General features: G+C 38.0%; 6 protein-coding genes and 1 pseudogene across 6 annotated transcripts; 5 read left to right on the top strand and 2 right to left on the bottom strand.

Annotated features, from left to right (window-relative positions):
* The first annotated feature begins 20,861 nt into the window (after positions 1 to 20,861).
* Positions 20,862 to 56,148, top strand: LOC137997709 (nose resistant to fluoxetine protein 6-like). The gene is made up of 11 exons (XM_068843918.1): positions 20,862 to 20,991; positions 27,140 to 27,313; positions 35,590 to 35,683; positions 44,903 to 44,995; positions 48,156 to 48,324; positions 49,233 to 49,312; positions 50,008 to 50,124; positions 50,958 to 51,111; positions 53,432 to 53,642; positions 53,876 to 54,018; positions 55,762 to 56,148. Exons 2-11 carry the CDS (start codon positions 27,196 to 27,198, stop codon positions 55,879 to 55,881), a joined length of 1,299 nt encoding a protein of 432 aa, XP_068700019.1. The 5' UTR covers positions 20,862 to 20,991; positions 27,140 to 27,195; the 3' UTR covers positions 55,882 to 56,148.
* On the top strand, positions 36,279 to 38,766 carry LOC137996094 (uncharacterized). Its single transcript, XM_068841545.1, has 7 exons — positions 36,279 to 36,730; positions 36,815 to 36,918; positions 37,079 to 37,178; positions 37,734 to 37,901; positions 38,134 to 38,223; positions 38,454 to 38,537; positions 38,742 to 38,766. The coding sequence occupies exons 1-7, from the start codon at positions 36,519 to 36,521 to the stop codon at positions 38,764 to 38,766; spliced, it is 783 nt and encodes a 260-aa protein (XP_068697646.1). The 5' UTR covers positions 36,279 to 36,518.
* LOC137997694 (uncharacterized) lies at positions 38,933 to 41,780 on the top strand. The gene is made up of 6 exons (XM_068843930.1): positions 38,933 to 39,912; positions 40,068 to 40,144; positions 40,495 to 40,620; positions 40,722 to 40,918; positions 41,246 to 41,314; positions 41,432 to 41,780. Exons 1-6 carry the CDS (start codon positions 39,141 to 39,143, stop codon positions 41,778 to 41,780), a joined length of 1,590 nt encoding a protein of 529 aa, XP_068700031.1. The 5' UTR covers positions 38,933 to 39,140.
* Positions 41,796 to 44,043, bottom strand: LOC138001094 (P2X purinoceptor 7-like). The gene is made up of 3 exons (XM_068847786.1): positions 44,008 to 44,043; positions 43,534 to 43,623; positions 41,796 to 43,179 (listed from the first exon to the last, which is right to left on the bottom strand). Exons 1-3 carry the CDS (start codon positions 44,041 to 44,043, stop codon positions 42,643 to 42,645), a joined length of 663 nt encoding a protein of 220 aa, XP_068703887.1. The 3' UTR covers positions 41,796 to 42,642.
* Positions 56,149 to 57,434: 1,286 nt separating the features above from the next.
* Positions 57,435 to 57,962, bottom strand: LOC137967795 (uncharacterized). Its single transcript, XM_068814371.1, has one exon. The coding sequence runs from the start codon at positions 57,960 to 57,962 to the stop codon at positions 57,435 to 57,437; it is 528 nt and encodes a 175-aa protein (XP_068670472.1).
* Positions 57,963 to 61,229: 3,267 nt separating this feature from the next.
* Positions 61,230 to 62,051, top strand: LOC137967800 (uncharacterized; annotated as a pseudogene).
* A 487-nt stretch (positions 62,052 to 62,538) lies between these two features.
* On the top strand, positions 62,539 to 63,591 carry LOC137967809 (uncharacterized). Its single transcript, XM_068814393.1, has one exon. It carries the CDS (start codon positions 62,539 to 62,541, stop codon positions 63,589 to 63,591), a length of 1,053 nt encoding a protein of 350 aa, XP_068670494.1.
* Positions 63,592 to 65,000: the final 1,409 nt, after the last annotated feature.

Here is a 65,000-nt window from a genome sequence, read left to right on the forward strand (position 1 = left end):
TCATACCACGCCCATGGTCACGTGACCAATAAAAGAAAACTCTAAATTTGTTTCCGTGCTACAAAATTTGGGTATTTAGTCGATGGTTTGATAATTTGTATTCGTTTTTGCATCCAGCCAAGCATGGTTTTCTTTTTATTTTGAAAAATGTTCTTTTTAAAGACATAAACTATACTGAAATCCCCATAACTTTTTCAAAAAAGATGATTTCAAAAAAATCAATGCTTAGCTATATTCTGTATTTGGGGGTGAAACGAGCCATGTAAAAAAGAAATTAATTCAATTTAAAACCGCCGGAAATTTAGCTTTTTTCTCAAACCGGAAGTGAGTTCGTTTACGCATGCGCAGTTGATCTGAGAACAAGCGCGAGGAAAGGCGAGGAAAAACCTTCAATGGAAACAACAGTTTGTGCGGTGATTTTTGCTTGTGAGTGGGTTTTCTTGTCAGCTCATGATATGATGACGTCAGTTACCGGAAGTAACATTTCACTCCCTTAAGAACGCGAGAAAAATCCGTCTGTGGGCCCTTAACCTTTGACTGGCAAAAGTTTGAGCTTTAATTATTTTCATTCAAACGTTGTTTACTTTGAGCGTAAGTTGTGGACCTCATGGTCCGCCATTCCTCACATTCCAAACTGATCGATTGGACATCAGAGGGTTGGATCTAGGGAAATGTGACGTCATTATCACACTGGCTTTTCAACATTGGCCAACAATGTTGGATGATGTTGGATCCGTTTGGCCAGTCCTTTTGTCGGTATAACATTCATTACCCGTAAGCAAATGTCCTCTCAGGGGACTTTTCTTTTCCGCTGAGGAATGAATTCAGTTCGTGACCTCTTTTAGCGTCAAATCATTCTGTTGACTTTTCTTCTCGGTGTTTTCGTTTTCTCGTCCTTTGATAAATTCTCTACAGACGCTATATCTGCCAACTTTGAATTGCGCGAGGAAGAAACCAAGATTCGCCTTTTGCTTAGTGAAGCCGTCGGTGAAAAGAGAGAAAACCGATATCATTTTTGTCAGTATGACAACTCCGGCTAGTGTGCGGCTTGTGATTGGTCATATGGTATTTTTCAGTCATTAGTAAGAAAAATCGCATCACCAATCAGAAGCCTGTACTCTGCAATAGATCATTTTGAAGTAAATCTCAGTAGAAATAAAATAGCCACCTTTTCTAGCCTGCCCAAGTATCAGAGAAGTTGAAAAAGTTCCCCCCCCCCCCCCCCAAAAAAAAAAACAACACTAGTTGAGAAAAAAATTAACTTTATTTGTTTTCTTTTTAACTGTTTTGCGAACATTCTTTTTTAAACTTATTTTCCAAATAGCTTCTCAGTAATAACGAACTTTATTTAAGTGACCAGTCTTTTAGTGCGGGGGGCACTTATTGGAAACACTTGACAATGAAATCAAGTCAGTCCCTTCATATGTAAAAAAGGGCAAAAATACTTTGAACGTCGGTTGTCAGGGCTTAACCTCCGTTCAAGGTATTTGCCCCTTAAAATACCAGCCGGAAAGAGCACAATCAAAAAAGAAAGCGACAAAAGACTGTGGATTATTTTGGCTTGCCACGAAGTCGACTTTATCCTCCGTCAAACAGTTAAGCGCACCGAGTCGCGTAACATATTTCAAATGGAAAAAAATATAAATAAAATAACTTCACAAGATTCATGACGTCTTCCCCCACGGCTCTTCCCGCCAATCAGCTGGGATTTTCCATTAGTGTCACGTGGTTGTGTCATGGTCTTGTAATTCATGTATGCCTAATGCACGTAAACAGACCAAAGCTGCTGCTTGATGAGCGAATTATTTGCTGCAAACCCTGAAACGATAAAGGACGATGGATGAAGGATGCCCGGGTTTGATGAAACCCTCAACTTAGAGGGCCAATTAAGGTCAACGTCAAGACTATAACAAACTGGATAGCGATTAGGTATCATAAAGACAACCCCGGAGACAACCACCAATGTCTGGGGCGGTGTTGACTTCCAACGATAAAGACTACCAAATCTTAGTCTTAACAATTCTAGATATCATGATTATGTTAAAACCTAGACCCGTCCCCTGCATAAACCCTGCATAGAGTTATTGTAGAAAAGCAATATCATCAGTGACCTATCGAAGACACAAAACACCCAAAGACCTTTGGAACTACAAAACTGAAAGGAGGTAATTGCGACTAAAATATCAAGCATAAGGAATACGTTGCCTCGTGCTTTAAACACCGTGACGATAAAACAATGCTGCTCGTTTTTAAACGTTGCATCACGTCTGGTTGGGAAAGGACGACTCACAACTCATTTACAGGTAGGATAAAAATAGCGACTACACGAAATTTGACTCACCATTCAGTCGACGAATACTTCTTATCACCCACAAGAACAATACTTTTATACGATCTGTCTTCTTTCCTTTCAATCTACAGAAAGCAAAAGTGAAAGCTGAGGGTTTTGTTTGGCGTTTGGCCATGACGATTCAATTTCCAGTTGACTTCGATATTGATATTCCACGGATTGGCTGCAGTTTACAACAAGTTGAGAAACAGCGATTTCCTTAAGTTGAGTTTTTCTTCAATGCAATTTTTAACCTGATGACTCCCAACTACATTGTCGCCATGATTATTTTACTACACATCGTCATGTACCTTTTTAAGCATCCCTGAACAGAGTCAGCGGACAATTTCTAACAAGCTTACCAGTGTCATCAAAACAAACCGCGTTAGCTCAAGTTCGCCATTGCAGATCACGTGATAGCTCCAGGTATAACTTAATTCAAAGGTTACCCTCTGCTTGCTGGCGGGCAGAAGGATAGCAAATTAAAGAAATACTTCATTCGAGCATTTCTTACCTCAACGCACTTTTCTTTTTCTATTAAAATTATGAAGAGAGTAATATAGGAGTTGGGGGTACGAGCACATTTTTGCAAAAATGTTCTCGTACCAACCCAACTCCATACTACTTTCCATTTAATGGCTTCCAATTATTTTTTCATATTTTGGGTAATCTATATGTTTTTCCATATAATGGTTTCCAATTATTGATCTCGTATTTTTGTGTTTTCCATTTTGCGGTTTTATACCATGGAAAAGCAAAATCAATGATTATTTTAAAAATGCTTAACATAATAGTATAATGGGTTGTGAAGAATTACATGAGGAATTGACACATATGGAGGAAATAGTTTGCCCATTTTGCGACAAAAAAATTGGTAAACGTACGAATAAAACAGAGCAATGTTGTGATAAACCAGAAATGGTAAGTGATGGCATTGTAGTTTGTAAAAATTGCGGAACAGTTCAAGGTTATACAACTTTAATAGAATATGTTGATTTTTATCAGAATAAACACAGATTTTATCGTAAGAGTATTTACCAACGGAAATATCATATAGAAAATATAATAAACAACATAGCTCTTAAAAACAATTTTCAGATCACATTCGAAAACAAAGACAAAATAATGAGGATTTTTGTTGAAATTGGAAAGGTTGTTAAATATGTCAATGTAGACAGAAAGCGTATGATAAACCTAAATTACATTATGAAACAAATATTCAGTATGCTTGGACTTCCTTTTGAAAAAGTCAAAACATCTAAATCCAAAAAAACTATTGAAAGTTACAACAGATATTGGAAAGAAATTTTGTCATTGAAATCTGATGAAATCAATAAAATAGTCAAGGAATGAATTTGTCATTGTATTTTGCCAGATATTTGTCAACACTGGGACATAGATCGGTCACAAAGTCATCGATGTTTTTTAATTCTGTGTGAAATGATGGATTAAATTCACCACTTCTCAATGAGTCTTTTAATTCAATCAAAAGATGTTGATAACTTTGGTATGCATGTGTGCAATTTTGTATCTTTAGATCCAATGATTGATAGCCCATGTAACTTTTGATCAATAAAGCAGCTGTTGAAATACCAACTAATGCTATTCCGTGTGTTACAATGGCTGCAATAATGCCTCCGGTACCGGTTAAGATAGAAATACTATTTCCTATTAGTTTGAATTTTTTTGTATCTCTTGACAGCCTGCTTAAAAGCCCAGCATTTTCTGTGGTATGTTTTGTAATAGCTTTTAAGTTCATCAACCTGTTCTTCAGAAAGTTTATCTGAAATATGATTCCAGTCAAATATATTTTTTCGTTTGTCAGTCATAATTATAGTTTAGATTGTCAATCGTCTGCATAGACAATATAGTATACCACTGACTTGACCACAAAAAGGTGATCTTTTGATCAGTTTAGTTGTGCATTTTTCTGAAATAGCATATGTGTAACCTCTACCGAGCTTATGGTGGTCATAAAACCTCCCGGAAGCATCATGTAATACACTATGTGAATTTAATATATTAATCCAACCGAAGATCTTTTCAAGTAACCATGTTAGACAGCCACTACCTGGTCCAACAAGACCTATTTCACCATTATTGAGTTCAAGAATCTCATTCATAGATATATCTCTTTCGAGATGATAAAAATGCAGGTATCTATAAACAAGTGCTGATTTTAATATTTTATCGTCAATGTTTGGATGTCTTTCCTTTGTTTTTTCAAAATTGTAAGTCACATATTCAAGCAATAAATTGATATACATGTACATATTACGTTATATATTTTAAAATGACCACATCACAAATCAAAATGATTTTGAATGAACCTAAACATATTTTTAAACTCATTATCAGACAGAGATTTTTCCCAAACAGCAAAAGCATATAAATCCATTTTACAGAAATTTATAGCAGTGCCATCAGCATATATATGCATCATATTATTTAATTGAATGTTTTGTGTTTAATATCGAATTTGAATACTTTAACAACATTGTCTCCAAATTGTATACGTATGTTGTCTACATTTTTAAATAATCGATTGATATTTACTGTTATGGTTCTATTGGTTGAAAAATCCAGATTATAAGTGAATATTTTATCCCCCTGGATGATCAGTATATGATTGCTTGATGATGAATAATTGGATTGAGCAATAATCTTTATTGAAATGATATGTATTGAATCAAAATTTAGAATCGACAAAATTGGATTTTGAAATTCACATCTGACTGATGATGTTAATGTCCTGCCCCAGATGTATGATGGTAAAATACTATCACTTATTGATGCAGACAAACCCAAAATCTTATTACCATTCATTTCTATGGGCACATGCATTTGAAATTTTTTATTTGCAACCTCATACGCCTTTTCATAATCATAGATCGTGAAATCGAGATAGTTTTTAGCTTCACCTTAAATGCCATAAATCACAACGTATAAAGGCAATAGACTAGGGCTAAGGTTGTCATAAGTACATTGAACATTAACATACAATCTTCTTTGAATTTGTTTAGAAGTACCATCAGGACTCAAATTCAATATACTGCGAAAATATTTGTAATCGGAATTTATTCTTGTGTTGTAATTGTCGATGTTCATGTTCAGTCTTTCAAATTGTATGTTGAATCTGTTGAACTCTGTGTCATGTCTACCATCTTTTTCGAAATAGACTTCAACACACACTGTATAGTTGTCACTGAAATCATCACGTATCATCTTGAATAAATTAAAATCAAACCGTCCTTTAAACAGACTAGAACGGTCATTAGTTTTTTGAACTTTCATAGTAAATGCCTTCTTGTTCGTTTTATGAGGCGAGTCATTATAGGTGATTAAATTAACATTCTGAATACCGAAATCTTCTGTAAATTCTCCATTATCCATTGCATAGGCTAAGACGTTTTTACGGTTTTCGTGTGTGCTTATATGACTCTCCGCTATTTTTTGGTCTGTATATTTGTTATTATTGGTACTTATAGTTGAAAAAGCATCATTCACTTGCTTCAAAGTTATGGCATCTTGATTATGTGTAGCGTTTCCGAGATTTATTATTCGTTGATTGTTCATGTTTAGATTTGAAGTCATATTATTGCTTCCATCCAATTTTAAACATCTTGAGAATTGATTATCGACATAAGCTTTGTTAGTCACATCTCTAGTACCAGTTGGTTGTCCGCAATTTATTATTTTATTCAAAGACAAATTCAGATCAGCTAACATTTCTTGAGTACCATTTCGTAACACAACCTGATTGACATTTGGTTTGGCGGCTAATGCAGTATCAATGTAGCCTTTATTCACTAAATCAGTTGATTGTGTACCATTGCCAACCTTCGTAATTTTATTGTCACCAAAGTCAAAATCACCAGTCACAGAAACTGTCCCATCTCTTTTTACATAATCTCCCAATCTCAAGTTTGTGGTATGTGTTTCAAGGTATTGCTTATTCACAGCGTCGGTGTTCCCTGTTGGGTTGGCTACATTAATAACCCGTTTACTATGCATATCAATTGTGGCATTGTCTTTACGTAGATATCTTGCTTCTGTTACCAAGCCTGTGATTAGTTGATCATTGTTGGTATAACTACCTAAATTATATAGACGATTCCCTCTGCAATCGATTGCTTTGTTAGAAGCAAGATTGAAATATTCTCGATTGAAATGTTGTATATTCATGGCGTCTTTGCTGTTAATTCTTGGATCATTCATGTTTTCAACTCTAAAATTTCCCATCTGAATGTTAGCTTGCATCGGTTGTGTGCCATCTAAGAGAAGAACTTGTGTTTTATTTACTGCGTCTTTATCGTTGGTGCCATCTTTGATGCCAGTTATTTTTTGATCTTGCATATGAATTGGATTTTGTGCTTCAATATTCCCAGTGTTAGTATTCAGATCGACATAGAATGCTTCAAGTTGCAGATGTGTTAATGCATCGGTTGTATTATGTCTACCAGGTCCGACATTACGTATAGGTTCGTTTCCCATATCGAGAAGACCTGTCATTACACTGCTTCCATCCAATTTTAATGTCTTTGAAACCTCTGAATCAACATAACTCTTAGTGGTTGCATCGTCATTTGTTTCTGGTGAAGCAACATTTCTCAATTTTTTATTTTGAATGTCATAATCACCATCATCAGTAAGTTTAAAACCGACACCAGGTAATCCTTTTACTATTTCAACGATTTTGCCATGCGATATTGTTTCTTCAGGCAATTTACCATTTGAGTAACTCATATATATAATTCAATTATATTATATTTCTTCATCAAAATTCTTCTTTACTTGTTTATTTGTTTTGTCAATATGTATGAAGCTGTAAGGGTCACCAGTTGCTTTTTCGTATAATTGTTTTGATACATTATTTTCTCTGCAAATAAGCGATTTTTCGTTGTTGCTTGGAAATTCATAAATGGCAAAATGTGAGCAGTTTAATCTAATATCTTTTGGTGTATTATAGTAGCTTTGACTCAAATATATAACACAGCAGTTTTTATGTCTTCCCTGAATAAAATAGTCAACTAATGGCTTTTGGTTTCTATCACATACAAAATCGTCAAATATTACCAATTTCTGATTTTCACTACCAAGATCGTTTACACGAATGAATTTATCATTGCTTGCTTCAATAACATCATAACCAGCTTCATCACTTATTGGTTCGAACTCATCCATGAGATTCTGATACTTTGACTGATCTAAGTTTTTTGCATAAAGGTATATTTTATCAAAGTACAACAAATTGTAAATCATATGTAGGAGTGTATTTGTTTTTCCCGAACCAGAAGGTCCACAAATGAGCATGCGGAAGCATCTATCAGGCATGAAATCATATATTTGTTTGAAATTGGATGTGACTTTATCGTCTATATCATAATTCGGTATTATCATTATATCATATGGGTATATTATTTCAATAACATGGTGTATAACATGGTGTATAACATGGTGTTCAACACGGTGTTAAACGCTATTTTTTTATATATGAATTTCCATTTTATGTAACGTAATAATATAACAAAAATGAGTTTGCTTAGGTGGAAAGAACTCGCAAAGAGTAAATCTGAATTAGGGAACAAGATCAATTATGTCCATGATACAATTACAAAACATAATATTGGTCAGCAGACCAGTCAACAGGGATTTTCAAAAGTATTCAAACAAATTTCAAGTAAATTAGATGATGTTATTGATAGTAATCAGGTTTTGAGGTTGCCAAGGAAAAAACGACCACTGAAGAAAGGAGAAGTTCCTGATTACGGAATTGATATAGAGGATGAAGTTCCAGATATGAATCTTGGTGAATTATTTGAACAACCTGTTTTGCCACAGCAAGAAAAACAACTGGTGCCAAAACCGACAACATATGAAGAATCTTTACAAGATCTTCTGGAAGGAAAAAAAGAGATTTATGTTGATCCTAAGTACTTTCCTGAAGAACCAAAATTACCACCAGAATATGATGAAGACGAGGAGATAGATTATGGATTAGATGATGAAGATATGGATAATGAGATATTAGGTGATCTTGGTCTTCAAAATTATGATTCTGTTGAAAAGGTAATAAATCAACAAGAAATGACTCAACGAAAAAACAAAAAATATCTCAATAAGATTGTCAATGAAGCCAAAATAAAAAGAAATCAATTAAAAGGTTATAAGTCTTCTATAAGTAAACAATTCAACAGTGGTTTAATTTCTGAAGCTATAAAACAACAGGAATACAAAAGAATAGACAACGCAAGAGCTACTTTAAATGAATACATAAATCATTATGAAAATAAAATCGAAACAATGAAAGGTTCTGGTATGAAAAAACAAAAAGGTGGCAATGTTATATTTTTCAACAAACCGAAAGAACTCATAAAAAAATTAGATTTAATTGTTGGTGAGATATTGGCAGGTAATACTAGCATCAACATGCGAAATATGGGTGTTTCTATATTGGACACATTATTAAAAATGTCGACAATCAATAGAGCACAATATGGTAAATTATACAAACAATATTTCAAAATATAATGTAACTTTATTATATAATGCAACGTGAGATAGTATTGTCATCATATTCTGTAAAAAATCAATTCGGTAATAAACCAGAAGATTTTACAACAAATTTCACCAGACCTATAATTCTAGACAATAACAAGCAATATGTTATTGGTCTTAACAGAGTCATCAACATGTCATTCACTTGGTTCAATGTCAATGCTAGATACAAAAATCAATTGATTAAATATAGCTCAGATAACGTTCAACTTTTAAAAACATTACACTTCCAGCCGATGTATGGAATTATACAGATTTCAACACATATATTAAGAATCTGACAAAAAATGGTGATACCTATCCGATCACTCTTGAATTCGATGATACGACATTTAGGGTCATGGTTATATTAGCCAATAATTACCAACTTGATTTAAGAGCAAGTAATTTCAATGACCTAATAGGTTTTGACAAAAAGATATTAGCAAGTGGAACGCATATTGGACCAAGAGTGCCAAATCTCAGTCAAGAAACAGAGATACTCAATATTCCTTGTGATTTAATTGACAAATCGCTTGTAGACGGCAAAGAAACAGACATCATTTATTCATTCTCAACCAGTGTACTAAAACCAAGTTACTCCTTCACCCTCGAACCGCGACGAATTACATTTAATCCAATTAATTTTATTGCAATTTCATCAATCAGAATCTGGATAACCGATGGAAAAAGAAGATTACTGGATCTAAATGGAGCGGATACATCCTTTTCACTAATTTTAAAAAGCATAGAATAATATAACATAAAAGTATAAATGAAACCGTATGAATTCAAGAGGTTTTATCACCCAAAACTTGGTAGATTTGTTTTTCAACACAAAGGGTCTGGACTTATCGTTGACAATGTTTTTAAACCGTTAAAGAGTGTGGCATCATCTGTTTTCAAGAAATTTGCTAAGCCAGTAGCAAAGAAGGCATTAGAATCAGGGGTTTCCCATGCAGGTGATCGTCTGGGTAAGGCGGCGGCAGAAAAGTCAGGAGACCTGATAATGAAAAAAGGGCAAATTTGAGAAAAGGAGCTACAACACAAAGGGCAATTGTTCCATCCTCACCCATTAAACAGCAAGATGAAAGTACTGATATGATCCTCAATAGATTGATATCAGGATCAGGTACAAAAAGAAGGCGTAGAGTCTTCAGATAAATAACATGATAGCAAAATTATATAATATAATAGTATAAATGGCTTTTAGAACAAGTGAATTTTTACAAAGAAATGAGTTGGTGCGTTTTCAACTTGATGATGTAATTAGAGCCCCAGCCAATGGTCAACATCAGGAGAAAAATGGATATACATTTACAATCAATGATCGATCGAGTTTTTATGATTGGTACAATGCTTATTTCGAGGTCCAGTTCCAGGTACAAAAATTGGCTGATGGTACAGCCTATGGTGGAGATCGTATAACAGTTATTAATGGATCTCATTCATTGATTTCTCATATGATGATAAAAAGCGCTGGTAAAATTGTGTACGATACTGATAATTTACACAAGGTCGTTTTTGTGAAGAATTTACTGGAATATTCTGATGATTACTCAAGAAGTGTAGCCAAGAATAGTCTTTGGTATTTAGATACAAGTCATCTTATAGCAAATGCCAATCAAAATGCAGGATTTGAGGCCAGACGGCTTTTAACAACCGGGAATTCTGATGTCAATAGAATCATACCTCTCTATCGTTGCGGTTTTTTCGAAGTGCTAGAGGGTAAAATGCTGGTTCCAATGCAGCTTCAATTTACTTTAAGTCTACCGGATGATAGAGAACTACTTCAAAAACTTGATGCAGTTGATGATGGAAGGGTCGTCGTTAACAGATTTCTACTATGGGTTCCAAAACTGTCTCCAAAGGACAGTCTGTATGACAAGTTCGTCGGTTCTTTTTTAAAACAGGATAAATGGACGTATCTCAGAGAAATGTATTAAATGTCGAGTCCTAGGAATGGTAGTGGATTCTTCCAGATTTCTTCTAGTATTGACAATGTTAAAGCAATTTTTGTATACCTACAACGAGCTAAAACAAGGAATTCGGCGGCAAATCCATATGAATTTGATACATTTAATATAAATGCCGATCGTGGGAATGGTAGTTATTTGACATGTCGTCTAGAATATGGTAATGGTGTCTTTTATCCCGAAGCTGAATATGATTCTGAAAGTAAAGTAAGAATCTTCAACGATTTAATGTCTTATGCAATGAGGAAAAATGATTACAACACCGGAACGCAGTTGAATCTAGCTAATTATAACTCTCTCTATCCACTGATCTATTTCGATCTATCATATCAGGCAGAGAAAGTGACAAGAGATCCCAAACAGTTGATTTTTAGGTACAAACTCAATGCCAATAGTGCTGGCGACAGTGCTTTCAGCGTACATGCTATCGTTTTATATGAAGAAACAGTCGTAATTGACAAGATCGGAAATGAACTGGTTATAGTGTAAAAAAGTCGATAACACCAACTATAGGACATTTTTCATACATGTTTTGTGAACCATGAATTTATATAACATATATTATATACAGTAAATGACTGAACTTTTTGAAATCAATGTGAGACTTTCAGAAAATCAAAAAAAGAATCTGAATAATGCTTACCATAAAAGGGAAACAATTGTTCTAAGACTAACAAATGATTCTCTTAATGGAAACGACACTCTTTATGTTCCAGCAATGATAAAGAAGAGATTACAAAAAAATCGCAAATTGAACAAAGGAATGGACATCAAATTAGCCAAAACGAATATCAGGAAATAAGTCGGTGGAAGTCTTTTGAGCACTGTATTGTCTTTAGGGATGAGAGCATTACCAACAGTTGGCAAAACACTAGGCTTATCAGCTTTGTCAGGACTAGCTTCAGAAGGAGTTTCACAGGCTTTGAAAGCTATTACTGGAAAAGGTCAAAAAGGCGGTGCTATACCATTACCAATGATGACACCTTTCAATGCAATCAACAAATTGATGCCATATTTGAATATGTTTACAACCAAACAGCAACGAGACATAATGAATGCAGTTCAAACAGGTTCAGGTGTTCGTATAAAACCAACCAAAACACAATCAGGTGGATTTTTAGGCACTCTGTTAGCTAGCATCGGTATTCCACTAGCTATTGAGGCTGTAAAGAAACTAACTGGATAAGGAGCACCTAGAATTGGGTTACCACCTACTTGGTCAAAACATGGTACAGGAGCACCTAGAATTGGGTTACCCCCGTCCATTTTATAGTTATCCACCATATGTGACTGGTGATGGTAAAAAAAAAAAAAAAAAAAAAAAAACCTCGACCAAAAAAGGAAAAGGACTGCTGTTAGGGAAAAACTCGCCTTTTCGAAACATTCCAATCATAGGAGACATATTGTGAAACCAAAATTTCACAAAAACATACCTATGTCCAATCACGATCTAATAAAATGGTGCAAATATTTGAACATACCAATCAATGATGTACTGTCAAGAGATGAAAATGTCCCACATAACCATAAACAGGCGTTATTCATCTACAATCTTGAACCAGCTTATATGTCAGGATCTCACTGGGTAGCCACTTATGTAAAAGATAACGTCATCAATTATTTTGATAGTTTCGGTATGCCTCCATTCCAAGAAATTGTAAATCATACCAAAAAGAAAAAATTGACTTTGTTGCATCAAAATAATCAGATACAAAATATGTACACAACAACATGTGGGTACTTCTGTCTCTTCTTCTTGAATGAAATGAATAAGGGTAATTCGTATTATGATTTGTTACAAGTGTTCGACATAAATGATACAATGAAAAATGAGAGAATTATCGAACATTATTTTAGAAATATCTAACTTATATATATTATGAAATCGTATTGTGTTAAACAAAAGAAAGTGACTGAATGTACTGAGCCTTCAGGTTACAAAACAACTAAAAATGGCAGACTAATGTTCTTTTGCACTTGTGCTGAATGCGGCATTAAAAAGACCAAATTTGTTAAAAAACAGGGAAACTAAATAGCCCGTTTGAAGGGGCGGGCTTTCTAGGTGATATTGCTAATACAGGAACAGAATTATTTTTAACCAAAGGATTACCTTATCTTGGCAAAAAAACAGTTGAAATGGGTAGATATTATGGTTCCGAATTATTGAGAGACCTGAATTTGCAGAAAAAAGCAATCGATTAGGGTTTGAGAAAAATGAATCCTCTACTTCATAAAGTCGGATCTGAAGCCCTTGATCAATTGTCGACGAAGATAAGACCCAAGAAAAAATACACAACAAATAGAAAAGATCTAGACGGTGGTGCTCTTGATATTCACAAAGCTATTGGTAAATTACCAAAACCAAAAAGCGGATGGACACTACCCGGTCATAAATACACAGGACCTTATAATGATTTGGAAAATCAACTGAAGTATGACCCAAAGACTGGTCAAATATTAGAAATATACGATATACTGACTGGCAAAACTGATGCAATAGCAATGCAACACGATGTTGATTATTCCGTCTGCAAGGATGATAGGAAATGTAAAAATAAAGCAGATAGGAAAATGGTTCAAGCTTTAGACAACGTACCGTACAATGAAAGACAATGGGGGCATTGGTTGGCAAGAAATGTTATCAATACAAAGCAGAAACTAGGTCTTGGAGTTTCAAAAAACGGAAAAAGCCGTCGAGTGAAGAAAACTGGCAAGAAAAATTAGCAGATGAATTACATGCATCCATAAGACGCAACTTTACTCGACGGCGTGTAATCGTAAATCATATTGATGAAATATGGGCAAGTGATCTAGTTGAAATGCAACAGTTTAGGAAATGGAATAAGGGTTACCGATATCTTTTAATGGTTATTGATGTTTTCAGTAAATATGGTTGGATCGTACCATTGAAGGATAAGAAAGGTGAATCTGTCACTGAAGCATTCAAATCGATATTCAAGGAAGGTAGAAGACCGCAGTATCTATGGGTTGATAAGGGAAAGGAGTTCTATAACAAAAACTTAAAAGACTTGCTAGAGAAAAATGGGATACATATGTACTCCACTGAAAATGAGGAGAAATCCTCAGTGGTTGAAAGGTGGAATAAAACAATTAAATCCAAAATGTGGAAGCAGTTTACTGTTCAAGGTAATACACAGTATTTAGATATGTTACCAAAATTAGTGAAACAGTATAATAATACCAAACATTCAAGCATAAAGATGACACCTACAGAAGCCAGTAAAAAAAGCAATGAAGGAACTGTTTACCTTAATCTATATGGTAATATGGAGCCATTATCAGCTAAAGCAAAATTTAAGGTTGGTGACAAGGTCCGAATATCTAAGTATAAACGGAATGTGTTTGACAAGGGTTACACACCAAATTGGACTGAAGAAGTTTTTACAGTCGATAAGATACAATACACCAATCCTATAACTTACAAATTGAAAGATCTCAACGATGAAGACATACAAGGGAGTTTTTATGAACCTGAACTATTAAAAGCCAGACAGGATGTTTTTCGTATTGAAAAAGTCATTCGGAGGGACTATAAGAAGAAGCAAGCTCTGGTAAAATGGAAGGGATACAGTGATGATTTCAACAGCTGGATACCATTAAAAGATGTTAAAAATATATAAAACATTTAAACCTGAGTTATGTAACACATATAATAACAACTACGGTTCATACTGAGATTTGCTACTTTGTAGCCAAAAATATATTCTGTTTCTGGCTATATTTAAACGCACGTGTAAAATCGATTTAAAAATAAAATATATAGGTATATTATTATACCGATATAAAATGGAACTTCAAAAGACAAATTACAAAAATGACACACTAAAAGTTGAAATCAATTGTTATATCGATAAGAAAAATGAAATATGGTTTCGCGGAAAAGAAATAGCTTTGATACTGGAATACAAAAACACATGTAAAGCAATCATGGATCATGTTCATAAAGATGACAAAAATTCATGGTCTGCAAAATAAAGCGAAAAGCAAGGGGTAACAAAACGTTACCCCTTGCTGAGAGCCCTGAAACTGGGGGTAACAAAACGTTACCCCTTGCTGAGGACCTTGAAAAAGCCATTGAATGTTTATTCATAAATGAATCCGGTTTTTATTCCCTAATTCTTTCTTCCAAACAACCTAAAGCAAGAGAATTCAAACATTGGGTCACAAGTAAAGTTTTACCATCAATCAGGAAAAAAGGATATTATGACACAAAAAGCAAAAAATTATTGATTGAAAGTGAATATGACTTGCATTGCAAAGTGGTGTCATTTATAAGAGACAAATATTGCGAAGCTCTTATGATCGCTGGTCTAGGTGAAAACCAAAGGACACAAAACATGAGATTAACATCATGGAAGAAAGGATACATGCCTGGACAATGCGATCTTATGATTTTAAATCCAACAAGCAAACACAATTCTTTGTGCACTGAATTCAAAAGCCCTACAGGTTCATACAATGTGTCTGAGCAACAACTTCATATGAAAAAGATGTATGAGAAAAATAAAGGCAAATATAATAAGCAATTCTTATGATGATGTGATATTCGAAATAGTCAAACACATGGAAGAGAGCATCAAGTACATAAAACGCAGATCTGCGAACATTTAAGAAAATAATATGTAGTATAGTATTATATGGAGAAAATTCCAGATGATGACAAAATATACATGCTGATAATCGAATACATGAATGAATGCATCAGAAAACAAAAAGAAGGACGTTTTGATGTAGATCCTCCAGATGAAATAAAGCATTTGTTCAAATGATATTTAAAAATAATTTCCAGTATAGTATTATATGGACAAACATATTCAAGAGACTTTCGCTTCGCAAACACCGGAAATTGAAGAAGACAGCCAAGAAATTGATGAATCCGATTTTTCGCAGGCATCTGAAGATTCTGAAGATTAAGACCAAGAATTAGTACGTTTATTAGGCAAAAACTACAGAATAAACGCAACACATTTAAAATAATATATATAGTGAATTATATATGGAAGAAAAGAAAGTGAAAATGCAAAGAGGAAGACCTCGATACTACACCGAAAAAGAGAGGAGAAAAAACAAGACAGATTACATGCTTCACAAGCAATGGTTTTGTGAAATATGCAACAATGGAAAAAATTACACTTTAGCTGGCAAACATTGTCATCTTCACACAAAAAAACATTATCGCAATGCTTTGGCACACAATTTACAAAAAGAAACAAAATAAACCATTCACACGATCAATTTTCGATAGTTCAAATCATTCATTATCTGGATGTTTCGAATTTCTGCGCCGTTTTAAACGCACTTAATTGAAAAGTACTTAAAAGAATATCTATAGTAAGTATATATGAATAATATCTCAATGTATAATATGAATAAGAGTGATCTCAAAAAACTGAGTAAATCTGAACTGATCAAATTGCTATTGAAGCAAGATAAAAAACCAGTGCCAACACCAAGGACTTTAAAATTAAAAAGACCTGTCCCAGCACCTCGTAAGAGTGTAAAACAAATGGTTCAAGATTACGAAAACAACATAATTCTTCCACCAATAGGGTTCAGAGATGGATACAAACCAGTTCCATTACCAAGGACTGAAAAACCAGTTCCATTACCAAGGACTATAATAGAGCAAACAGACAAAGCTTTAAAAGGGTTCACAAAGTCTTATGAGATAAACATCAAAAACAAAAAAGACCCACTTGTGCAACTGCAAAACACAAGAAAGGCTGTTGCTAACCATATCGAAAACATATTAATATCAATGAAAGGACTAAAATTCGTTGAAACGCTTAAGGTAACATTTACAAAAATGTCAAATGGAGAAATAGTGTATAAGACCGCATATTTCAACAGTCCAGCTCAAACTATCATAAATAACACAGAAATAGACAAATCCCTTGAAGTATCAAAACAAGGCATACTAAATAAGATCGCAGTTTGGATTTCAGAGGGATCTGGTTGTGCTGTTGAATCAGTTGAAAACCATTATCTCAATATCGTAAAATATGAACCAATCAAAGGATCATCATACATTAAACTACCACATGAACTCAGAAACAGTTCTCAAAGTTTAATAAACATAAAAACAGTGACAATGAATGTTTTAGATGGTGCCATATTCGACATCTTAATCCTCAAGACAAAAATCCTCAAAGAATAAAAAATTCAGATAAAGCATTCATTGAAAATTTAAATTATTCAGGAATTGAATTTCCAGTGACTACCAAACAGTACAACAAAATAGAAAAACATAACGAGATCAACATCAATGTATTTGGTTATGAAGAAAAACCAAAATATCCCATTTATGTATCAAAAGAAAAGTATGAAGATTGTATGAATCTGCTTCTTATAACAGAAAATGAAAACAAGCACTATGTATTAATCAAAGATTTCAACAAGTTTATGTACAATCAAACAAAGCACAAAGAGAGGAAACATTTTTGCATGCATTGTCTTCAGTGTTTTAGTTCTGAAAGAGTATTAACTGATCATAAACAAAACTGTATCCAAGTGAATGGCACACAAGCGATTAAAATGCCAACAAAAGATGATAACATACTAAAATTCAATAATTTCCATAAACAACTACCAGTTCCGTTTGTAATATATGCAGACCTCGAAGCCATAACTGAAAAAATACATGGATGTCAACCCAATAATGACAAATCATTTACTGAAGCTTATCAGAAGCATACAGACTGTGGTTATGGATCTAAGGTTGTGTGTTGTTATGATGATAAATACACAAAACCAGTACAAATTTATAGAGGTGAAAAAGCTATTTACAAATTTATGGAAGCTATGCTGGATGAAGTCAAATATTGCAAGAAGGTTATGAAAAAATATTTCAATAAACCATTGAGAATGACTAAAGATGATGAAGAAAAATTCCAAAAAGCTGAGAAATGCCATATATGTGAGAAAGAATACAATACAACTGATGTAAGAGTAAGAGATCACTGCCATGTGACTGGTCAGTACAGAGGATCCGCACATCAAGATTGCAATCTTAACTTCAGAATAACTGAAAAAATTCCAGTAATATTTCATAATCTCCGTGGGTATGACAGCCATTTTATAATGCAAGAGGTTGGTGAAATAGTCAAAGAGCATAAATATACAAATAAGAAAGGTGAAAAGTGTCAAATGAATATCAATGCCATACCAAACAACATGGAAAAGTATATGGCTTTCATGCTTGGTAATCATCTGACCTTTATTGATAGTTTTCAATTTATGAGCTCAAGTCTTGATAAACTGGTGAGCAACCTACCAAAAGAAGCATTAATATATACTTCTCAAAAATTCAAAGGTAAAGAGCTTGATTTAATGTCTCAAAAAGGAGTATATCCATACGACTTCATGGATAGCTTTGATAAATTCAATGAAAAGCTACCACCAAAAGAAGAATTTTACAGTATATGAAATGATGAGGATATAACAGATGATCAATACAAACATGCTCAAAATGTATGGAACACTTTTAATCTGAAAAATATGGGTGAGTACCATGACTTATATCTTAAATCCGACATACTTCTGTTAGCAGATGTCTTTGAAAACTTTCGAAAGACCTGTCTGCAATACTATAAACTGGACCCATGTCATTATTTTACCAGTCCTGGGCTTTCCTGGGATGCTATGCTAAAAATGACTGATATCAAATTAGAGCTTATGAATGATATTGATATGTTTCAATTCATTGAAAAAGGCATGCGTGGAGGTATCAGTTACATAGCCAACCGATACGGAAAGTCGAATAATAAATACATGAAAACAAATGATGAAAAGGCGCCCTCAAAATATATCATGTATCTAGATGCTAACAATCTGTATGGTTGGGCAATGAGTCAATATTTACCAACTGGCGGTTTCAAATGGATGACTAAAAACCATATTGATAAGATAGACTTAGCCAAGTACACAGAAGATAGCAATAAAGGTTTAATACTAGAAGTCGACCTAGCATATCCAGAAGAACTACATGATTTGCATAATGACTACCCTCTGGGACCTGAAAAAATAAAAGTCAACAAAGATATGCTTTCTAATTATTGTCAAGAAATAGCTGATAAATTTAGTGTATCAACTGGTTTAGTTCATAAATTAATACCAACATTAAGCAATAAAGAAAAGTACGTTCTTCATTACAGAAACCTACAATTGTACACTGATCTTGGTTTGAAAATAACTAAAGTCCATCGAGTACTAGAGTTCAATCAGTCCGCATGGTTGAAGCAATATTGACTTTAATACTGAGAAAAGAACTAATGCCAAAAATGCTTTCGAGAAAGATTTCTTCAAACTAATGAACAACAGCGTCTTTGGTAAAACAATAGAAAACATTAGAAAAAGAGTAGATGTCAGATTAGTGACTGATGAAAACAAACTATTAAAAATGGCTGCTAAACCAACATATGTTAGCAGCAAGATCTTTAATGAAAATTTAGTAGCTGTTCATAAGATCAAAGAAACACTAACCTTAAACAGACTGGCATATGTGGGTATGTGTATCTTAGATCTAAGCAAGACGTTAATGTATGATTTTCATTATAATTATATCAAACAAAAATACGGTAGCAAAGCAAAATTATTATTCACAGACAGAGATAGTCTTACATATGAAATCGAAGACAAATTCGATAACAGCAACTACCCTGAAAACAGTCCATTCTATGATAACACTAATAAGAAAGTAATCGGCAAATTCAAAGATGAATGCCAAAGCATTCCAGTAGCTGAATTCATCGGATTGAGATCGAAAATGTATTCATATATCAAGGATAATAATCAAAATAATAAAACAGCAAAGGGAATCAAAAAGAATATCACTCATGAAAATTATAAAAACGTACTGTTTAATAATGAACAAATGCATCACACAATGAAAACGATCAGAAGCAACTTACATCAACTTGGAAGCTATGAGTTGAATAAAGTGTCATTATCTTGCTTCGATGACAAGCGGTACATTGACGATAATGGTGTGACAAGTTATGCATACGGTCACTATAAAATATAAAAAGTTGGCTGCTGACGTCACGGCACTGCTGTGCCGGTCTACATACAAGTACCGCAAGCACAATCTGAATGATAAGTTTACTCATAAAGTTTACTCATAAAGTTAACCAAAATGTCACGCTATTTTGATTATGCAAATATTTGAACAAACTTCATGCATCAGAAAATTTATCAGATCTGTACTTTTATCAGAAAAAATATCAGAAAATAAATTTATGGGTACGTTTTTGATTTGTTAAAATCACGGGGGAACCCCCTTTCTTCATTTCCGAGAATGTCATCCTTTGTTATTCTTTCATGTTCCATTTGATTGATTACGTGAATATTTAATCATGTAGTTTTTCACTTGGTAATATTATCTTAAAAAACATATAGATTTCCAAAATATGAGACCAAAAATAGTAGACCAAAAATACGAGATCAAAAACACGAGATCAAAAATATGAGATCAAAAATACGAGACCAAAAAATTGGAAGCCATTAAATGGAAAGTAGTATGGAGTTGGGTTGGTATGAGAACATTTTTGCAAAAAATGTGCTCGTACCCCCAACTCCTATACTACTGGCAAAAACGTTTTAGAACCATTATTAAATGCTCACATTTTGATCGAGGGAACACATCTTCATACTGGGAAATTTGTGCTACATGTAATTACTTTGTTTTTGTACCTGACATACATGTAGTCACCGAATATCAGGAGAAATAATAGAGGAGAATTTCGTCTGGTCTCAATCTCATCCTTGTTCCATAGCAAGGAAACTTCAACCAAAATTCATGTATAGTTTCCCATTTAGGGTGTAAAGCATGTGAACAGAGCTTATATTTTTCCTGGCACCATTCGTTACTAAAGATAATTGCTTTGATCTCATACAGTTATTTGTGTCTTGTTGGAACCTTGGTCGACTTGTGCCTGATCCAACAGACGTGGAAGTTTTGGTTTACACTGGGAAATGTTCGAAATGAAAGTTATCTGCCATCTAAAGCAAGACAGAGTTGGGGTGATGCAAATAATGAGTCTACTCCATTGCTTCACTCAAACGTATCTGCTTCCAAATCAGCATCGGTTTCTGGCGTTCACCTAGTACAGCCCAGTGTGCAAGAAAGAGGTACAATAACTTAGTTCTCATGACTTGTAGGGTCTATGGCAGGTGCCTCCAGCCCAACGTATTTTGTCTAGCAATACTGATAACAACATCTTGCTGTCAGAGGTACATATGGGTTATTGACCAAGCGTGAGGGCAAGATGTCTGATATTGGCCAAGTTCTTTTTTTCTTTTTTTTTTTTTAACACGCACAAAAAGAACGAGGCCAATATCCAGCCATCTTGACCGAACAAGCTTGGTCAATAAAGGATTTATTATATGGGATAAAACACCAAAAAAATGGTCTTTGATCTTGCGGGAAGAAGCGAGAAATCCCGAGCGGGCAGTATAGCTCCATCTTGCCCGCTCAGGTAGCCAATCACAGTGCGGGATTTGGTTCATCTTGCCTGCTCACGGAGCTAGTCATATAATAAAGTGTATCACAGGATCTTCTTCCAGGGTGCTCAACATCCGAGCACTGTATCTAGTCTCAAAATTCTTGCTATCTCCAATACGATGTATGCGCATACCAATCCCACTTTAATATTCGGTCATCACTCCCAACGACGCCCCTACATCTACTGGAATGGCAGTTTTAGTATTGTGCAAAAGTAATGCAAAGGAAATTCGTGTGAAGAATATAGCACTCGTTTACTGGTTAAGCTTAAGTGCTTGTTTCGGTGATCAGGCCTAAGCTCTCTTTAAAAAGTTTACTGTATAGTGTTCTTTAAAAATCCAGTTTGACCGACGAGCCACCGAACCGTTGAGCCGCTCAAAGATACGTCTTATACTGTTCCTGTAAACAACCAATTTGACTGACGAGCAACCGAGCCACTGCAGAAGTACGGCTTTAAAAATGGCCCTGTATTCTATAGTTGCTTTTACTTTCTAAAGCAGACCATGAACAGGTCAATTTTATTTCCAGAATGTGAAACCTTTACTTGGAGGTGTAAACATAGACATCTTAAAATTCCCTTGGCACATGTTATATTTGTAATGTTTACATGTCATGTTCGTGAGGTGAGGGAGATAGAACAAAACCAGATAAATCTCTCATTTACAGCAAGCAAAGAAGCACTGGATAGAAACGAAAATTCGCTCGAAATATCGCTAAGTGCCACGAGATTTCGCTGGAAGTATGGCGGAGTGCCGCGAAATTTCGCTCGAACTATCACGGATTTCCGCGGAATATCGCTATCGCTCAAACAATAGGACTCGCGAAATATCGTCGAAAATTCGCAAAATTCGTCGAATTACGTTTGCATGACTTTTGCGCAATACTGTCTATGTACCTTGTTTATCACCCACATTTTGTTTATCATTCTTTACATTTACATTGCTAGATCCTTCAATGTAATGCTGTAAGATTTTAAACCAGTATCCCTATTCCCTACCTGGCCCTCGGCACTTCCAGTTCAGGATTTGTTTTTGTTTGTTGAGTGACCAGTCGTTGTCCATACTGTATGTCGTTCTGTTTTGCTCATTCTGTTTTCCCTCAATCGCTCTACATGTTTGTTTCCATAATCCGAGATGTTACAACAAAGCCTTCTACTCTCTTCAGTATTTTGTTTCTCGTTGCTGTCCACCTCCCCATTTAACTGTTAATAATCCCACTTCTGATCCTATTGGAACAACCAATCCAGACCTAAATGCGACCTCTAGCCGCCACCGCCGCCTCTGCCTCCGCCTCTGGGACCAGGGTAACAATCGCTGTTCCATCACTTGCAAACCATGTCTTTCCTTCCAGATGTTATCTGTATATGCATTCCCTTTCTATAGCCTCTTATGGGTTTACCTTCATTGCTGACTTGCCTGTTCAGCAAATAACAGTATGTCAGTTACATTCAACTTCTTGGACCATCTAGTTCTGGCAGGAGTGGGATGACCTCTGGGCCTGCGCTGCTCTGACCCACAGGACACCTGCCATTCGACAGGCGACAGTCGATCCTCATTCACACTGTTGCAATTGATGTGATTACTCTTTTTTTTCAGTAGAGCACTTTTCAAATTACTGTCGAAAGAAATTACACCGTTGCAATTGCTACTCATAGTGATTGGTTGAAAAATTTTGTACCAGTTTATCAACCAATGAAAAGAAAAACCAAAGCCAATCGCCACTTGCACTTGCGATTTTTTCGCGCGCTTTGAGCAAGTTACATGGAATTGCTACGAATTTGGATTGAATTGGTTCTTTGCGCTGTTTGCACTTGTTGTGATTGTTCGAAGTAATTACTTTGGTATTTGTTTTACGACACTCAATTGAAAATCGCTCTACCCTCAAATTGAGGAAAGTGGTGATGTGGTGCGACAACTACCAATGTTTTTGTCGACGCACTATCTCTAGAAAGGTTGTTGTTCGAGACTGAAGAGCCACTTTTTCACACGAGGCACAGCTATTCCCCGCCGGACACCAACCCGATATTTCATGGCTGCACAGATTATCATCATCGTTATCATTGCTATTATTAATATTATTATGCGTTTTCTTATAACATCTGTTTGTTCCAGTACAAGTTAGGAACCACAGGGCGTCAATTGATTTAATCTATAAGTCAAATGCCTCAAACGGCTAAATTGTCTCATACAATCTTAATTACATAGTGGTAGTTTAAATTTCCTATTTTTATCATCAAATCCTTAAACCTTAAAGTGCCCTTGTGATAAAAAAAAAAGCCACTTCCTTTTTTCCTTCAGATTTTGAAGGTGTGTTTGCTTAACACCTGACTGGTAAAATTTTGAGCTTTGACTTTTATCCAAAGGCCGTTTACTTTGAGTGTAAGTTTTGGATTTCACGGTCTGCCGTTACTCACGTTCAAAACTGACCGATTGGACCTCAGACGGTTGGATCCAGGGAAAAGTGACGTCAGAGGCTCACTAGCTTAAAATTTCAGCCTGTGAACCCAGCTTATTATATATGCAAAGCGTGAGTTTAAAAGTCTGATAGCCCAAAACCCCCGTGCTGCATATTAATTCTGCGGCGTCCACACGTATTGCATTCTTAAACTAGTGAGCCTTTGACGTCATTTTCTCCTCGATCCAGCTCTCTCAAGAACATAATGTTAGTAATGGCGGACCATTAAATAGGAAAATTTCAGTTAAAATAACGAGGTGTCTTTTTGAAATCAAGTCCTTTGTTAACATAGTTTTGAAATCCAAAGAAAAACATGAATTGATTTTTTGGTCACAGGGGCACTTTAAGAGATTACTAAATAAGCAATTCTAGAATGTCTACTTTAGTGCATAAACCTTAATCTGAAGATATGGTTTATGAGTTTCAAACTGCTCCAATCGTCTGAAGAATTACCTAAAAACGATAAATGCCAGGATAGATAGATCTGAAATATTAAAATATATTCTATTGATGAACAGAAACTAAAAAAAACTTGAAGAAAGCTTTTATCAGGCAGTGCTACAACAAGTTGCAAAATTGTTGAGACACTTTCATTAAAAAAACACCTTTTCTAGCTTCCAATGCCCGCCGTATCTAGAACTTAAACCCTTTCCCACTTCCTCTCCCCTCTCCCCCTTTCAATGTTGACTGCTTAAGTTTCCAACATTTTTTTGTCTTGCTAGCAACACTGATAAGGGGGGGGGGGGGGAGAAGGGGGCTGCAGTTTGGGAGATAATAGGGAATTTAATAACGCCACAAGAAGGTGAAGTGTCTCCACTATTTATGCAACTTGTTGTAGCATTGATGATGGTCCAAAAGTTTATTATTGTTGTATGTTAATAGCCAAAAACGGTGAACGTACCAAGGCCATCTCACCCCGCCCACATCCGGCAAGGTGGCCGAGATCGTCATGCTCGGTTCACTGCCTTATTTCGTGCTTCACTACAGAGTCACATTATTAGATGAACGTATACTATATCCTATAATTACAGAGATCTAATATATCCTACGAATATTATATCAATACTAATTGGCTATACCAAGTTTTGATATAATGGGAATCTAACCCGAATTTCGTGGGTTCAATTCCCACCCTAGTCAGAGTTTTTCTCTGTCCTTGTGTGGGTCCATTTCCATTAGTAGGGCTAACGCATGGTTCATATGGGGTAGAAACCTAGCACTTCACATTACACTCTAATCAGTTAAGTCTGTTCAAATATAAGTGCTAGACGAGCTTACACGGCCAACGTTTGCAAAAACGTAATCCTTCCTTATACTTGTACATGTTCATTGCCGTGACTTTAACATCTTCAGTTCCCACGACCTGCGCCCGTCTGACCTTGTAGCTCAGTCGGTAGAGCAGCAGTGATCTAGCCCGAAGGTCGTGTGTTATATTACCACCGTGGTCAGAGTTTTTCTCTGTCCTTGAGTGGGCCCATTTCCATTAGTAGGGCTAACGCTCGCATGGTTCATACGGGGTAGAAACCTAGCACTTCACATTACACTCTAAGCAGTTAAGTCTATTGATATACTAGTATTGACATGTCTTGCTTGAGACACTTAAACGACTATGTAAAATTAAGTTATTTAAATAAATATAACCTAATGCCTGTTTCCTACAATTAATGTGTTTCTTGTGAGATGCTCATATGTGGACTTAAAATGTTCTAAAATTGCAATGCGTACTGTGCTTGAAATAACTACTTTCTGCATTGTCTCTCTTCCCCGTCAGTTTCTTTACTACACCCTCCATCTCTTCAGACCATCCTCCAAGGACGGCCATTTTAATGTTATATTGTTGTACCGTTTATCCATGATATTGTTGTTTAAGTTCCCATCGTAGGTAATTGTACCTGGAAGTTTTCTCCTTGTCTTTTTATCACGAACTCCAACCCAAGGGCAGCTCACCTCCAGCATAATAGCCCTTTTCTCGTAATGGTTGATTATTTGAGCATCTACAGAATTTGCTTTCAGTTCAGTCTTTTCTCCGAATACTGGAACATCCCAGAATGCTTGAACCGCATTCTTGTTCTCATATTTTGGTTGCTGCTGAACAGGAGAGCACCAAGGTGCAACTTCGTCTATTACCCCCAAATCTTTGACAATTAAAAAAAAACTGATCTTCTGGGCTGCATTACATGTATGTCCCGACAAATACTTACTCTGTGCCAGGGCCCGGCACTCATAAGGACTTGGGGGACCATTTCAGGGTTACTGTCGATAAATCTACAGGACATGTCAATTGGTGGGCTTGCTCGAGTCTTCTTCCCATGATAAACTGGCGTGAGTAGTAACTGCTCGTGCAACTCTGTCATTCTAGCTATTGTATGTAATGGCCATGACGTCCAGGGTCTAAGCCATGCAGGACAATTCTGTACTCTGATATTGTCATTGTCCCATCGCTTGAAAGTCACCACAAAAATAGCAATTCATTGGTTGATAACGTTCTTGCCACTTTGCTTCTCTAAATGCTTGCTTTAGCTGTTCAACTCTGCACTTCTTTAAGTAGTCTGCAATCTGTGCATGTTGCCCTCTTTCACCATTCTCTCTGCGAATAGAGGGTTCCTTTCCGGATACTCTAGATTAATATCCGTTTTATACTCCTCGGCAAAACGTTTTGCGTCTTTCACCATCGAGATACTCCTATTTTCATCGCCTGCTCTTCAAATCTCCTTGCTGTTTTCATCTAAGGATGATCATTTGTATTTAACAAATAAAGAACCCTTGCATGTCATCTGTTCTGTTTAAAGCACGCGGGAAGCCGATAGAATTCCAAAGAAGCGTTGGGGAAACGAGTGTTTTCCCTACTTCTTGAAAATGAATTCTTCATTATAACCTGAGTGCAACTTCTTTCATATGTATTGGAAACCTCACTTCAGACTGTATGAGAACAATAGATTACATTGTAAAAAAAGTCAGTGATGCGAAATGAGATGAACTGAAGGGGCAAAGTGCCATGCATAAATCATATTTTTTTTTACACGTGTCTGCTACGCTAGTCTATCAAAGGGTGGAAAAAATAGCAATTCATTGGTTGATAACGTTCTTCCACTGTCAAAACTGAATTTATGTTCAAAGGAGGTATTTTAGAGTTGAAAGCTCTCGTGACCAACAATTTGTTTGGCTAAAATTGGTTTATTCTGTGTCATCAAAACAAACAACATCGAGTTTCTCGGTGTTGTCTGTTTACTTGATTCTTACAATCCTCTGGCACAGTTATTTCATGTATTTGATCACTGTTTTTCTTGTGTTTGACTTCATTTTACTTTTAATTTTCTGCAGGTTTTCTTGTGAGATTTCTACTGTGCTTCTCAATAACTCGTAACACCAGTAAGATCATGGATTGCTCTGTTCCGTCCGGTGCTATCACATCTGTCAATGGAGTGCGTGTTCTCAGCTTGTGGTGGGTTATTTTGGGACATACATACGGTGCTATTGCGCAAGGCGGAATCCTGAGTAAGTTCAACGCACTGTTTGTTACTCGATTTAACAGTCACTGTTATCACTCTTTCCATTTCTTTAACTTCATGGAAACAGAAAAGTCAGTATTCACATGCACCACACCCCACTTTAAACGAGGAGGCCTGGAGCGCATAAGTTACTCTGAAAGTTATTTCAGTGGAAAACTTGAGAGAGCAATAATAATAAAAATAGGCACGCATTGAGTACTTGTGGTAGTGCAGTAACTTGACACAGCACTTTATTCCATAATAACTGTCAACGGAGCTACGTTTTGTTTTCCAGGAGATTCAAGTTGTCTTTGCATAATAAGGAGCTCTAATAGTACACAATATTGTTTTGGTACCGTATATCATTATAGTGCCATGGTTGGTAAAAGATGAAAGAAAGTAAAAGGGAATCGAGAAACATTGGCTTCGAGGCTGACATGTTGGTCATTTTCAAGTTCCAATACAACTTCTTTTTCATCGCAAGTTTAATCGTGTACTCTGACCGTGTAACATCTTTCCACGACAAAACTTCATGGCAGTTTGTCTCTGTCCTGTGGGGTTAGTATCTTAAATGGGAGACCTCAAAATATACGACTTGTCAGAAACATAGGACCGAAAATTCTAATTTACAGCTCAAAATGCGAAGTAAGCGAGGTACTATTTTGTTAGCCTGTTTATGCAAAACAAATATTGATGCAGAAGTGAATAAATATTGATACACAGTTTTTAGGAAGAGCAGAAGGAAATTTTTAGGAGGTGTCGATAGAGAATAAAAATTTGCGACATGACAATAACAAAAATTTTGTACCGCGAAAAACATTTTGGAAGATTTTTGCTACGTTCAATTTTTCTATTGTACTTTTGGCTGCACAAGTAAATCGCAAAATGGAAAGTGACATCGATTTCAGCGGCCGCTTGTGATCGATGAAGTTACCTTGCGTGTTTACAAACAACTCGCGAATCAAACGATACATCTGTGCCAAAATGATGGTAAGACACCAGGTTTTTGTTAGTTTGTTTTTTGTGTCTTTCGAGTGGTATAAAGTTTGATGAGAAATGTGTGAATTAAACACGTGTTTGCGATCTTTGTGCACGTCCAACTTTTGAGGTTCACCATTGTATTCACTCTCTTAGACGAGATTATTTATCACCAAGTAATTCCATCGATTTGGAAATAGAAGCTGCTTTATTATTCATCAGCGTCGATTTTGGAGCTCATTTGTTGAAACTCAAGCACGCTTCGAACAGACTTGTTTATTTCCGTGATTTATTGCCACCACGGACTTACACTCTTACACTCTTACAACCCGGCGACATAGTGTGGTGCACTGTACAATAATAATAATATACATGAAAAAATACTCGATTCTGATTGGCTAAGAGCAGTGCAGTTCAGGTGTAACACCAGTGCAAAAAGGGTAATGCCAGTGCAAATTCCACATTGAAATTCTGAATTATGATTGCTTAATAAACAATAGGGTTTTGGTCAAAACCAACAAATCTTTTGTTTTCAAATCAAGTGGGAGCCCTGGATGGCGCAATTGATGGCGCAATTTTTCCCAGGTTGCGTGGTACGCGTACGAATTTTTTCATGATATTCACTATAGTTAGCATTTTCCCCTGATTTGCAATTATTTGTTAAGTAAACCTACATTTTACATCAGTTGCAGTGACCAACCTGCTTCAGATGAGACATTCTATTGCTGTAATTTCGAATACTTTAAAATGTTGATCTTTTTCTTCGGAAAACTGTACTACAGTAAGCCACCTTGATATCGCAAATTTTCGCAGGTAGCGGCTTCGTGTATCACGAACATTCTTAGGCGTCTTACACCGTTGGCTGGAGGTGACTGAAGACGCCTAGCATGTTAATAATTTGTAATTTGCTGTGATTGATTTGTAATTACCGTGAGTGACCTGAATTTGTTGTGAGTGATTAGTAATTTGCTGTGAGTGATTTGAATTTGCTGTGAGCATTTCGTTTTGATGTGACAGTTGTGGGCCGCCGTAGAAATGAAACTTGCAAAGATTATTACAGTTAGGCCCGTTTTGAGGTTTGATGGACGGTTTGATGACAAATATTCCAAGACGTCGTGCACCGCTGGCTGGAGGTGACTGAAGACTCCTAGCATGTTAATAATTTGTAATTTGCCGTAAGTGATTTGTAAATGCTGTGAGTGATTTGAATTTGTTGTGAGTGATTTGTAATTTGCTGTGAGTGATTTGAATTTGCTGTGAGTTTACAATTTGCTGTGAGTGATTTGATTTTGCTGTTTTGATGTGACAGTTGTGGGCCACCGTACATTCCATTTTACTTCGCAGTTCAAATATATGGAACTTCATATCTTTTAAAAATCATTATAGGAAACTTAACACCTTTCCGTCCTGCAAGTATGATTAGGATGACTACTGATGGACATTAGGGAGCTTAAGCACGCGCGTTTTTGAGACGTTGACGGCAACCGGAAGAGAGCATTTAGCGTGCCAGGACAGTGGTGTCCCCAGATTTTTATACTAATCATCTCTAATGGGTCAAAGTTACTCAGCAATGTAAATGTGGTTTTGTCAAGACAAGTTAAAAGTGAAAACAGCTCACTTCCGGTTGCCGTTCGCGTCTCAAAAACGCGTGTGCTTAAGCTCCCTATTACTAAGGGAAGAACCGTAGCGACTGAAGCCGCTGGCCTCATATATTCAACTCGCTGTTGAACCAAATGTTGGGTTGTTGAAATTGTATAAAGTGTCAGAAGCTTGTTTAAAGCTTTTTAAATCAAATTTAGACTTTTTAAGTTTCATTGAACATCGATTCAACATTTCCTTTGTTTTCGAAAATACTGAGTAGACTTAAAGTCGTTTGGACATGCAGAACACACGCATGTTCTCGACTTCGAGAGAGTCTGGTGTCTTGTTCTTTAGACTTGTTAGCATGAAGTTAGAACCCTTTGATTTGCGCATTCAACAGAGCTTTACCTAATAATAATTTCCTCTAGCGAAAAAGGAAGGAAAAACTATGCACGAATCTCCTCGATATTCTGTCACGTATGCGCGATGTGACGTCAATGCAACATCACCTCCACCCTTCCGCCATCACGCAGGCGTGAAAATTCAAACTGGTCGCAGCGAGTTTTAAACCGGTTAGGAGTTTAAGAGCCATTTTCCCAGAAAATCGAAAATCGCAAGACACTCGTGAAAAAATCGAATGTTTTTTTCTTTTGCCAAAACATCCCTTTTAGTACCCTAATTCAAGAAAAAATAGTTTTGGGTTCAAGCGATTCATTGTACGGGAGAAATTACAAAAAGTTTGAAAAATCGATTTTTTGCTGGTTTTTCGTACTCAAAACAACGGAATCCGACCGCAACTTCGAGAAAACGTTGAACGCATAAGAAACAATCCCTAACATCAAAACCTCAGCCGAGAATTATTACATACTTACTCTTTAATTTTATGAAAGAAAATTTGAAGAAAGAAGTTTTTAACAATTACAATCGACAAGTTTAAAAAGGTCAAATTTGTATCTCTGGAAATGTTAATAAATGAAGGCGAAGTTTAACTGTTGTAAAAGCCCTCTGGTATATGCCGCTTCCTTGTAAAACCCATATAGAATAAAACCTTGGCTATTGAACTAAGTTACTGGAAAGTTTTAGCTCTGGGAATCCAATAAAGTTCTCACACTAAAGTAAGCAATTTGAGTATCTGAGGAAATAAAACGTATGCAAATTAGACGGCCCGCTGAATGAATTCATATTTTTAACGCAAAGTTTTGTTGAACGAACAACTTACCATTGCTTGTTGTGAGAGAAGTTAAATCCATCTCTCAATCTGTTTGTTTTTGACCAAAATGTGTCCAGCAACTTCAGCGCTTGAGCTATCTAAACACTTCCCACGCAGCGCTTATTACGCGTCATTAGACGCTTCTGTAATAATGAAACCCGATTATGTTTTGGTCCGAAAATAACATACAATGATGAAAATTAACCACTGCTCAAACCACACAGTTAACAAGGTGAGTATTACTCTTATTGAGCGAACAAATCAGATACTAGACGGGATAACAAGATCATATGACGCATAATTTAACAAAAGCGCAGAGATTGGTCACGCTAGCTTGTCACATACGACTGTACGTACTATACTTCGTACACATTGTAAACAGATTAAGAAACAATTACAGCTGTCCCAATGAAAAAATGTACAACCCTACGTCTGTTTATAGATCATCAGTGTAGAAATATTCGACTCTGGGAACAATATTAATATAACATTTCCAGGTCAAATGCTCCTGGAATAAAATTCATATATTGTCACGAAGTGTTTCGCAACTTACTATAGATCGTTTTCACTGTCACGCAATAAAAAAATAAATCGAAAACCATCCAGTGGAAAAAGTCAAGAATTCGTGATGTTGTAGAAGATAAATGAAGAAGATACTTCTCCAAGTTTTAGGCCCGTGCGTTTACCCAAACTTCAGATATTCGTCGAAATGTTTCGCAGAAATTTACAGAGCCCAGTATGAAAACGCCATGTTGGTGCACATCTGTGTTGCACCAATATGGCGGCCGGAAAATAGTGTCAACATCTGTTACTTACTTTGGCTATCTAGGCGAGTGATCATCTGTACTGAACAGACAGCTATTTACTTAAGCACTTTTCCTAATGCTTTAAATTCTAAAAAGGCTCAAAACCATGAAATAAATATATATTTCGCAATAAACTTGATCGTCGCCTCGAGTCACGCACCGCTATAACTCAGAAAATCAAAATGCTCTGGTATCCAAACGAAGCACGCTATTGAGCTTTAAAATTGCAAGTGGATACACATTTACCGCCTCTTATGCCTGATGAGGATAAAAACTTTCGTGGCTCTTTAGTTTTGGATTTTAGAAAATGATGACGTCACGTGAAAACGATCTATTGCACGTGCCTCTACGATTTCAGTTTAATTGAATTATTCCCGTCTAGTATTACGAAATGCTACGCTGCTACCCTGCTCACAGACGTTTTTTCTGTTTTGGGAATTTGGTGCGCGCACAAGATAAGCGATTGCCCGTGAGAGAGGGCGGAACGCGTTTTTTTTATACGTGCATCTAAAAATGAAGAGAGTCGGTGAACAGGCTGGTAAAGTACACAAAGTGCAGAGTTCTGCCTAAACGGTGTTCTCACTTCTCCTCAGAGGCTGCTTCCAGAAGTGAATCATTCACCATTTGTTCTCGCCGGAATAACTAAGTCAAGAAAAAATCTATTTTGTTCATTGTTTTGCTTTCTTTGCTTATTTTTGAAGTTTGTTTATGTTTAAAAGAGCGTTCCTTTTCGGAGAGTGAGATCATTTCTTGCTTGACAGGATGATTCCTTGTTACAAATCAGTCAGTTACCTTTCAGCTCGTGACTATTTGCACGTTATAAATGTCTCTCCCCGCTCTAACAAATCAATGACACCTTATCTTATAAATGTGAAGAGGTATTCTAGCCTGCATAACAGGTGCTTTATGAGCCAAGCGAGGCGAATGAGGCATTTGCTCAAAGCGCGAAACGAGTGCGAAGCGCGAGACGAGAGATATAGAAAGATAAAGCTTTATTTTTTCCTCCCCTCGTCGCGTTTCGCGCCTCGCGCAAAATGCCGCTTTCGCCTAGCCTACTCATAAAGCAGGGGCACCCTGTGAAATATCTGTTCGGAGAAGCAAACATTGCCTAGGATTTTCTATAGCTTGAGGAAGGCCAAAAATTTCTAGATGACCGTTCCATTCATGTACACAATTTTCGAAGCTTATGTAATAAATTCCCTCCGATTTTCTGAAGTTCATTTTTCCCATTTCACTCCCCAGGTTAGGTTGTTTTTCGTAGAGAAAGGAAGCTTAAAATTTTCGGAATCGAAAATGCAATGCAGAAAGGAACCGAAAAACTATCACTTTCGGAAAACTTTGAATTGCTGCTAAAATGTTCGGGAAAATAACGCTGAAGCCCTCGTAACTTCGAAAAGACTCAAGTTACCCTAGGATGCCCGAACAGATATAAATTTCTTAGCGCCACTTAGAAAACATTTCTAGAGATCTAAAAGTACTCTGGATATCCTAAAAAGTCTTTTCAAAGTAATTCGGGGGGAAACCGTCGTTGGGTGCCCCTGATAAAGCGCCTGTTATGCCAGGGGTTTCAATAGAAGCCGGTTACCGGCGGTATACCGCCGCCTGGTTTGCCTCACACCGCCGGCTAGTTTGCCTTGATTTTCACTAAAAATGCTATCATAAACTTGTCAAACTGCCGCCTTCAATGGGCTATCATGGACGGCTATTTTAGAAGTTATTGAAACCCCTGTATGCAGGCTGGAGGTATTTCTGCAAGTTCTCTGAGTTAACCAAAGATAACTTTGTTTTTCTTCACTAAACAACATTTCTAGAGGTCTCTAGAGAAAGCGTTACGCGCGAGAATGTGGAATTTTATAACACTCCACATCGCGTATTCAGCCCTGCGGAGTGGTTCTCTTTTTCTCGCGCTCGCGGCGTGAATTGGTCAAATTTAACTCAAAGATTATTATTAGCCTCAATAGGCTTTTCAACAATTTTGAGGAGGTCTCGAAGGTTTCAAGGATGCGATAAGCACACTCAAGTTTGAAGTTGTGTTGTGAACAAGCTCTAAATGAAACTGAGAATTTCTAGTTACCTGGCTAGGGATCCTGGTTTCGGAGGAAAAGTCATAAAAAAACAAATCCGAAACAAAACTATAGCAAGCTATAAAGTTGAATTTTATGCTTTTTTATTTTGCTGTAGGGATTGTTGCAAGGGGGTAAATTCGGGAATAACGAACTTATTAAGGAAACATTTGTTTGAAATATTTTGGGAAATATTATACCTTCACTCTGAATCAAAAACTGTGATGAATGTCTTTTACAACAAGTCAGCATATGCATGTGTCTGGACCAATACAAATATATAAATCAAATAAAGCAAGAAGGTCTGTTCTGTGAAAAGTGTATGTATTTTTTTACCAACAAAACAAAGACCGAAAACAGAAGCTATTGAGTATTTCGTGACAGTTTGCTGACGTGACCTTGGCATATGTAACCGATTCGTGCGTCAGTAGAAGTCATAAGACCTTGTGATGGCTTGAGATCTTAACTAAACAAATTCAAATCGAAGTCAACGGTTTCGAATGCATTTTAATTCTGCTTTTTTCCCCCTGAAGAAAACTATTTTACCATTGTGGTAACGGAGTTTCATCAAGCGATGACAGTTTCAGTTCGAAGTTGCGATCTCAATGATTTCGCTGTGGTGGCTGAACAAACGTTTTTCAGTCGTCATATAAAAAGTTATTTACGGCTCTCACCAACACAGCTGAAAGCTAGAAATAACATTTTCACTGTAAAAACATATTACTAGCAACAGTAAGTAGTCCTTTTGCACTAAACTTTGCGTTTCGTATGAATTCCTTCAGCGGGCCGTCTAATTTGCATACATTTTATTGAATGAAATTCTCAAATTGCTTACTCCAGTGTCAGGGCTGTATTTAATTTCCAGAGCTAAAACTTTCCCGTAATTTACTTCAATAGCCAAGGCTTTATTCTATATGGGTTTTACTAGGAAGCGGCATATACCAGAGGGCTTTTTCAACAGTTAAAGTTCGCTTTCATTTTCTAACATTTCAAGAGACACAAATATGTCCTTTTTAAACTTGTCGATTGTAAATGTAAAAAACTTATTTCTTCAAATTTTCTTTTAGGGCTTCAAAGATTAAGAACGAAATAATATTCGCCTGAAGTTTCGATGTTAGGGATTGTTTCTTATGCGTTCACCGTTTTCTCGAAGTTGAGGTCGGATTCTGTTGTTTTTAAGCGCGAAAAACCAGCAATAAATCGATTTTTCAAACTTTTTGTTATTTCTCCCGTACAATGAATCGCTTGAACCCAAAACTATTTTTTCTTGAATTAGGTCACTAAAAGGGATGTTTTGGCAAAAGAAAAAAAAATCGATTTTTTTACGAGTGTCTTGCGATTTTCGATTTTCTCGGAAAATGGCTCTTAATTAGTCGTCCAAAGTTCTGGACGTGCAGAAGTAGTTGCCGTTCCTTCTCGCGCAGTAGAGAAATCCAGGAAAGCTCTGCCCAGCTGAGTACCCATTTAAAATTTTGGGTAAATGTTTAAGCCGCTGAAATGGGCCTTCAAAGGAATTGATTGGTATTTGAAAGGACTTTATAACCTATCCAATCAATTTGTGATATTATTGTTGCATTCCTACGGCTGATTTGTGTAGAATTTATCTGTTGCCCGGATAACAATCAACCTGCTTATTTTGCTTCACATGACATTCTCCTTGGGCTGAACATTATTCACCGGTTTACGTTTGCCACTATCTCTAGTGCCTTCTTCTCTGTCGACAGTTTCTTTCTGTTAAGGTACGAGAGTCGTGTAAATGTGTTGGTCGCTTCAGTAAAAGTTTACTAGTTTGATTTTGTAGGCCAAAACCGTTCCGTCCTTTTTTAGTTTCTCTTCCGCCAAGCGCTTCTTGTGGAATGAAAAAAAAAAAAGAAGAAGTGACCTTTCCAACGTGAAGATTAGTCATTGAATGGAAGAAAATCAAGTAATGGTCCGGCTAAGAAGCAGGCAGCCCAGCGGCAAAAGTACTTAGAAGCTGCGAAATATTAATTTTTAACTTCACTCCAATCGAGGCATCTGATTGGCTAATATCGGAAAATGTCGAAAAAAGATGAGAAAAAAATGAAAAAAAAGCCTTTTTTGGATTTCTTCTTCCCCATGCCCTCGATCTCTGTCTCTCGGCCAAATTTGGGCATTTTTCTATGCGCCAATCAAATGGCGCATAGAATCTTGACGATATTTACAAACATAGTTTTTGAAGGCATAATGATTTGTTCTACGAAACAGAATCTAATTTTTTAGACGGCAAGTCGATTACATTTTTCATTGAAATTCAAGTTTCGCGCTTTTAGCTGCTTACACCAATGGGAACAGCCGAACTTAATTTGATTAAAGGGACTATGTCATCTCAGGCGCATGCGTGTGGCAATTAAAGGCGCTTTGAAAAAGTCGGGCCAACTTTTTCAAATTCCGTCGAAGACTCTGTCAGCCTGTTTCAATCACTTTCTATCACGTCCATCTCTAGCCGAGAAGCGACATTTACTTTCAAGGATCAATCTCTTGTAATTAAATAAGCTTTCTGTTTCGATATTTTTATTCGTTTTGGCTCCTGGATCACTATTTTCGTCATTTATAATGTCAAGTGCTGGCGGTCATCGGGCTGGTAGCGGACGAAAGAGGATATACGACAGCAGCGCGGCAAAAAGGAAAGTTTGGGATCGAGGACATAAAAGGATTTGGCTCGATGCTATTATTTATTCCTCCTGGGTCTCGGCGAAATTAAAATGTGGTTTCAATGCGGACTCAAAGTTTGCAAGCCATCTACTCTCTCTGGAACAAAGACGAAGGTAAGCCTGAGTTGGAATTGGTATGGTATTGTATGCAAATGTAAGTATTTTTTTAATGATTGTTTTAATATCCTTTTATTCTAGGGAAAATAATTTTAAATTCTTCGCTAAAGCGGGACCACGCACGGACATTGATGATACTCCTCTTGGAAAGCGACGAAGGGTCGACCACAAGGATGTCCTTGAAGGTGTGTTTTCTTCCTTGTGTTCGCTGAAAAATTTCTCTACATTTACTCATTAGCATATGAATAGGGTGAAAATCTTCGTGAAAAACACAATATACAAATAAGGGAACGATTAAAATTTTGCTGCTAGTTAATATTGATCACGTTTTTCATATTTTACAAGGACCCATACTGACGTCGACGCCCGCTAAAGCTGCTCTAATATCAAAGAAACCTCTGCCGGCAAATGTATCTCCGTTGCGAGTCACTGGAACACCTAATGAGTAAGTTTTGTAAAATAGTTACATACAAGTGAAAGCAAGAATTAATTCTGTTCTTTCGAAATAAAATAGAGGGAAATCAACTGCGCTTGACATGATCTAGCATTCACGCTTTTCTATCATTTCATAATCGACATTCCATTGCAGAGACACATTTCGTACTCAGAATTCATTGGGAATAGTCAAATACTTCTACTCGGTAAAATCATTATTATTTTTGGATTGACCATGTTGTTGTTGTTCTTAGATTAAATCAAATGGGTTTATTCCGCACCTAAATTCTCATATTCTGTAACTAGCCTGATTCTCAGACAGCTTAAGGGCACACTCTTTTCCCTTTCCCATGGAGAGAGAGGGAATGCAAATGAACTGTATGGTCTAGGATTCAGGTTATACAATAATAAATGTCACCACCACATTAGTCTATATATAACCTTTGCCTTATTAGTGGATTTGTACTTAGTTTCGTGGTTGACGAAGGTTGTGAATTGTTATTTTTAAGCCTCTTATGCAATGCATGTACATGCACAAACCTTTCAGTTTTTTTTTTTACTTCAGGTCAATGCAAGTTGACATTACTGGTCTAAGCGAAGCTGAGGATGTCAAGTTTATTGGAGATAGCTCATTCAAAATAATCGATGGTTCTGTGGTTGTATCAAGAAGCGACAGTATTTCAAGCTCATCAAGTGAAGAAAGTGAAGACGAGGTGGCATTTACTACCAGTGGGTGAGTAACTTCTTTTGAAGCCATTGATTTACCCCAATGTAAGCAATGTTATGGTTTTGCTGATCAAATGATTAGACAGAAAATTTAGTTGTGCACAGTGGCCATGATAAACATTAATTTTGAATGTCAGCTCCTGGAAAAAGTGAAATATAATTATTGACAGTATTTGATAGACTGAGTTCCTTTCCATTTGCTCAGGTTATTAACTTGTAAAGGTCTTCTCTTCATACAGTGAACCACTGGGTGAAGCTCTTTCTTTCCTCAGTTACAACAAGGATTTGGATGATAGTGACGTTGACAGTGAAGAGGAGCAATCTTTATGGTGGGTATAATTTTCACAGATAATTTGCCAAAGCATAAAATACCATCATGCTCTTTGTTTGTCCACCTAAAATTGAATAAGTATTGTTTTTTTTTCCATTGGGACGGGAAACAGGAAACAATGCTGATTCAAAATCTGGGTGGGCAAACAAAGAGTATTATGGTATTTTCTGCTTCAGCCAATTTCAATTCTTAATCCATGGAAAGCACTTTTTGTATACAATTTTTAAGGAATAGATTAACAGGTTGCTTCACAGGTTACTTCATTGCCAAAGTGCAGTGCAACCTTGATTCTCCAGACTCGCTGCGTTTGGGGTAAAAGTTCGCCATAATAGAGAGTTTTGACAGTCGCAAATATGAAATTTAGCAAGTTTCAAATGCTGATGAGTATGTTGTCTAAAATTTCCCTTGCCATAATAATATACGACCGTGAGTTTCTGCTTGAAATCTCCTTTCAGTAAAAATGATTCAATGCTTTGACCAAGTCTTTATCTTCAATTATCTTCAATCTCTGAACAGATTGGACCCAGACAAAAAAGAGTAGATACATTTGTAACTGAGGTTTGACGTGGTCATGAATTGAGCATTTATCTGCTTATCAAATGAGAAATTTTGCCTCTGTCCATCATTGCTCCACTGTGTACAAGGTTGTTAATATTTAAACCTTGGATAATATTTTATCACTACAGGGAAGAGAATCACGAGGAAGCATTTGAACAAGATGGGGCGTTGGATGAGCTGGATGCTAGTATTCTGCATGAATCACTGGAACAGCACCCTGAACCATCATCACCTCAACAAGAGCCTGCAACCTCATCAGCTGAACAGCAACTTAGCACGTCTCCTGAGCAAAACCCTGTGACATCAGCTGGAAAACAGCCTGCAAGAGTGCAGGCAGACAAAACCAAGAGATCTGTTATGACCCAGACAGAGGAGATTAAAAAAGCTAAACCTTCTGTTCCAAAGTATGTACCAGCACATGGGCCTCATCAAATGTTTACCAGGAGACATGAGGAAGCTCTTTACCAAGTAGAACTTGGACTCATTAAGGGGACAAAAGTTCTCTGCTCCTTAGACCTGTTAGTGCAACAGCTGGGAGGGAATTGTAGGCATACGGGATGTATTTTTGAGACTGTGGTTGACTATACCTTGTGTGGCACCAGTGCCATGATCCGCTGGAAGTGTCCTGCTGGTCATATTGGGAGGTTTTGCACATCAGGGGAGGTGAACAATGTGTTGTCAAACAACCTTCAAGCTGCTGCAGCAGTTTTGTTATCTGGCAACAACTTTGCCAAAGTAGAAAGGTTTGCCAAATTTCTAGGACTTTCATTTATTTCTTCATCAACGTTCTTTAGAGTACAAAAGTTATACTGTATTCCAGCAATTGATGAATGGTGGCAATGGATGAGAGGCGAGCTTTTGGTGGAATTTCAAAATAAAGAATTGGTTGTTAGTGGAGATGGTCAGTGTGATTCACCAGGGTTCTCAGCAAAAAATCTCTGTTACTACCTAATGGAGATTGTGACAGAATATATTCTGGAGGTGGAAGTCCTTGACAAGCGTCATGTTGGCATGAAGTCAAGCACTATGGAAACAAAAGCTTTGAAAAATGCATTGGAAAGGCTGAAAGGTGTGGCAAATGTTGTGGAAGTATGCACAGATGCCTCCTCCTCAATAAAGAAACTCTTGGGTAATGCTATCAAAAACCAAATGGGACATAAATATTGTTATTTGATTTTCTGAATTACGTTAAAATGATTAAAACAACAGTTTATTCCACACAGTCTAGTGATTGTACACATGAGTCTTGTTCTTATTGCTGTCCTTATCATTTATAACTTGCAGCTGAAAACTTTAAAGATATCTTTCACTCACTTGACATCTGGCACAAGGCAAAAAGTATCAGGAAATGCATTCAGAAGGTATTTCCTGAACTAGACAAATTTAGTAATGTTTTTTTCATCTGTCCTCTTATTGATTATACATGTGACTTATTGCATCATCACATTTTGACAATAATTTGTTCTGAATGGCTATACTATTGAATTTGTCTAAGGAACTTTGTTTGACCGTTCCTAGTAGCCAGCAAAACTTTAGGTTTCATGAGAATAACAGTATGTTTATACCACAGGGTTCATAAGCTGCCTTTGTATACAGAGGTGAACTGCCAATTATTGTTATTTGTCCTCAGAAATGGGATTTTGAGTTGTGATTGAAAAGTCACGTGGAAAAAGCAGTTGGTCACTTTTTTGTATCAATACTTGTTTACTAGGTTGCCAACAACAAGGGTAATGAGAAGATAGCCAAATGGTCAGACCATATCATCAACCACTTTTGGTACTGTTGCTCAACTGCATCAAATAGTGACAGTCTAGTGAATGCTACTTCCATTTTGAAGGTATCTTCTATTGGACAGGGAAATTACCAGCATTAGTTGCTTGTTCATTAAGATTTTTGAATGTTTGTGCTATGATTGGCAATATTTTGTTATCCCTCCAGAATAAATGGATAGGTCTTCCTCACCATGTGTGTAATGACCATGAGTGGACAGGAGGACAATGTGACCATGGAGAAATGACTGAAGATGGTGGGCACCCCCCTTGGTTTGACCGCCGTGACAAGGATTTTGTAACCCTCCAGAAAATTATCCTGGAACCTATTCTCCTTGAGAGTTTCAAGTATTATGTAAAATTCAGGTACGCAATAAAAATGCATAATTGGCAAAAATTCATTACTGTCTAATCCCTTTAGTGGGAGATAATTGCTTGGTGTTATGTGCGTGTATCACTATGAAAAAATTAATATTAAAAGCTCGCTTAGGGCTTATTCACACGATAGTAGAGTAGGAACACGTTTTAAAAAGTGCTAGTTTGCCAAGGTGTAAAAACTATTCATTTCAACATGAACACAAACATGCGTGTTGAAAATGTAATGAATTATCATTGTGTACATTTCTATAACAAAATCAAACACACCATGTTCAGAAATCTTGGTTCACATATGGTTTTACCTTTTGCTTTCAGACACACAGGTTCCCTTGAATGCGCAAAAAGCATGTCACTTGGGTACACTCTGAAGAGATGCTCATACAAGTAAATTGCTTTATTTCATTATGATCTTGAAAAAAGGTCTAATAAAATTTAATGAAGGGTTACTTGCAATTTTTTGCCAAACTGTACATTGTTTTCTGTCTGTTTTGTTCTTTGTAGTTACCAAGTGTACAAAGGGAGAAGGCAACTTGCAGCTGTGGATTGGAATTACCACATCAACCGACCAATATCCCTTAAAGACAGTGGTGAAGCACAGCACACGCGAAAATATAATCAGCGAACTAAAGAATGGAACACCAGAGTAGTGAAAGTCTCCAATGACTTTGCTTATATTCCCATCCTAATGGCCAAGATATTTAAACAAAGAATTGATGACCGCAACCCAGTAGATCGACATGTTTCATTGTCTGAGGATGATCCTGCGAGAATTGCACCAACTATTGCCCAAGTGCCACCTGTGTCCTCAAAGGAATTGTTTATCAAACACAAATCTAGGTTTACAAAATAAAACTGAAAACAACCAAGAAGTGATCAACTGACTTCTCTAGCTTGTATGTTTTATCTGCCCATTCCAGACAACGTGGTGTTACTCTATGGAGCGGTTTCTTGCAAATGTTGTCTTATGCATTTGTAAATTGTACACATAACTTATGAAAACACAAAAGGAAAATTCCCTTGGGAACATCACATGGTCTGAAATGGGGAAACAAAACATGCAAGCTAAAAAGGTCTATTTTCTTTCAACAAAGGTGTCATTTATACCGGTGTCAATATTCATGACAGTACAATGCTTGCAAATGTATACTTGAAGAAAAACCCAATTTCTACTACGATTATCACTTGTGTGTGACGCGATCGAGGTCTGGAGACAGTTTTATCAACCAAGTTACCATGTTGTCTAGGGCAACTCGCTTGTTTTCAGTGATAACATTTAGGCCCTTGACAAGCTTGTTGAATAATATATTTGTAGGCTTTATTGCTCATGGCACCAAAGCCCATCATGAATGCAAGCAAGTTGCCTTGACAACATGATGACTGTGAGCTTTGAAACTCTGTTCCTTTCTCGCTCAACTGAGAACAATAGAAAAGGACTTATTTTAAGATTCTCTTGTTTTAACATTTAGTCTGTGTTGCCCCCTTGTATCACTGAAAATGTTTTTTTTTTAATTTTTTTATTTCAAAGCAAGGTAAAAATAGTGCTTAGAATAGAGGATAAGAAAATATGGAATAAGTTGCTAAAGTGGCAGACCAGGTAATCAAGACAAGAAATGTTTCCCTTTTTTCAACAAGAAATTGACAAAATATTAAAAATTCTGTTGTCAGCAGAACAACTTCAACCAAGAGTAAAAGAATGACAAATTTGCAAAACATTATTCTGGTCTGAAACCCATGTATATACCAGTTGGGGAAGGATAATGTCTTCTCACACTCAACACCACACAAGCAGGGGCAACCTTTCGATTACCTTTTCCAAGGTAACCATACTTTTCCAAGATGAACTGACGGTAAGCAGCCTTGCGGAAAGAAGATGTACTGTTATCTTCACGATCATTTCTAATATCTGCTCTATTTCTAATGCACAGTTCAAGTACTTCGGGATCCAGACATAATTTCTGGAAACGCCTCGCTAATGTTACACACTTTCTTAATCCGCAACATTTGTTTTCAATTTCTTGAGGCATAGGTTGACAAAGCCTACATTTACACCAGTCTGGAATTGGTTCACTGTGAGGTGGTTGTGGATCTCCACTGCTTGCAGTGCCTTCACCATGATCATTGTCAGTGTCGTCTTCATCATCTTCCATGATAAGAAGACTATCCACATATTCCACGCTGCCCACCCCTCTACTTAGAGCCCGCACACAAAGTTGTCGCACTGTCTTTTCATCCAAAGTTGAGATGAATTCCTGAAATTTATAAATATTGTGTTAATATGATGAGTCTGAGAGAGAGGACAGGAGGATAATTAAATCTGTAACCAAGCATTACTGTCGAAATTATTTGACTCAAAACCTATGGCTATATGGCACTTATGTACATGTGCCTTGTAAGAATTCTGTGCACTAAAGTTTTGTGTCCACAACAATGTGGAGTGTAGACAAAGACAAAGAAATGGGAAATTTCGATGTGGAAAGCAAAACATTTGAAATAATTTCCCAGTTTAAAATCCAAATGTCAGCATCAAATTATAGTGCATGAAAACAAACTACGGTGTAACAAATAAATCTAAATAAATTGCGTAATAAAACCAAACTTCTTACCTTTACCCTGCGATTCTCCAAAACTCTCTCTTCCTCCTCTGTTGCTCTTTCAGGCGTCGGAGAAAGGGCTACAACAGGTCCTTCATTCTGCTACGAATAAAACATTGAGTCGATTTGTAAAGAAACGTAAGAGCATTACTGCTAGAATAGCACGTGCATGCATCGGACGTGTGACAAATGATCGACTCAGGCACTAAAAAGTGCTACAAGCTAGTCTTACCTCTTTGTTTTTACAGGACTTTTTCTTCGTGCCACAGGTACATAAATCAGTGCAGTGCACTTTTGCTGTTTTACAAGGGCAACCAGTCGTTTTCGCCGTAGATTTTCGACTACATGTGTTATTACAGCGGCATGGAGTTGCCTGCGAACGGAAGCAAGAAACTAAAATAAATAATTTGCACGCTTTTACTGATATCGAACACAAGATTGATATCCAATGCAACACATTATTCGAAAAAAAGTAGTTTCACTTACCGCATTTGACTCGCTTTCAACGGTAGCGCTGTCCATTTCCATAAATTCCAAAAACAGACACGTAAACTATCTTCGTGTAATCAACGCGAGGGAGAAAAATGGCGGATTTGCGTAATCGGTTAGTATGCAAATTAGTATTAACGTAGGCCCTAGTGCGCCTGTGCCCCAGCTGACATAGTCCCTTTAAAAATGTTGGCACATTTTAACTAACCGACGCTATTGCCGCGGGCTATTGTTTTTCTGCCTGCTTCTTAGCCGGACCATTACTTAAAGGGAAATTATGGCTGCGGTCAAGTTTTGTTCATTGGCTTCATCAGGCGTCGAAAATACAACATACTCTTCACATAGCAAAGTGGAGGCACGGTGCTGTTGTGGTTGGCGCGCCAGACCTCCACCCTTAGGGTCGCTGGTTCGCGTTCTAACTAGTTCTACCGCTGTATTGTCGCCTTACACAAGGAACTCCAAGTTGCGCCACGCTGTATCTCCTCACTACTCTGTAAGGATGGGTACTAGGGACATATTGGGAGCAACCTTGGAATTGGCTAGCATCTATCCACAGGGAAGTATGAATACTCCCAGTCGCGTCATGCCACAGAAACCGCGGTAAGCTTCGGCCGTGTTAACCCAAGCGGCTCGTAGGAACAAACAATTTAACAACCTTAACCCAAATTTGCTCTCTCTGCTGTTTAGGTATAGTCGAGACATAAAGAGAGAATACTGGTAGGTTGGAATAACCAGCCTTTAGACTGGCGGAATCAGACCGCCAACATATCCACCAAAAGAGACTGGAGACTTTTTAAAATTAAATTGGAAATCTCTATTTGTGCGACATTTCGACAAATTAAGTCGTGTCATTAACACGATATATTTTTTGATTTACATCTTTTTCCTTTAGCGGTTTGCTTGTGGCATACCTTTCCTTCCGTCGTTTGGAAAAGAATGATGGGAAACTTCCGTTGTTCAAGTTCTACTTTCATCGATTTTGGAGGTATTAAACGTGTTTACGATGCATTGTTACATTCATTCTTGTGAGAGATTGCACGTAGTATAAGAGGACAAACATCGCATCGCCCACAATGCTATGACCTATCCGGGACTTAAAGGTAATTTACCTAATAGGGGACCTTGTGTCCTATTGTAATATTACCTGCCTTTGGGCGAATTCGTTAAATAAATAAAAATAAATAAATAAAACTTGAATCTACCAATGAGATCAGACCGTCAAACAAAAAAGGAAATTGTCCAAAATGCAGCTACCATCGCTCACGTTTGGCGCTTTTTTCGGCTGTTTTTTGACGCTTTACAAAAGTTAGCAAATGGGTTTGTATATGAGACCGTAAAGAAGGAAATGAGGCCTTTTTCAGCTTTTCAGGAGCTTTGGAACCACTTGGAAATCTTACTTGAAAGTGACCTATTTTGCATTTTTAGTATGGGGGAATATATTCATAGCCATATTTTTCCTTGAAATAACGCTCTTTCAAACACTTAGCATATGGCTTTCTTTTCTTGTCATTTAAAGAAGTTCCCTAACAATTTTTAGAGGAAAAGAATGAGCTGAAGTACTTGGAAAACTAAACTTTATATCTGTCCTCCTGACTCTTCGGCCTTCAGACTGCTTGGTCACTTGCATAACAAAAGAATCGGTGGTCTTTGAATTTCCCGCGAGGACGGTAATATCTTCAAACTCCTTTGACAATAGCACTTCCGCCATGTCAACTTTCTTTGTAAGAAGCGCAAGTGTATAACAGAAAACAAAAATCTGTAACATTTACGGCATGTTTCGAAGATTGAAGGTAACTCAAGCCACTTGAAGGCGATAAGATCTTCATTCAAATGTTCGCTTGGTTCTCGCTTAACCTATAAATGCCGCTTTGACCTATTCTTGAATTGCAAAAAAGTGTCTTTTAAGAAGATAACATTTTTTTTTAAATTTATAAGACATGTTTCGATGTTACGAACATCATCGTCAGTTACAGAATATTTGGAAAGAACCGTTAGGACTATATAACAACAAGGTGAAACATGCATAATTAATTATGATTAAGTGAAAAAATTTATAACATATTTGAGTGAGTTGCAAAGTGTTGGAAAGAGTATAAAGCCTAAAACGCAACTGTCATATTAACGTGATGGACTTGTTGATTTAAATTTGGATCTTTGCAATTTATAGGCATAGCTTCCTTAAGTTTGAGCTGTAATTTATTGGGGGCGGAATCAAGGATTTCGAAACAATCTGCAGAGCAAGATTAACGGCAACGTTCTGGGCTTTGTAAATGTTCGAAAATGTGTGAGGACTTGTCTGAAGAGAGCCGCCGACCGCCGACCAGTTGGCTCATTCGAGAGCCCACTGGACTTCCGTGTAGGAGGTCGCTGGTTCGAATCCCCGGCCGGACCAACACTCAGTGTCTTTAAGTAACTGAGGAGAAAGTGCTGCCTTTGTAACTACATCTGCAAATGGTTAGCCTTTCTAGTCTTCTCGGATAAGGACGAAAAGCTGGAGGTCCCGTCTCACAGCACGTGTTCCTTACCTCTGTGGGACGTTAAAGATCCCACACACCATTCGAATAGAGTAGGGGACAGTGTTCCTGGTGTTTTGGTGTGACCTTCCCAGCATGTGGCCGGCTTGGCAGGATCAATTATGTATAACAGCCAGAAGTCAGGCTACTTAGCCAAGTGCTGGAGCTTCACTCAAAACAAACTCAAACTCAAAACAGAGGTGTTCACGGACGCGTGTGGAAAAATAACGACCGGTTTCGCCGATATAGCAAGCATTACAGCAAGCACAAGTAAATTTGTTGATCGCATGTGAACGAAGTTCTCTAGGGACAGAATCCTTCACTGAGAAAAGCCTGACCTCTTAATTTGAGCGTGGTAAACACTAATTTGATGTCGACATCATTACAATAACGATTAACAAGGAGGCGTATTTTCCTTTGAGCTACAGTAGAAAAACGGCCTAAATAAGGTAACTTTATAGAAGTGTTGTTTACTCTGTGAAGTAATATTAGAGGAAGGAGGTGTTTGAGTGGAGCCATATCGGTCAGAGAGTATTCGCACTTGACACTTACGTTTTAGGCTTTACACTCTTTCAAATATGTTATCAATTTTTGTCGCTTAATCATAATTATATAGTCCTATGGTATTTGAGCTGTGAACAAAGCAAAACTCCAAGTCACTTTTCGGAGACGGAGTCGATCTTCCCAGCTATGTTCTTTTGCAGCAATTTAATTCTAAACTGGTATGCCTGCCGTTGATATAAGCGAGTGATTCTACGTTTGAAGCTTTGACCCTATCCCGAGATCTTTTTACTCTTGAACGTCTGTGGGAGAGATAGCTGGCTTTTTAAGGGCTTTTTTGGCCTTTTTTTGCGTTTCTTAGCAGATCGTTATGCTCTGTGAAGGAGTTGTTCTGTTTTTGCCTTAATTTGTTTCACTCGTTCTTCTGACTTCTTCAGCGTGTTTTGGTTTGTGGCCGCTGTCAGCCTCTATCTTCCTTGAACTTCTGGAGTTCGTTCTTTTCGGTGCTCTTTTGATCGATATTTGATGTTGATATCATCTTCGCAAAGAGAATCAGCGTTCCTTGCGCTTTGTGTAAATGGAGTTGGGATGCGATCGGGATTTACTATGTTTTGATCATGGCCATGTAGCTTTGATATATTCCTCAACCCTAAACAAAACAATAAACATTTCATTTATACAGCGCGAAGTTTCGAAGTAAAGCGGGAGTTACTCGAAGCATTCTAGCCATGTCACCTCTTTAAAAACTGTGCTTTGTTTTCAACCCTCTCAAGGAATCATCTCTGTACTTTGCCAGAATCGAAGCTCTTCGTTTTTCAATTTTGCTGGTGATCTTACGGTAAGAGACGCTCCGGGAATGTCGTCCTCTGTTTAGAGTGTACTTGAAGCCATTCGTAACAATCCAAACACTGCCTGTCCTCACTAACCTCGTTTTCAAGCAGCTCGGCCCTGGCCAACCGAGTGATTTGCGATATTTGCATTCCGTGTATGTCAGGTGGTTTCTTATCACCCAATCAAACTAAACCCCAAACCAGTAATTGGGCACGTTTCCAGGCTCCTGTTTCCTTTACATTTATTTGCTTTGAGTGCTAATTGACTTGTTTATTTATTTAGCTCCATGCTTTTTCCTAGGTTGACACCGAGTTACATGTTTGCGATTTTATTTTATTCCAATTTGTACGCATTTCTTGGTGAGGGTCCATATTGGTTTATCAGGCAAAATAGCACCTCGTGTGAAAAGTACTGGTGGACAAATTTGCTGTACATCAACAATTTTTATCCAACGCATTTGGGTCATGAGGTAAGGTATACGCTTGTCGTTTCTTTGTATCGGGACAGAAGACGTGTAAAAATTTTCTCTTTAGCAAAATATGATGGATACAAAGCGAGTCTTGCCTTTAAGAACGGTGCCTACTATTGTTATTTCGCATACGCTCTGTGCATCTCAAGATACTCGGGTTTCCTATTGGTGGTTCCTACCAATACAGTGATATTTTTGGGCGGTTTAAAACTATCCGGAGAAAGTAGATCTTAGTAAGTACTCTTTGTATCCAAAAAGAAAATTGGGGGTAACCGTGTGTATTTTTCAGAGGTAATTAAGGTTCAATTTGAGAAAGAACGCCATACATTGCTTTGTATTTTATAGCTTTTTGCAAATATTATTCATCAATTATCTTTGAAAAATGCGTGGTTACCCTCAATTGTCTTTTTGGATTTCGATAACACTTGTTAAGGCCTACAATTCCTCCATAATCATAAAATGGGGCAAAAATACCTTTTTCAGAATTAGTAGGCACCGTCCTCAAAATTAACCTGCACGTAGACCAATCTGTTAACTCTGTGAATGCTTCATAATTACTGGGTTGCCAGTATGGCAATCCCAGTCGGAAAATGGGTGAGATTTGTTTGTTTTCTCTTTTTTTTATTGGATTTGTTGTAAAGTAATTCCATTATTAGCCTGCGTAGCACGTATTTCTGTGAATTTTGGCTGTGCGAAAAATGGGGCTTGGTATTTTGCGCTGCCACAACATCGAAAATCTTTTTCCACCTCGGAAATTCTAGTCTTTTCTTTCTCCCAATGAACTGCTCTTTAGTAATCTCTTACCCCAGGTAGGATTAAGTGTTTGCACCTCATAACATTTAAATTGCCATCGCGTACAGAGTGTAATGTGCTCTGATGATAATGTAAGTTATGATGTCATTTTTCAGTGTATTGGCTGGTCGTGGTATCTCGCTAACGACATGCAGTTTTATATCATCAGTCCTTTGGTCATATTTCTGGTCTATAGGTAGGTGTTACCAAGCAACAACTGCTAACATGCGGCAATGAAGTGAACCGAAAATCATTGCTCGTACCAAGGCAATTTGAGCGATCATTGCCAAAAAAGCCATGACATTTTTGGACTTCAATGAAATTCGAATTCAGAAATTCTAAGATATCTGTGCGATGCTCTAGCAACTGCATCTTCTGAGGTCTGCATGGTCAGTTTAGTGGGTTTGTGTGAGAATTTAACAAAATGGAAGATATACCAGTTGTAAATTAGAGACAAAATTAACAAATGTTCCCTTTACTTCACTTGCCTTTTATTGACTTGCTTCGTCTCTAAGGTTTCAACAACTTGATAAGGGCGAAACATGAATCTCGCCGTTGAGGGCTTGAGCCCAGGTTATCATGGTTGCAGAGACCCTTTCCACAACTACCTCCCCCAATATTTCCAGGACTACCAACCACAAGAGTCCTTTCTCTGTAGAGATCTATACCCTGGGAAAAAGGGATCGAACAAACTAGCCTTCAATTGCTATTTCAAGCGACACTTGGCAGGATAGTCATTAGAAATGTAAGCTGTTATTGCTGGAAAGGAGTTGCTGACCGTTCTGTTGTTGGTGCTGTGATCGACTTGTTTGAAATTTTTGTTCCTCTTTTCAAAGTTCGACTTGTAATCAAATTCACTTTGCCTGTGAACTGTTCTTTTTTCTTTTTTAGATTCAAGTGGAAAGGAGTGTTTGCCAGTGTGGGTGGACTTCTCGGAATTTCTTTTGTTGTCACTGGAGTGATAATTGATTATCATGACCTGAAAGTAGTACTATTCGGCATGGGCCAGTAAGTGTTCCATGATTCTTTTTTTTTCTTTGTTTGTTTCTTTTTTTTGTTTTTCTTAACAACATCAGCTGCGAATAGATAGATTAGACCATTTAAAGACACAGTGTTCCAAGTCAATGAAGCAAATTAAAGCAAATTGCACCCGGCAGTCGTGGCAGCGGTGATGCATTTCACAAACTGTTTTCTTCTTTGCTGGGAGTCAAAGGATTTTTGCGTGAGTTGGTGTAGAAACTAATTCCCTTTTCTTTGCGTAACCTCCAAAAGGGTCTTGGCATGTTGGTCATACCCGAAATTCGCATTTTATTTTTTCTAAAGAGCAAAAAAAGAAGTGTTAATCAAATTATTGATTTAGTCAGAGTCAAAGCAAATCCTCTGTTTTTATAAAAGGTAAGCAATCTGTTTACTTCTACAGATATTTTACTTTGTTTTTACTACGCTAGTTTCAAATTGTGAGAGCAAACGAACTTAGTTGTTTGCCCTTTTCTTTGCTTTTAACAATTACAGGAATTCATTCCTTTACTTTGACATCTTTTTCCACGATTGAAAACTAGCAAATTAATAACAACGTTGTGACAACAAAGTCAAATGAAGTAAAATCATATTCATTAAAAGGGTTTAGTGTTTTGAGGAAAGAATACCCAAAGAAAAGCCACTAGCAGTCAGTCAGAGAATTCCGGAAATACTGATTGCTCTGTGAGTGGTTAGTTTTCCCAACCCTGCACGATCCCGGCTGCTTGTTTCTCAGGAAATGGCAGGTTTTTTTTTTTTTTAGGGATCCTAATAAAAACCAAACAATGATGATGAAAACAATTTCTCTAGTTTTTTTTTTTTAGGGATCCTAATAAAAAACCAAACAATGATGATGAAAACAATTTCTCTAACCTGTTGTATATCAAGCCATATTGTCGCATCTCACCTTATCTTGTGGGAATGGTCCTTGGATATCTGATCCACGTTGAAAAATCAGCACCTCGTCTAAGCCCATTGGTAAGTAGTAGAGAAGGACCTATTCGCGATCGCTTTTAAAGATTTTTCCGACAGCTGTTTGCCTTTTGTAAGGGACTGTCACGTTATTTAGAGTGTTTAGGGGAAGTCTTTAGTTAATCATGTGTTTAAAACTTGAAAATGGTAATGTGGAATTCCTTTACTGATAAATTTATCGTTACATCACAACCAAGATGATTCTGAAAAAAAAAGCTGTCTTTATCCAAGCGATTTGCCATTAACGTGAAAAATGTCGGGTCAATTTTTTCCAAGACTACCCAAATGCATTCCGTTTAAATCTTGTCCATTTGTGTCCATCTATGCATTTCTTTCCTTTTGCTGTATTTCTTTTATGTTGTTCAAGAGTTTTAAGTGGTTATTGCACTGTTTCATTGTACTTTTTGGGCATTTTGGGTGTCATGAAATTACATCATTGTGCATGACATATCCCCTTTAACCCTTTCAGCCCCGTGGGGTTCCCCATTGACGAGTAAAATCGTCTGGCGTTAAACAGAGTAAAATCTATAAGTGGCACTATTAGGAGTGAAAGGGTTAAAGTCCCGAAAAATCTGAGTCAGCAAAACAGTAGATAGATTTATAGTAGCATCTCCTGTCCGGGAAGCGACAGCCTCCTTTTGCTTGTCATGAAAGCGTAAGAATTCTGTCATTCTAACATTTATGTCTCGCTCCTTTGAGAAGTTGCTCAATACCTGGATCGAACAGTCAAGAAATACGAAAATTTGAAAACAAATTTTATCCATTTTTGGCAAAGGGCATTTTGCCGTATGCTAAATTTCTTAAGTGACACAGGGGTTACCCCAAGGAAAGCTTTGGAAAACTATACGTCCCATTGGGGCGTATTAAAATATGCGGGATCTGCTTGCAATGAGAACTAGCCACTATGTTATCACCTAACTAAGACCTTGTCCAAGAAATATTGCAGCGAACGTAAAGCGTGTTACAGTCATTTCTAGGATGATGCGAGTTAAAGACAATTACGTTCGAGGAAAAGTAGAACCAAAAGATTTGAGCCTACCGTGTCCTTGCGACACGGTGACGCACTATTAAAAAGGGATCGCCTCACGCTCTGATTATCCAAGATCGGGATAAACAAACAGCAACAAAGGGATGAAACCCTAAAAGATATTCTAGTCCAACTCAAGAAAAATGAACGGGGGATTTAAAAAAAAATGAACGACAGATAGCATGTTAAGGACTCATTGCCATTAGGAACTTTTTTATTGCACAAATTATCACAAAGCTCTGTATGCGACCACAGTTGATTGTCAAGTCATCTACCATGTGCCTAATGCGCCACGCCTTTTACAGTGCGTCGTCTTTTTTAGTGAATTACTATTAATGATTTTCTGTTTCGCTCGTGGGAAGTAAAATAGTAGCAATTATGGATTTTTCCAACTGGAAACTGACTCCTTTTTGTGCATCTTAAAAGAGGAGAGGAGATGTTTTCAAGTTAAACGTTGACGAAAGCCGTTTCCAAAGGAACAAGAAAAATGCTAAAGAAGTTTTCAAGTTCACTTTATCTTTTGGAAAATTATCCTATTTAGTACTTATGGAATTATTCTCCAACACTCTGAAGATCTTTGAGATATTGTGGTGATCGGAAGTGACTTCGTTTCGCAAAGGAAGCGTTTGTCTGTTCGATCCTCTGCCGTTGGCATCAGTCATTGACAGACACAAACTTTCAGACATGATCGAAATAATACTTATCTCAGTGCCTACTCCATGAATGAGCAGCTCGGCTTCGTGTTACTCGTGTCTATTGGAGCATTACTAAACCACGAAACACCGAAAGGAAACACCAAAACATCATGTATGACCCCACCATACATTGAACACTAACTGACAAAGGTTGGATTTGAGATTAAATACCTAGGCCTAATTAGGCCTAAAACGTTTTCTCCTAATCTCAAACTTGAATCTGAATCTTAATCTTAATCTCAATGAATTAAGAGCATCAACATTTTAGGCCAAATTAGGCCTAAAGGGACATATAATCTCAAGATCCAACCTTTGTTGATTAGTATTCAATGTATGGTGGTATCATATATGGTGTTTCGTTGCGCTGTTTCTTATTTTTAATTAGTTCAGTAATGTCCCGTTTAGTGCCACCGAACACACTCTAGTGGCTGTATACTGTCACACCGAGTTTCATTGGTTGTGCCTTCTGATATGACTACATAATGCATAAAAAAGCATGCCTTTAAGCTGTTATAAATGTTATTGAAAAAACACATTTCAGTTTTCTTTTACAAGTTGCGTCAGTGACGTCACCAAAGGGTATCTTTGATTACTTTGATTGCAGAGAAAAATACCGAGACAGATTGTTTGTCTGGTCGGTTGGTTTGTGGCAATTGGTCTCGGTGTGACTGTTGTGTATGGTATTTATCCTTCTACCAAGAAAGGAGGCACGCCATTCAATAAGGCTGAGAACATTACTTACGGCTCCTTTAGTCGCTTTACGTGGGGTCTGGCGCTTGCATGGGTCATTTACGCTTGCAACAAAGGATATGGAAGTAAGTAAAACTCGAAATCAATACGATAATTCTTCTCATGGTAAACTTTATTTTTTAAGTGACATGTTAATCCCTAAATATTGGAGAATTGTGTGAAAACTAAGGAATACTGAATGATCATCATATTAACACGTACATGCACCATTCAAGCATGGACGCGGCGTAGACGTTTCATTAGAGATAAAATTGTCGTCCGGCGTCCAAGTCTGCCTCGTATAATGTTTGTGTTGCAGGTCTTGTAAACAAGTTCCTATCTGCGTCGTATTGGATTCCACTGAGCCGTTTGACATACAGTGCGTATTTGCTGCATTTGATGGTTCTGGGAGCTTGCTTCGGGTCCTTTCAACACACGACAGAATACACCGACAAGATATTGGTAAGTTGAATACAGTAATACATACCATGTCTTTATGAGCAGTCCATCACTCTTTAATTCAGAATTCTTGGTGCTGAGTATACAGCAGATGTGACTGGACTTATGTTAGGTTGAGGAAATAATTATTCATAGATATGATAACCTCACGTCAGTTTGTTCAACACGATGAAAATAAGGAAACACAAATCGACGGGATTTTAGAATACAGTAAAACCCCGCGAGTGAGATCTTTTTTTTAGGAACCTGATACCCTAAAATTGTCAGGAAGACCCCCTCGAAACAAGAACCTGTTGTCCCTAAAATTTGAAACAGGTTCTTATTTTCTAAAATCTACAAAATGTACGCACTTTGGCAAATAAGATCAATTGACATTTAAAGTTCTCTACAAACGTTCGTTTCTTAAGATGAGCATTTGTTTACGCAAGCGCTGATGATTTGTTATTAACAGCATATACTTTCATTTGTACACATTTGCAACATTCAGTAATTGTTGCCAAAGGCACAACATTTTAATCTGCTCTGTTTAAATTGTGAACTGGAATTTTAACAGTAAAAGCATTTGTTGATGTTCTGAGGATTCTTGTGATCTTTTGATTTTACTTATGGTCATTTTTTGTGTGATTTTCTCCAATAAGAACCTATTTAAGGACGATGCCTACTATTGTTATTGTACATATGTTCTGCGCATCTCGAGATACTCGGGTTTCCTATCGGTGATACTTACCAATACCGTTTAAAACTATCTGGAGAAAGTAGATCTTGGTAAGTACTCTTGGTATCCAAAAAGAAAATTGGGGGTAACCATGCATATTTGAGGGATAATTAAGCTTCAATTCGCGAAAGAACGCCATACATTGCCTTGTATTTTAATGCTTTTTACAAATATTATTCATCAATTATCTTTGAAAAATGCGTGCTTACCCCCAATTTTCTTTTTGGATTTCAATAACACTTGTTAAGATCTACATTTCCTGCATAATCTTTAATAAATTAGTAGGCACCGTCCTTAACAACCTAAATAGCCTAAATTTCTGTTAATTGCCATTTATGGAAGAACCTGTTTGGGCTAAATTTTAAAATGGAAGGTTTTTACTCGCGGGGTTTTACTGTATATGAAATTTCACAGATGTGAAGTGCGGAATAAACATGAAATGAAAGTTGAAACGATCAAACCTAAAAAATCCAGGATTGGACGGGATTCAAAGTCCGTGTTACCAAGCAATTGCGCTTTGCGCGCATGCACTGCTCTGCCAACTGAGCGATCAAGCGATGTCATCGAAGCTGATCAATTGCGATTTGAAGTTCTATCGCGTCAGTGATGAATGAAACATATTTTTGAATATTTGAAATATCATATTTGTGAAGTGCGGGATGACGATGAAATGAAAGTTCGAAGGATCATCGCAGTCAGATAAACAACTTGAAAAACATCCAGACTTGAACGGAATTCGAACAAATGACTGCAGGCCGCACGACACGGTAAATTTTAAGTTTTTTAAGGTATATTAGTCACCCATGTCATGCATCATAGGGATGCCACGCACATATGTGGAGGTGTGCTCGGCACTCCAAATATTGGTACCGTGTCGCTATTTTGAGTGTCCCGTATCAATTTTGTGCGTGAAATGGGTTATGGTCTCGATGATCACTGAAACGTCGATTACCTTTTTTTGTTAGACCATCTCCCGAGATATTATTGATCTCTCGGCCATGAGGGTAAATGTTTGTGTTTCCTTTTTGCAGGCATTCTACTTCGTTTCCATAGTAGCGATGTCCTACGCTGTGGCGTTTGTGCTGGCTGTTTGTGTGGAGTTTCCTATGATGCAGTTGGAGAACGCGTTTTTCTTTAGAAATAAGAAGTAGGGCATGTAATGCCAATAATGTTGAAACGCATGCGCAGATCTTTACTTTAAACACTGGTAACCCATGACATCTCCCTTTATTGGTATCATGTAAAAAAGCGTAAACTGGCTTACCCGACCTGTAAACAACCTGAAGAAATGTCATCATTTGGTGGTTTCGGCTGACCCGACATCGCTATCAGCACCTTGTTTCATTCAACTCTCAGTTTGTCCACTGTTGCAGTTTTCCTCAAGTGATTTAACAAAAAGCCGAAGCCTGGTGGCCCAACAAGGACTTCTGGTTGATTTATTTTTTAATTGTTATTTTCTCAATTATTGTTATTTTTCATTTTTTATTTTTTTTATTATTTGTTTTTAAATAAAATACTAGTAAGCAGCACACAGCAGCAAATCTTGTCATCTTGTCAGTTTCATTTTCTCCGGCCGGTTTCGTCTGGACCACTAAAACTTCGTCAGGGAGTTTAATTGGACAAGATGGTACATGGAACTTGTTTTATAGCTAAGTTACAAAGTAAAAATCACGTTCCAACAAGGGTGTGAAGAGCGAAAGACACCCACAGAACACTAAGTGCATGATATGACCAAAAAGCGTCATGGTATAATGTAAAATTATCATTTGGGGCTCACGGATTATGGTTTTGGTCATCTTCCAGGATTCTGCGCCATACAGTAGAGTGCTTAAGACATTGCTTTTGAAGAATCGGATCTTTGTCATCTGGGTGATGTTCTTGGATCTACAAGTGCCTCGAAGCGGAGCAAAGCCCTGGCTTTCCTTTGAAATCAGGACTAGGATCTCTTCTCCTCCATTTCTGCTGGTGGACACCTTAGATCCCAGGTAGGTAAAGTGTTCAGCCTCATCTACCACTTCCCCATTCACCATAATGGTGAGGTTTTGCTACTCATCCTTAAGTACCTTGTCTTCTTACTGTTGATCTTCAGGCCTAAGTTCCCTGCTGTAGTTGCCCTGCATGTCCTGGTGTCGGTGGGCGAGCAGCGCAATAAGGTCTTCCAAGACACTGGTCAATGTCCATCTAATCCCTTTTCTTCCACTACTAGTCACTTGTTTCAAAACCCAGAAAGGGGGTGAGAATACACCTTTGTTTCAAACCCGTGGTCAGGCTTAAGGCGTCTGTAAGCGCTGCATTGCAAATAACCTGGGACTTGAATTCAAGGTAAAGCATCTTGATGACAGTTACCAGTTTTGGTGGAATCCCATAGTGCCTTAATATCTTCCCCAGGGTATCTCGGTGAATGCCGTCAAACGCCTTCTCAAAGTTAATAAAGTTGGGATACAGGGGAGCATTCCATTCCTTGCTCTGCTCTAGAATTTGCCTCAGGGTGAAGATGTGGTCAGAGGACGAGCATCCAGGGCGGAACGGCTTGCCTGTTCCTGCCTGATGTACTTACTCGTCCGTTTGTTTAGCCAGTCCTGTCTGGATGATCTTGTTGAAGACCTTGCTGGTAAAGGCGAGCCGAGTGACGCCTCTCCAGTTGTTGCAGACACCCAAATCACCCTTTTTGGGTAATTTTACAATGAGTCCGATCTTCCACGCTTCAGGAATCGCTCTCCCATATCTCTCTGAATATGCACATCAAAAGGCGTGGTGTTTCAGTTTCTTCAGCCTTGAGCATTTCTGCTGTCATTCCATCTGCTCCACCTGCCTTCCCGCTCGTCATCGCTTTGATGGCAGCTTTCCCCTCTTCCATGGTAGGTGGAGCTATGCAGATATCCAAGTCCTCTACTGCCGGTGGAATCTCAGCTACTTGTTCAGGTTCTGGCCTATTTAGAATGCTTCCAAAATGTACCTTCCAGCGTGCAAGCTTTTCTGCTTGTTTCGAAAGAACATTGCCATCTATGTCTTTTACAGGGATATCGTTGTTTTTAAAACCATTTTTTAACATGATTCTAGTTCTATGTAGGTTCTTCAGATCTTTTATACCAGAAACCTTTTCTGCCTCATCCGCCAGTCTCTCTACAAAGTTATTCTTGTCTAGGTTGGTCATTTTTTTCTCCTCATGGTCCAATTCTGAGTATTTTCTCCTCAGCTGGTCACGGACGCGTTCTGACTGGGTGGAGTTCATTCATTCATTTGACTACTCTCCTTGTTTTTATTTTCTCCCAGGTCTCCCCTTGTATCCATTCCTCCCTCTTCCTCTTTCTAAATCCAAGGACCTTCTCTCCCGCTGCTTTGAATGCCTGATTAAAGGAGTCGACGTTCATCTCCTGTTCTTCCCCCAGGATTTGGAAGCGCTTTTTCAGCTCCTGTCTAAAGGCTTGTCTGATCCGGTCATCTTTCAGTTTACGAGAATGGAAGTGTTGTCCCCTTCTCTGTCCTCTTCGTGCCCTCCGCAGCTTCAGTGAGACAACTGCCACCAGCGGGTTGTGATCACTGGCGACACCTGCTGCTCTGTAGACCCTTACATCTTGTAAGGAGCTTCTCCATTTTCCGTTGATCAGTGGCTCCACTGGGCGAGGGCTAAGTCGTCTTGTCAACATCTCTATGCTGAAACAAGGTACCTCCAATGACCATGTTGTTTTCATCACAGAAGTGACACAGCCTTTCTCCATTGTCATTGATGGTACCTATACCGTGCTTCCCCATCACACGGTCCCTGCCAATGTTATTGTTCCCGGGTCTGGCATTCAGGTCTCCCAACACCATAAGAAGGTCGTGTGTTGGGACCTCATCAGTCACTGCCTGCAGCTGTTCGTAAATAGCATCTTTGTCTGCCTCCTCAGCATCTTCAATGGGAGCATAGCACATTATCACCGTCAACTTATTGTACTTTGAGTTGAACCTGGCCTTGAGCAGTCTCGATCCTGATGGTTTCCATTCGATGAGTGTCCTCTCCTTCCTGCTCATGATCAAGGCCACTCCCTCTGTGTGATGGCCATCCAATCCGCCCGAACATAGTATGGTATGCTAATGTCCTCTGTCCCGACCCTGTCCAACGAGCCTTACAGACACCAAGGATGTCGAGGCCGTAGTTTTGAAACTCCCCTACTACTTGGGCAAGCTTACCGGTCTGGTACAAAGTTCTTACATTCCAACAAGCTATTCTAGTCTTCTCTTTCGGTTTCAAGAAATCCACAGTCGGGGTGTCAACTCCCTGGAGGGTTTGGTTGACATCCGTCATCCGTCCAGTTCCCTGGCTAGTATCATCCCCGTCACCACCAATGATTGTTTCTCTGGCGTTGGTTTCCGTAACAATAATTTTTTTACGGGATGGGGTTGTTAGCCCCATGCCCAACCCTCCTCTTTTACACGGTCTTGGGACCGGCTGGATATACCCAGGCAGAGTTGAAGCTCTCGTTTTTGTGCACGATTGATGGCGGGACCTTGGGAAGCCAAAAAATTGGCTTTTGTGAAGAAGAAAGCGTTTCAAGTAAAGGTGGTTCAATTCAATTTATAGCGCCGAGGACGACTGAATCTTTGAAATTTAACTAATATCAAACATTTTGAGAGGTAGGCTTCAGTCTAAATCAATTTTTTGACGTACGTTCAAATTATTGTTCCGGATTGTTAAGGTCATGCTAAACCTAAGATCTTGTGCATGTTTTTTCGCAAAATGCACTGTTAGGGATTATTTCTACAACCGAATAAAGCTTGATGACATATGTTGGTGTCATTCACAGATAAAAAATATAATTAACAATTATTCACCGAAGTGAAGGTGAATAGATAAACAATAGCCTTCATTTGGCGCGAAAATATGCTCGGATATTTGTCCTCGGACATTATCTGTTCCGAGAAGCGAACAGTTTTCCGAGAGTGAAGCTCGAGGAAAACTGTGAGCTTCATTTTAACTTGTCTCGTTCCTTTGAGACGTTGCTTGATATATGGAGCTAACAGGACAGAAATGAGCTAATATCAAGCAGAGTTCTTCCATCTTTGGCAAAACCCTAATTTCACTCCGACGTTTGCCGTTTGGCGTAAACGTCATGCTTAATCTCTCTATTGTGGGATATATACGCTGACAGGAGCCCAAGAGTAGGAGTGCAAACTCCCAGAGACACTGAAGACTCGCTGATCTTTACTGACTTTACTGAAATTTTCTTAATTCTGCGGAATCTCACCTTCAAACCATCAATCAAATTTCCGAACATACCCAACCGAAGATCGACTCCGCCTCCACAAAGTGAATTGGAGTTTTTGTTTAGTGCACAGTTGAAAACACCATTATGATATTTATTTGGAAATTCTTCAGTGAAAAGATTCGTACAGATTCCATCGGCGCCGAGTTCGAATGTACGAACGTACCGTGGAAGCCAAAGATGCTGATTGGTGAGTTATGTCACGCATCAATTGATTCCGGCATCTGTAGTTGGCGTCGGAAGTTTCACTTTCGATATATTAAAATTCAGCTTGGCAGCGAGGCCTAGAGGACACAAACAAAGGAAACTGAATGAACATGTTTATTCATTTCTTTTGTTTGTGTCCTCTAAGGCCTGTTCCAAACGTCGTGCTACTGCCGTGCCGAACTCAAATGAATTTGGCTTGGCAGTGGCACGACGATGGCACGGCAGCGGTTTCAAACGTTGGACCTAATACAGTCGCGCGAAATTCAAAAGACAAAACAAACCATCCATCCAGCGTAATAGTATGCAAATAATGCAAAATACATTAAATTAATTTATGAATTGAGTTCGGCGCAACAATAGCACGCCGTTTGAAACCAAGTCGTGCTACTGCCGTGCGGCACGGCAAGTCCTGCCGTGCTAAGTAGTCGTGCCGAACCTAATTCAGCCGTGCTGCGCGTGATACTGCTACTACCGAACCTAATTCAGCCGTGCCACGCGTGCTACTGCCGTGCTTAAATCGAAATGACAATTTCATTTGAGTTTGGAACAGTCCTAAGCTTCACTATCAAGGTGAATTCTATTTCGATAACAGTCTCACTCACTAGTGAGTCACGTGAGATATGTACGTGTAACCCAAGCATTGAGTTGCGCGCGTAATCTTAGAGCGTTCAGTACTGTGTCTGAAGATGGCGACCAAAGCAGAAGAAAAACACCCGAAGAGGAGGATGAACTGATTAGTGATGAGTCAAAGGAGCAGCAGACAAGTCCCACGCCAACAACGACGAACCCGATGGTTCAGGTTATGCAGAATTTGAACAGTTCTCTCGAAGCGATGGCGGGCTCTATGCAGGTAATGCAACGATCCCTCAAGCGACTTCACTCAAACGTACCAGAGGACCATTCCTCTCACCCAAAGAAGAAAAGAGCAACCACTTCGAAGGATATTAGCTCCTCAGAAGAAGATGATGACTCGGACAAAGACCTCGAGGAGCTTTATGGCGACGATTTCAAACAACACAATGCTCGACACGAGCAAACAGACGACAATGACCCATTGTTGTCGGAGATTGCTGAGGAACTGCAGAGCTCGGAGGATACGGGACCTGCTATTGGTAAAAAAACTCGCAGAAATCATAAACAAAAAATGGTCTGCGAAATTGCCAGACTCAAAACTGAAAGATAAGTATGGGAAATATTTACGTCCCTCGAACTGTGAGACTCTCACAACACCACGGGTAAATCCCGAAATATTTATTTATTTATGACTACTTTATTTGCAAAGAACATCGCAAAAAGGGTGCTGCCAGGGAAGAACTGAATCCTCATATACGGCAACCCCCAATATGGGATACGTTGAGCCACTCAGCGAAACAGCATGACCTCAGGTCGAGCTCAACTCAGAAAACACTGGCTACGGTTGGAGCTCTACTGTGCAAATCGCCCGAATTGATAATGATTGGAAGCATACACAACAGTCGAATGTCGACTCTGAACTAAAAACGTTGATAAAGATGAATACCGACGCGGTTGCCCTTCTAGGTCATGCTCACATTGAAATGTCACACCGCCGAAGGGAGTCCATAAAACCCCACTTAAACAAAGAATATGCAGGGTTATGTGCCTCACATGTACCTGTGACGACCTTTTTGTTTGGAGACGACCTCCAGGCCCGGCTCAATAGCATCCGAGCTTCGAACAGGATAGGCGGCGCAGTAGAAAACAGCCAAAATTACAAGAATAATTACCGGGGAAATTTCCCGCGGAAATCAGACAAGCGTAGAAGGCAGCCTTTTTTAGCGAAGAGCCGTCAGTGGAAACCAAATCAGAGGTCATACTCCCGACAAGACCAAGGGAAGAAGCAGCCCTGAATGTTGAAAGGCTATCCACTGACATATTTAACAGTTTACAGGTAAACAACCTTATCGTTTGTGAGCCATTACTCAAAAATTATTTACAAACCAAGGTGGAAAGTTTTGAAGGTGGCCAACTGGCACATTATTTTTGTGAATGGAATAAGATCACTTCTGACACAGAAGTCCTTAATTGTGTGAAAGGGCAGTACATAGAGTTCTGTACTTCACCAATAACAAATAGAATTCCCAAAGATAAAAAATATAACATCAGTGACTCACTGATTATAGATGCAGAAATTCAAAGACTGCTTGACAAGGGGGTGATTGTCCCTTGCGGACATGAAATAGGAGAAAACCTCTCACCCATTTTTGTAACTGAGAAAAAAGATGGATCCTTCAGAATGACCCTAAATTTAAAGAGTCATAAAAAGCATGTTGAATATGAGCATTTTAAATGGACTCAGTCTGGACAGCCATTAGATTAATGACTACCAACTGCTACATGGCCTCCACTGATCTGAAGGACGCTTATTTCTCAGTTCCTATTGCAAAATCGCATCAAAAACTCCTCAAATTTGAGTGGAATAATGTGTTGTATAAATTTACATGTTTCCTCAATGGGCTGGCGTGCTGCCCTCGTAAATTTACAAAAATAATGAAGCCAGTTTTCTCCACCCTTCGACAACTTGGCCACTTATCTACAAATTATATTGATGACTCATGCCTATTTGGCCAAGACTGGGATGATTGTGCACAGAATGTTATTGACACAGTCAGAATTTTAGACACTTTAGGTTTTGTGGTACACCCACATAAATCTGTGTTTACCCCCACCCAAAAATTGTTGTATTTAGGATTTGTCTTTGAATCGGTGTCCATGTGTGTGAGGCTCACACCAGAAAAAGCTGCCAAGCTTAAAAAAGCAGCTACAGACTTGCTACAAAGCAAGAAACCAACTATAAGGAAAGTAGCTCAGTACCTTGGATACATAGTATCAAGTTTCCCAGGGTCAGCTTATGGTCCCCTACATTACCGATCACTGGAGTATGATAAACGTACAGCTCTAAACTTTAGTAAAGGAGATTTTGATGCAACCATGGAAATATCAGCCCAAAGTAAGGATGAACTTGTATGGTGGGCTGACTCCATTGAGACAGCTTACAACTCAATAAGCAAGGGTGATGTTGACATTACAATTACATCGGATGCATTAAAAATGGGATGGGGCGCTGCAACAATTGATTTGTCAGCAGGTGGCCTCTGGACAGCGGAGGAGGCCAGGGAACACATTAATTACTTAGCGATGCTGGCAGTTTTATTTGCTCTTAAATCATGTAGCACTTTGACTAGTAATAAGCATGTCAAAGTTATGGTGGATAATACCACCACAGAAGCTACGCTGAATAAAATGGGTACATGTCACTCCCCCAAACTTAATACTCTCACCAAGGTCATATGGGAATGGTGTATTATTCACAACATGTGGCTTACAATGGCCCGCATACCCGGCCAGGAGAACATTGAGGCAGACAGAGAGTCACGGACATTCTTTTAAACGTGCCTGCAATCAACTCAATGTTACCCCAAATATAGACCTTTTTCCATCTAGAATAAATTTCCAGCTCACACCTTATGTTGCATACCGAGCAGACCCGGAAGCATTTGCCATCAACGCATTCTATATGTCATGGGAACCTTATTTATTCTATGCGTTCCCACCATTTAGCTTAATAACGAGAGTACTTCAGAAGATCCAAGAGGAAGGGGCAACAGGTCTTCCTCTAGTGCCCAAATGGCCGACCCAACCATGGTGGCCAAAAATGGTTCAGATGCTAATCCAGCCACCAGTTCAGTTTCCCAAAGACAGAATGACATTATTTCTACCCAGCGAACCAAAGGAGCTCCATCCGCTACACAAGAAGCTCACATTGATTCTATGTCATCTTTTTTTGGTTAGTGCTTTGTATAATATCTCTCCATTGCCGTCATGCTCGTCTTCTGGACTGTGGTATTTGTGAAATTTAATCCCTGGTTGTTTCCACGCAGGTCCGCACGATTCAAGGGGACGAGGACGAAAATACTGCTCTATTTGCACGAAAGTAAAGGAAAAAAACTTCAAAAACATGCATTCATTTTGAACTTAACTTCGTAGGGTAGTAAAAACATTTTTTTTTTAAAAAGTACCATTAAATTTAAGCAACGATCCGTCCTCGAGTTTTCTAAACTTTCAGCCACTACTCGATCAGCAGCTACCTTTTCCAGAGCGTTTCTATCCTCCTGCTCACTTCTCTTTAACGTTTTATGATGAATCGGAAATAAATGTGCCATTCTTTTGCCGGCCTGGAATTTTTTCCCCGGCGTTTTTTAGCCATGTTATTTTAACTATTGCTTGAAAAATATTTATGAAAGTCAAGTAGACTAGTGCACGACTGATAAAACAAGGAGAATATCAGTCGTGCAGTAATCTACTTGACTTTCATAAGTATTTTTTAATCAATTTTGACTGATCGCGATCTTCTCTGATCCAACGCTGTGCAATACTTATCCTCCACGGTTTCTTCAAAGGTTTTAAAGCCTCAATTTCACTAATGCTCGAAGTAATGCGTGACATCTTACAGTTGCGTCAGCTGCGCAGTAACGTTGCGCACAAACAATTAGCGCGAACGTCCTTAAGTGGTCCATTCTAATTGGACGTCAAGGGATCGGGTTTGCAATTGGCCAGTAAGATCAGAATCCAGTTTAACGATAAAAAACACAACAACAATGGACAAGAGAACTTTGCCAAAACTAGCAAATTAAAGGAGAACGTTGAGTGACTGCGTGACGGCCATCTCTGTTTTGTTTCGTTTTTATTGTATTGCGGAGAGAGTTTTTGCGAAGTAAACATTAAAATGTGGTTTTTTGAAATGTGGAGCTCAGCGAGTCTTCAGTGTCTCTGGGAGTTAACGCTCCAACTCTTGGGCT

Source organism: Montipora foliosa, chromosome 1 (assembly GCF_036669935.1).
Source record: "Montipora foliosa isolate CH-2021 chromosome 1, ASM3666993v2, whole genome shotgun sequence".
Classification (NCBI taxonomy): Eukaryota; Metazoa; Cnidaria; class Anthozoa; order Scleractinia; family Acroporidae; genus Montipora; species Montipora foliosa.

Bases quoted from the DNA above. Each gene is read 5' to 3' on its own strand.
- LOC137997709 (XM_068843918.1), top strand. From the start codon at position 27,196: ATGGATTGCTCTGTTCCGTCCGGTGCTATCACATCTGTCAATGGAGTG. The intron at 44,996-48,155 runs GTATTAAACGTG...GCTTTTTCCTAG, and splicing joins TACTTTCATCGATTTTGGAG to GTTGACACCGAGTTACATGT. The intron at 50,125-50,957 runs GTAAGTGTTCCA...TTTTTTTTTTAG, and splicing joins GTACTATTCGGCATGGGCCA to GGATCCTAATAAAAAACCAA.
- LOC137996094 (XM_068841545.1), top strand. From the start codon at position 36,519: ATGTCAAGTGCTGGCGGTCATCGGGCTGGTAGCGGACGAAAGAGGATA. The intron at 36,919-37,078 runs GTGTGTTTTCTT...ATATTTTACAAG, and splicing joins CCACAAGGATGTCCTTGAAG to GACCCATACTGACGTCGACG. The intron at 38,538-38,741 runs GTAAAAGTTCGC...ATCTCTGAACAG, and splicing joins CCAGACTCGCTGCGTTTGGG to ATTGGACCCAGACAAAAAAG.
- LOC137997694 (XM_068843930.1), top strand. From the start codon at position 39,141: ATGACCCAGACAGAGGAGATTAAAAAAGCTAAACCTTCTGTTCCAAAG. The intron at 40,919-41,245 runs GTACGCAATAAA...TTTTGCTTTCAG, and splicing joins AAGTATTATGTAAAATTCAG to ACACACAGGTTCCCTTGAAT. The intron at 41,315-41,431 runs GTAAATTGCTTT...TGTTCTTTGTAG, and splicing joins CTGAAGAGATGCTCATACAA to TTACCAAGTGTACAAAGGGA.
- LOC138001094 (XM_068847786.1), bottom strand. From the start codon at position 44,043: ATGGACAGCGCTACCGTTGAAAGCGAGTCAAATGCG. The intron at 43,624-44,007 runs GTAAGTGAAACT...TTTTATTCGTAG, and splicing joins TTGAAAGCGAGTCAAATGCG to CAGAATGAAGGACCTGTTGT. The intron at 43,180-43,533 runs GTAAGAAGTTTG...TATAAATTTCAG, and splicing joins TGGAGAATCGCAGGGTAAAG to GAATTCATCTCAACTTTGGA.
- LOC137967809 (XM_068814393.1), top strand. From the start codon at position 62,539: ATGGCCTCCACTGATCTGAAGGACGCTTATTTCTCAGTTCCTATTGCA.
- LOC137967795 (XM_068814371.1), bottom strand. From the start codon at position 57,962: ATGAACTCCACCCAGTCAGAACGCGTCCGTGACCAGCTGAGGAGAAAA.